Source organism: Apodemus sylvaticus, chromosome 8 (genome assembly GCF_947179515.1).
Source record: "Apodemus sylvaticus chromosome 8, mApoSyl1.1, whole genome shotgun sequence".
Classification (NCBI taxonomy): Eukaryota; Metazoa; Chordata; class Mammalia; order Rodentia; family Muridae; genus Apodemus; species Apodemus sylvaticus.
The window spans coordinates 119,985,777-120,057,865 of NC_067479.1; the positions used below are offsets into that span (position 1 = coordinate 119,985,777).

Genomic DNA, 72,089 nt, shown 5'->3' on the forward strand with positions numbered 1-72,089 from the left:
TGTACCCAGTCTTTAGACACATGAATTGAAAAAAGTGGTCATTACACTTCAAGGTGCCCCAAAGTAAAATGGCATTTGCTTAGGAAGTTTGTCATGAGCACATTTCTTTAAATTCATTGGAGCACTGAGAGGCACATTCAAATTTTTTTAAAATAATTTACATATTAAACATTTTTCTCACATTTGTGGATCTCTACAAATCTGGGCTATATTTAAATGAACTCAGGGAGAAAACAGATGTATCATAAGTGTTCATGGAAATTAGATCCAGAAGTAAAACCCAGCCTGCTGCCTGGTGGGCCTTACCTGCTTGGGCTCAGTTTAATGATCTCTTTAGATTGAATGAAATCTCTTCAAACTACATAAACTTTCAGTCCAGACAAGAGACATATAAAGACAAACCTGTGATGCTGACACTACTCTATGAAGGCAGCCGTACTGCTCCCCAGATCCAGGGTGAAGGTTGATATGGGTAGCACTGGCATATCAACAGGGCCTCATTTGGCCTCAAAGTTCTGTCAACAATTGGTTGAAAAAAAAAAAGTCACTGTTCACATTGAACATTTTGATAAAAGAGTGGGCCTGACCCAAATTCTCTCATTTCCAGTTTTAAGACCATTTGTAACCCAATGGTGACAGATGGACTCATTAAATGTGATTTATGGAGAAATATTGAGTATTTTGATGATTGCAAAGATGGTGTTCTATACTGCCTATTTTTCATATACTATAGTGAATATAGATCACTTTCTCTAACATGGCACCACCCAATCCAATCTCTCTCTCTCTCTCTCTCTCTCCTTGTGCATGTGTTTCTCTGTTTCTTTTAAAACTTAAAAAGTTTTAGTTGTGTTTAAATATGGCAAGTCATCGTTGCTCAGATTCTGGAATTATACATTTGGAATCAATTCTTGATCCCAGATGTTTTCTATGATCATAACAGGATATTTTATCACTAGAGATGATATGGCTTATATGTTGAACACCCACTGTGTGCTGAAAGCCTGGCCCCTGTGCTGGAACTACACGGGAGGCATTATGTCCTCTTAGTAGCTGACATTTTGTGAGAGGTCCTTAGGTTACTGGTGGTATGGAATTTTATGAATCCTTGTTCTACATCTTTTCCTCTTTTGTTTCTGGCTCCTGATATAAGGGGTTTGGATTTGCCCATTTACACCATGTTGTACTCCTATTTCCAAAGCTTCTCAGGTTTGGACTGAAAATTCCAGACCTAAGAGACAAATACATTGCCTCAGGTGCCTTGTTCTCATGGCAAAAAGCTGATTAAAGCTGATTTGAAAGGGTAGATTCCCTTGTTCCTAGAGTCTTGTGCTTTCTACTAGATATTTTTATGTTTCCATAGATATTTTTGTTCTAGTGACAGGCTCATCACCCTTTACATTTGGTTCTAATGAGGGATTTAAACCTATTTATTATATCCTCCCCTAATCCAGGAACTTCTGACTCTCTAGATCTTATAATTCTCAACGTTGTATTTTGTACTGAGTCTCTCCTCATTTGCTCATTCTTCTTGGGTTGCTTACTACAGTACACTAAAATGTTAGACATCAGCCATGACTTGTCTGTGTTGCTAAACTTCTTGGTGGTGGGTGGTGTCTTCCCCATGCCTATCAATTCTACATGCTCTACAGGCCCAGCAAATATACCCTTTGATTTGACTCTACTAACCAAAACATGTGAAATACCTGTACATACACCTGAATGAAGATTAAATTGGGCTATTCAGACAATGATTCTAGGAATCAATGATTCTAGGAAACATCCAGTGGAAATCAGGGGCGAGGAGGTTGGATATTTTTTGCTATCACATTCAGTTTTTTGCCCTCCTCTATTTCCTGGTTTGTGGTAAAATATGTAAAGTTGTCAAGGTTTGATGCATCTTGCCACTAGCCTATGATTCAATTTCATGCACACAGAAACTCAGAACAACTTGGCAGTTAACTGCTAATGGCTTTAAGGGTTTAAGTCAGCCCTAAACATTATTCCAATGAGTTTTTGTGGTTTAATTACCTTAAAACATTAAGTAGTCAGAGTCCATCAATACACACACACTTAGGGGTATCAAATGTGCAGTGGTCCTAATACCATCTCAATGATGTTTAATATAGCACCTTAGTTTTCCAAAAACATGTAAAAATAGTTTAAGTCTATCTATTGAGCCTAATGATGTGTGCTATCATTAAGTTGGGGGAAATGTGAACTCAAAATGATTCTCTAAATAGCAAGCAAGGGCTTTACAAAGCAAAGGACAGAGCCATGTCTGCCCTGCCCTGTTGCTCCCTTGTCATGTAAGCTTTAAGGCATACATCTTATAGTTAAAAAAATCTGCATTCAAATCATCTAGGTCTGCAATTCACAAGGATGTTAAGTAATACAATGTTGAATGTGGGAAGAATAATTACAATTAGTTGTCAGGGAAGATTTTGCGAAAACTTCATTAAATGCTGTATGCAAAAATAATAATGATAAGCCACTAATAGGTGCTACAGCAGTCTTGTTTTTAAATCCTACACTTGAAAACTCTGGAGATGAGGAAAAAATGAACTTGACGGGTCAGTATACAATTTTAAGGCTATAAAAAGGAGCTTAATCTCTTTATTGGGATTTTCCTTCTTTGGACAATAAATAAAGTAACCAAAGATTGTCAGTTATTCCATGCAGTGTTTCAGATTTTTTTTCCATTTCTATCCACAAACTCACAATAACTTCCTTTCTCTTTTCAAGTCACATCACACCCCAATCTCCACCATTCAAATTGGCCTAAGATTCCGCACTAACAAAATGTTAATATTTATGAGTAATGCATATTGGGTTCAGAGATAGGAAGAAAAAACCTTTAGGGAGGCAGAAATGAGTTATTGGTCTGCTGTAGAATGTGTCATTTGTAAAGGGCTGCATTGTAGTGAGCGATGATTCAAATGCATGATTTCAAGGGGGCAGAGCAATCTAGTTTACTAATCTCTCATTATACTAAGGTGAGGCTTTTGTGAGCTGCTGGCTGCTCATTAGCATCTCGATTCCACTGAAGAATCCAGATAATGGGTGCCAGTTTTATTCTCATTATGGAGCAATTCCAGTGTCGCCATTCTTTTCATTAATTTATCACGGAACAATTAAATTCAACAGAAGGTAGAGCCATTTGAGCTACAAGAGGATGGGTATTATAAGATACACATTATTTCTTTATTCCAGTGTGATGGTGTCTGAGTCACTTCAGTGAAGCTTCCTTGACCCCTGACCTCACCTCTCATGTCTGTCACAGCACCCACTTTGTTCCTTCTTCATATCCTACTTTTGTTTTTGCTTCATTGATGCTGATGACATCCTTCTCCAACAAAGGTCAGTCAGAGACCACACTTGAAATCTACTGGCTAAATCCTGTCTAACAGAGGTAAAAGTTAGTTGTCCTTAATTTGGCTAGAGGAAAAGGTAGGTAGTTATTGTTGCAGGTATCATACAGCAAGGGATATAGATAGGCTGATAAAATGTCAGAATATGGGCAAGCCAATTACTCCAAATCAGTACCAAACCCCTACAGGTAAATGATGCAGCTAAAGGTGGCTAAGAATTTTCCTTTTGATTCTAACAAAAACTTAGTTGATATTTACCTATAGGAAAGGATGACATAAAAAATGTGATATGATAGAATATATAAAAGGCTTTTCTTCTTTCCCTCAAGCCGAGTTTGGTTTAAAAATGTGTTGTTTCCATTAGCCATAAATCATCAGTTCCCGAGATATCTGATTATATTAACAAGATTCTGTAAGTATATGTCCATGGTGTGGTGGTGGGCAGTTATACTATAGAACATAATTCTATCATGAGGACCATGAAGTCCACGACATCAGCCACACATGTAAGCTATATTGCACAATATAAAGATATCATCAGATTGGAAGAATAATGATTAACTGTGACTACTAGGATATTTATTAGCTTTTAATTGTTGTAATCATAATGATTATCCAAAGTACTAGGATAATTATAAACGTGTCTGTATTGTGGTAGAGTTGGAGCTGCATAGGTCTGGAGTCAGATAGACCTGTATTAACCCGGTAGTTTCATTTCCAAAGCTCTGTGACATTGCTTAGTGTACTTTACCTCCATGCCATGTGAATAACAATCTTCATTTCCAGGATCATTTTGAGGGTGAGAGAGATAATGTGTCTAAAGCAGCTAGCATAGTGCCTGATACACATCCACTCAATACCAAGCCAATGCAGAGGCAGCAGTAACTGCCATTATTATGGTACTTGCTCTAAGAAATGTTCCTTATAACAAAAGAGAATGGGTGCCCGCAGAACTTAAACAGAGTGAATGCAACTTCAAACAGAGCCCCAGGCAAGAGTAGCAATGAAGCAAGGATAGCAGATAGATGTAGACTGGCATTGTACTAATACATGCTGGATGCTAGAAAGAAAAGAAATGCACATGTAGATAGACAGTTCCCCAGGATCCTCATGGCAGTGTCATTAAACCACACCTAGAAAAGACATCTCAACTAGGTGACACTTTGTCACTTACAAAGATGCCAGAATCTCTTGGAAGTAGAGGGACAGAGGAATCTGGAAGAGAGAGAGGATGGGGGGAGAAGAAAAATGAGGTCTGGTTCAGATACAGGAGGAGATGGGATGAAGCACAGAGGGGTCAAAAATTTTAAAGTAGATGTGTAGCAGTGTGGGAGGGGGGACTAGGTATAGCCACTAGAAAGTCCCAGATGCTAAGGACCCAAGAGGTTCCCAGGACCCAACAGGGAGTACATTAGCCAAAATACCCAACAAAGTGGAGACAGAACCTGTAGAGACCATATGCAGTAGATAGGCATGACCCCCAATTGAGAGATTAAGCCACACCCACCCACCTCAAAAATATTAACCCAGAATTCCTCCTGTCAAAAAAAAGCAGGGACAAAGAGTGGAGCAGAGACTGAAAGAAAGGCCATCCAGAGACCACTCTACTTAGGGATCCATCTCATCAGCAGACACCAAACCCAGACATTTGCTGATGCTAAGAAGTGCTTACTGACAGAAACCTATTATAGCTGTCCCCTGAGCGGCTCTGCCAGAGCATGACCAATACAGATGTGGATGTATGCAGCCAAATATTGCACTGAGTGCTGAAAGCCCTGTGGAGAAGTTAGGGCAAGCACTGTAGGATTTGAAGGGGTTTGCAACCCCATAGGAAGAACAACGATATCAACCAACCAGAGCCCCCAAATCTCCTAGGGACTAAACCACGAACCAAAGAGTACACATGGAGGGACCCATGCCTCTACCTGGATATGTAGCAGAGGATGGCCTTATTGGACATCACTGGGAGAAGAACCCTTTGATCCTATTGAGGCTTGATGACCCACAATAGGGGAATACTAGAGCGCTGAGACAGCAGTGGATGGGTGGGTAGGGAGCACCTTCATAGAGGCAGGGTGGAGGGAGCAGGGGGAGAGGATTGTGGAGGGGAAACTGGGAAGGGAGATAACATTTGAAATATAAATAAATAAAATAACCAATAAAAAAGAAAAAGTGATTAAGTCTGTCATTGTTCATATTTTCATTAATATATTTTACTAATGAGATTTAACTTGTTGGAGATCTTTCTTTTTCATTCCTTCCTACCTTTATTCCTTTTATCCTGTCTTTCTGAGTTTGGGGGGGAGAGGGGACACAAGGGTAGGAACTGGGAGGAATAGAGGAAGAGGAAACTGTGGCAGGAATGTAATGTTTGAGAGAATAAAAACCTAACAAAACCTCTGCCATTGTTATTGCCTTCTGCCAGAAGAGAAATGGGACTTACTCTTTCCTGTTAGCAGGATCAAGACAGGATGCCTTTTGCTAGTCCCCTTCTAGCCCTGGCTTAGGTTTGTCATCCAACTGGCTCATTTGAGATGAGTTATCAAACTACAAAATACATTTCCTCATCAGTGAAATGATGCTCATAATAAAATCGGTTAAACAAGGATAGTGTGCGTGGTGGGTCATTGCAGAATTGTTATTTTCAGGTCTGCTCTGATCTGTTGGGAGGATCTAATCTATGACCAGGGCAAGCTCATGCAGTGTTCTTTGTATAAATTAGTGATATATACAAAGTACTAACAATATCTATTCAGTCATTAAGGTATTATTAACAATTGTAGCTTTAAACTCATTTGTAAGGAATTAAAGGTTTTACAAATATTTGCATGCATTCTTCATTGTCATCATTTGTTAGCTGTTCTCTTTTGTATTCAGCTAACACTGTATTATCTTGCATGTATTGTTCTATTTAATTACCAGAACAATTCTGTACAATTTTTTAGTCCTTTGGCCTGCTATAGCAAAACACAGGTCACGGTCCATAGATTAGGATGTTCAAGATTTATAACACAAGTTGATTCATCGCTCCCGAGGGTTCCCTCTTAGATTCATAGATGGTGTCTTTTGTACCTTCATGAAGTATGATTAGCCAGTCTGCTCCAGGGAGTCTCTCTTACAAGGACTCTAATTCAAGACATCACTTCTCTAACCTCCCAAAGTCTTCATTTCCCAGTAGTGCCACACAGAGAGAAGGGAGTTGGCATCAGCAAGTGAATTTTGGGTGATAATAATGTTTACAATATTCTGGATTAGTATTATTACTTTCATTGTACAATAAGAAATGAGTTTATTTGTTCAATAATCAGACTGAAATTTTTATATCAGATGTATAAGATGTATAAGTTTAGACCATTATTTCCTATTGCAGCATCTAGTTATACCTTTGTGCATCATAACACCCACTTTAAGATGTTGTAAAGACTAAATAGCTGTGAATCCTTAGGCCATTTGTTTATATTAGAGATGTTTATATCATAGAACTGTTATGCTGCTCTATTGTATCTCCTCTACTCTGGTTTGTCAATAATGAGGTTATTTACTCATTTCTTCCCATAAAATATCTTTATTTCTGAGAAAAGTCCCTGTTCTTATTAGAATGAGCAATGTAGCAACTAAAGCACATTTTCATGTAAGTGTCTGTAGGTGATGTGCTCTTGAATTATTGTAATTTATACTAAGACTCGAGGAATATTATGCACATCAGTCTTATAAATAATGTGACATAAATAACAGCTGCATTTATTGCCAAAGCAATTATTTTCTTCCTAAGCAATCATTCATTATTTTAGAAGGAAATGGAAATTTGCATACAGCATTGTCTCTGTACATAATTAGGGTGAGTTCCTTTTCTCACCTGTCTTGATGTTTAATACCTGAAAGTAATTAATTTTTCTTTGAGCACTGTCAAAACCTACTGACCGTTAAAGAAAAAAAATCTTGCCTGCAGTTTATGGAAATTGTCTTCTTAGTGTGGTTTTTCTTTGGTATACTTTTTGTTTGTTTGTTTGCTTTCCTGTTGACTTGCTTGAGAGAGAGAGAGAGAGACAGACAGACAGACAGACAGACAGACACAGGCAAAGACAGAGACAGAGAGAGACAAAGAGAGACAGAAGAGAGAGAGAGAGAGACAGACAGACAGACAGACAGACAGACACAGGCAAAGACAGAGACAGAGAGAGACAAAGAGAGACAGAAGAGAGAGAGAGAAAGAGAGAGAGAGAGAGAGAGAGAGAGAGAGAAAGAGGGAGTGAGGGAGGGAGGGAGAGAGAGAAGGGAGAAGGGGTTTGGAGTTACATGGGGAGAAATGTAGGAAGATTCAGGGAGGTGTTGGGGAAGGTGAAACCATGATCGGAATATGTTGTCTGGGAAATATTTCTTTTCAATAAAATGCATGAGCAAAACAAAAAATGCATATAAATTAATTTAAAAAGAATCTAAGGTCCTGTTGGTAGGCTGATCTTCTTTGCTTCAGGGTGCTCTCACCCTAGTGTGATACTATGTCACACAAACACCATTCTTTACTTGCATAAAGATTCATTTTGTTTGTTTAGAAAACTTTAAAGGGAATTTTCAAAATTGAGAGAAAAAAAGAGAGCAAGAAATAATTAGTTGAATCTTCTGATATTATTTTTCTGATTATTGACCATATGATAAAACTAGTAATTCTGTAGAAGATACATGACTAGGAAAGTAAAATATTGCTAATCTTTAAAATAAGTCTTGCCTATAATTTATGGAAATTGTATATTAATATGGTCCTGTCTTAGAATCCCTTAGGTACTGATTCTTGGACCCCTGTAGATACTAACATGTCCCCTTCTATAATATTGCACAGTGTCTGTTTATGATCTGCAATATGCCCCACTGTTTTAATTTATCTAAATTGCTTACAGTACTTACTACAATGCTTTTCACAAATGCTGTCTAAGTAGCCATTGATTTTATTGTTTGGGAAACTAGGCAAAGAAATGATTACTGTAGACATTTCATATGTTTGTAAGTTTTGTCTTACCAATAGTTTTGAACAGTTGTTTGCTTAATCCATTGACACAGGGCTAATTCAACCTAATTTCTTATCCATACCGTTGGGTTGCTGGAAAGAAGTCAAATGATAGATCTTGATTGCCTAGCACTGTGCTTGGCTCATTCATGAATTTATACAATTATTTCAGTAATACATTTTTGTACTTAACATACTATATGCTGGATGAACCAGGAGTACACAACAGTAAATACAACAAACCACAACATATCTTACCGAATACACAGTTCCAGAAGTTTTGTGTTTTGGACAGTTACAGAGAAACAAAGGAAATATACAATTTAATGTTTTATGGAAAAATAGATCCTTATGAGAAGAAATAACTTCATATTCAAGAACCATAGAGATTTGATTTCTAAGGATGGATGGGAGTAACAGAGTTACCGAGACTGTAAGAGTAAAGGTATGTTCTATAAAGACATTGGAGATTGTGTGGTTCCTTTGATCTGAAAAACTTGCTTTCTGAGGATCTATAAGACTGCCACTGTGGATTAGATTTAGAAAGTACATGTAAGATATGGGTCATTTGAAATCCTGGAAGTCAAGAGTACATAAGGAATTTTCCCAAAGTGAAACAACTTTCTTTAGAGCATCTTGTCATTTGAACACCTTCAGATAGATGTGACTGAAAATCCAAATTAATTTTTTGAGTGATTCCAAACATTCAGTAAAATTGTGATGGTAATAATAATGATAATAGCTGTACCAATTTGGAGTTTTCAATCTGTCCAACACTTATTGAATAAGTCTATATGTTTGAAAAACCTAGGGAATATTGGTGTGTGTGTGTGTGTGTGTGTGTGTGTGTGTGTGTGTGTCTGTGTCTGTGTGTAAAATAGTAATATCTTTTTCTGATCAGGCAAACCACTAATTGCTGCTGTGACAGATACCTGAGCAAATAAATAATGTAAGGGAAGTAGAACTTATTTTGCTTTATGTTTTTCACATGTGAGTCCATCATGGTTGGAAAGAGGTAGCAGAGCCCAGAGGCTTACATTTCTCTAAGCAAGTGTTAGTAAAAGAATTAAAGATCTAGGACCAGTCATAACCTTCAAATGCATAGCTTCAAGTTACCTACATCTTCTATCATGCCCCATCCAGCTTCCCAAATAGGTTCCCATCAAGTGCCTATCACATGAGTTTCTGGAGAATATTCCATGTTCAAAACCTCATCAGACAAAGGTATTCAATTAATCTGTATGTAGCACACAACCTCTAAGGAATTGCCTTCAGTCTGAATCCAAGATTACAGTACCCTTTAGAGTTTATTCATTTCATATTCCTCTCAATAATAAAATTAAAGTATAAAAATATTGGGAAGCAATTTCAAGTTTACCCAAACATTGCAAAAGAGCAGTAGAACTTCTCTTTCTTGAACCCTCTGAGAATTTGTTGTCAATAAACAACCATGTAATATCTACAACATGGAACTTATCTTACATTAACCATAACACAGCCATCAATATCAGACAGTTATTACTGATATTCTTCTTCCCTAAGCCCAAACTAATGTTTTTATAGTAAGTTGATCAGCTCTGGATCAAATACTGCCTGTAGTTGCCATCACTGTTTAATCTCTTTCGTTTTGTATGATTCCCCATTCTTGGCCTGACTTTCAAAACTTTTCATCATTTTAGATTATAGGACAACCATGTTATAGAATTCCCTTGAATTTTATCTGAATTGTTTTTAATAGATATATTACAATAATTTTGGAGTGAAGTGTGGCAGGAACAGCACTGTGCATTTGTTATTGATGGTTTGTTTCTAGTTGTTGTAGTGAGGATTAAACTCATGCACGCTAGTTAAAGCATCAGACCACTGTGATGACTTTCAGCCCCCTTTGTCCTTTTGATTTTGACACAGAATTTCACTATGTTGCCCATGCTAGCCTTGAGCTTACTTTGTATGCCATATGGACTGTGGATTAACAGTGTTCTGCTTCATTTTACAGGATAAGTGAGATTAAAGTCAAGCATTCATAGTCCTGATTTTTCTTATTGACTATTAGTAAATAAAATATAATTTTAGCTACTCCAAATTTAAAAATAGTTGTTCTGATTATTTGATCTAGTTTGGCACAACTGTGTCTGTCATGCTTTTTCTAGTGCTCGATCTTTAACACCTTATTACATTTCTGTTGCTAGTTACCAATGGCTCAAATGAATACTCTCCTAGCTTGCTGTTCTTGCAACTCCTTCCTATGTCCACAAACACTTGGACATTACGTTCCCCTTTGCAGGTGTCCCTCAAACCTTGTACAGGAGCTTTTCATCCTACATAGATATCCACCTTCCTCCCACTTGTTACTTATTTGACAAAGTTATAAATTAAAAAAAGTAGAAGATAGAGAGAGATGTCTAGAAGAATGAATAAAAAAGAGAAAAAGATCAAGGGATGATTCAAAAATTTAAAAGACACAGAGAAAACATAATGAAACAAATTGTATTCATCTGAGATAAATATTCTGGGTAACATTAGTTGAGATGATTTTGAACATAATCTTCATTAAAAGATACATTTCTGTCTTTACCCAAAACAATAGCAGAACATTAAGAAAAATACTGTTTATCTGAACAAGCATTGTTTTGGGTTTCCAAATTACATGTTATTTATTATATAATTGTTTAGTGTGTGTGTTTGTGTAGATAAAAGTTTATGTATATGTTGGGTCTGCACATATGTCACACCAGCATATAGATGCTAGTTTGAAGTCAACTTTAAGGCAAACTGAAGAGTTTCCTCTTCAGTTACATTAGTTCCTGGTATTTAATTCAGGGTAATCAGGCATGGTAGCAAGTTGAGTTACCGATTTACCAACTCTACATTTGAATTTTTGTTACGTCTCTTAAATTTATTATCTGGAAATTTTTATACATGTATACAACATATTTTGATCAAATTCTACTACCTCTTACTACTTCCCCAACAACTCCTCTCAGGGTCTTCTACAGTGCCTCTCTCTAGACTTCATATTGAACATGCATTTATTTTTCAATAAAATAAATCAAATCAAAGTACTCCCCAAGTACAGTATTAGGATCTTCATTATTTGCAACTGCACTCAGTATACACAAAATTACATTGTAGCTTTTATGGTAACAGATTTCCTCAAGCTGCCTCTTCTCAACTGTTGTCCAGTGTTCAGCACCTGGTCTCAGGACCTTAGTATTTCATGGTGGAGAGAAGTTGTCTCTGGCCATTATGAGCCTTGTATAAAGCTAATGACTCTCTTTTGACCATGTGACTACTAAGCTCATTCTCATTACCTCTAAAATCTGTCCATTGGAATGAGGAATATTTTTATTGTGAAGTCTATGAGCAATAACTTAGGAAAAGTGCTTATTATAGGCCATAAACTACTGAAAATCAATTATCACAGAACCTTACGCTCTTGCTTCTCCTGTTTTAGACTCAAAAGGCCATGATTGCAGGTGTGTGACAAACCATCTGAGTGAAATATTGTTTTATTTTTTCACTATCACAGTGAAAGAAAAGTACCATTCACAATCATGAATAAGGCTGCCTCAATGGATTATTTTTGAAGGTAGGAACTGGTTTTCATCTCCATATTCTTAGTGCTAATCAAAATTATTGGTACCTTTAAGGATACCCAGTGTGTGTTACATGAAGGATGGAGGACAGTGCTGAAGACTGTGATTAGATGAATAGATGCAAACACTGAAGAATGACAGGGAAGAACAATGATAGCCATGTGTGGTGGTTTGAATGGTGATGTCCCCCATAGGCTTATACATTTGCATGCAAATTGATGAAATGTTTGGAGAGATTAGGAGACCTGTCCTTATTGGAGTAGGTATGTCCTTGTAGAAGGATGTATGTTGATGAGGCTGGGGTTTTGAAATTTCAAAAGCCAACACTAGGTCCAATCCCTCCTCTCTCTCTCTCTCTCTCTCTCTCTCTCTCTCTCTCTCTCTCTCTCTCTCTCTCTCTCTCTCTCTCTCTCTCTGTCTCTCCTACTCTGCATCTCTCCTTTTCTGTCTGTCTGTCTGTCTGTCTGTCTGTCTGTCTCTCCCTCCCTCCCTTTCTCCCTCCTTCCCTCCCTCCCCCTCTTTTTCCCTCCTTTCCTCCCTTCCTAACCCCCTCTTTCTCCCTGCTGCCTGTGGATCAGAATGTAGCTCTCAGGAACTTCTCTAGCACCACTGCCTGCCTGTGTGCCACCATGCATTCCATCATGAAGAAAAAGTACTAACCCTAACTGTAAGGAATCATCCAGTGAAAATGCTTTCTTTGATAAGCGTTGCCTTTGTTGTGGTGTCTCTTCACAGCCATAGAGTACTTAGACACCAGGTTATTGGGAAATGTCCCAATATTTATTGGATTATTTATTGAATATTTATGACATTCCAGCCAATTAGATGGATGTTTTATTTGTATTATGGACTGGTCCAGGGTCAGGTTATTATAGTTTGGAGAAACAAAACAAAGCCTAGGAATGTAAATAGAAACCATATTTACAGGCTTAGAAATAATAGTCCACAAGGTCAGAGAAAAGAAAACATCATCTAATACTTCATAACAATAATGTCCCTTAATAAATTCCAAAGTTTCTTACTTGGCATTTCTTAGTTGGCATTGGTTTGACAGTGATTTACCACATCATTTGTCAAGCATTCTTTCTGCTTTGATATTGCAGCTACTATACTTTGTCTGCCTAGTATAAATTGGAAATGTTTAAGTGAACAATTTGACAAGTATTTCCACATATAATTAGGCTGAGCTACTTTGTGAATTTTGCAATGAAAAAACTTATCACAGTTCAACTTGCCTCATCATTTCTAGTTCCAAGATCATTCCTAGACATAGGACTCTGGCTGTACCCTACAAATGATTTTTCAAAAGCCTACAAATATCTGCACTTTGCTAAGCACCAAGATAAGTAAATGAACATTGATTTCTATAGCAAAATACACGAATCTTCTTGATCCCTTTAATTATTATTGGGTGACAACAAGCTTATCAAACAGTTCCTCACTCACCAAAGTCCTAGATAGTTAGCCATTACCTTTCCTATTGTCTATCCTCTGTATATTTTGTTGCATTCATCATATGTATTTAAACAATATCTTGTTTTCCTAAGTAGGTAATTAGACTTTCAAAAACAAAACACCTCTGTCTGTATGTCTGTTTGTTTGTTTATTTGCTGTCATAAGCAAAGAGTCAGTTCAAGAGACTTCCCCTGTCCTTTTTCATTGAAGGTAACAACTTCTTGGGAAAAGTAAGAAAAACACAAACACAAAGCACAGTGGCTTGAATAAAGTGTACAGAGCAATTTCTGACATTATTCAAATACAGATCTCCAGGAACTGGTAATTTAAGTATCCAACACTGTCTCACTGGGGCTAACTCACAGGGTCACCTGATTTTCATACTCATGAGTGGTCTGGTTCATCTCAATCCTCTTAAAAGACATTATGCATATAGAACTGGAGACTGTGTGATTAGTTTACTGTCACTCTTGAAAGGTTCTGTTTCTCCACTAGTATCTGATAAAGAAGAGAGTTTCCCAAAGTCAGTCACTCAAAATAGAGAAAGTAAATCCATTTTAGCATACCTCTGGGAAGCAGATCTGCATTAACTAGTCTATGACTTCTCTGGCAATTATAAAGTGGAAGAGAATGCACAGCCACTGGTGATTTCTGCAAGCAATATGATGAGGGGACAGAGAAAATGAGGCAAAAGTAAAATGGGACGTGGGATTAAGGGATCTTCCACTCATCCATGTGCAGAACATTGAAAATTAATACGGAATTGTTTAGTGAGCAGCCATTAGGTTATTGTAATTTGTAGAATGTTTTCGTCTTCCTCTTCTCCTTCACTGAAGACATATTAGAAATGGCTTCATTTCTGAGGGATGACACAGTTAATCCTATTTTGAGTTCTATTTGAAGAAAATGAAATGTTAAGCTGTTTTGCACTTATCAAATGAGCCATTGAATTCCACATCTAGCAAGCAGCTCCAGAAGGAAGGCACTGTGCTAGATAGCAGGGCTATGGAGATGAATTAAGAATAATCATTTTCATCATGGTATCAGATAATTTGGGGGATTTACAATATTGTAATTTTCAGCTTCTGTAAATAGAGGAGTTAAGATAAACCAGGAATGTCAGGCCAAGTGAAAGACAGATCCAAAGCATTGCCCTGAACTAAAGGGCAGTGGCCCAGGAACAGAAGTAAGACAAAAAGAGTCTTCACCCTAAAAATTCAAAGTATGCTATGTCAGGAAGGAAACCTTTGAGTCTGCATTTAAAATATTCAGAATAGGGTGACAGCTTAGTAGATAAAGCACTTGACATGTAAGCATGAGGGTGGGAGCTAGGCAACTAGGCACTTACAAAAATCAGGCAGATGTCATGACCACCCCGCAAACTCCAACCTGAAATCATAGCACTAAAGAAGCAAAGATAAAGGATACCCTAGGCAAGCTGGTTGGTTGACTAGCTGGCTGGCAAGCCTCAGGCTCAGTGATGCGGATAATGATAGGGAAGCCACTCAGTTAGCTTCTGGACTGTGTACCATGCTCATGCATATTCACACAAGTAGGGTCTCACACATGTGCATTTCTATACATGCAAGCACATAGACGCATTGATATACACACATATATCCCCCACAAGAAACAACAATGACAGCAACAACAAAAACCAAAACACAAAATATACAAGCTATGCATGTCTCCACAGAAGCTCTCATTCAACTCTAATTACATAACATAACACGCTACACTAAATTTAATTTTATCCAATGGTGTAAGAGTGCTATTATTATCCCCTTCCAACTTAGAGCAGTGAATATTATCTTGCATATTCAAGACAAATCTTTTAATAGATAAATAAAAGAAATGAAATGTAATTAGACCTACAGTAAGCTGTATAGCATGGTATCAGTGCCATAATATCCTTGTCCCCAAGAAGCACAGACACAGGCTGTCGCTGTGATACAAAACGGCAATTCTTGGGTTAGGGAAAGAGCCATCAGCTCTGGAAATAAGAGTGCAAGTTGGAGAAGAGAGATTGCTCAGGGAATCGTCTAGTATTTTTAGGAAGGCTTAAGAAAAGTTCACTGGAGTTTGTAAAGTTTGCTGGTATAGAGCCCACTGTGTGGTTTAACAGTAAAGGAATTGCTCAACTGACTCAACTCCCATAATAGATCTTCACCCAAGAGCATCTCTTCTAAGGTCAAAACATGCTAGAATAAAAATCAAAAATGCAAAAAATAATTTTTTTCTCTAAACTCCCATAAGATTCTTTATTATTCTGTTTCTAGCATAGACACAATAATAAGAAAAACACTGAAGATACAAATGCAAACCTAAGAAACTTTTGTTTGGTAAGTTGCACTCTTTCCATATCATGCAAGTCTTCCATCAGTAAAGCATATGCTAGACAATTCTGTGGGCTCCCACATTATGTGGGAGTTGCCACATGCTTAAAGGTCAGAGGCATGTCAGCTGTTGCAGCCTTCCTTTGATCCACTACATCTTGCTTTCCCATCATCAGAGATCTTGGCTTTTAAATGAGGATCAGTCTGTGATTGTGGATATGCTTGTGGCATCATAGCCACACACTGCAGCACATTGGATACTGTCAGTGTCCTGATCTGACCTACAGACCCACAGAAAGAAAATGGTTACAATGAAGTTGTCATTTCTATGGTATTTGATGCAGGGATTTATCAGGTCATTTACTTTATTTTTTATATTGTTAGCTTAGGAAATCACGTTGTTAAGAAAATGGGAGAATTTAAATTTGCCCACTTTAAGTATCAAGAAAAAGGTATAGGTAGTAAACTCAGATCTACTACTTCTAAGATAATTTCAGGCTACTTGCTTATCTTGTTTAAATTATTCATTCACATAGGAGTAGAAGAATGGCACCCAAGGTCTCAAGAATTAGTGAGATCACAGGGCACTCCAAGAATGTAGAGGTCAGAAAGTCAGGTGGATATAGTGTCTTAGTATCTATGACTTCCAACAGAAGGCAAGATGGGGTGTAAGATATTATGAGAAGAGAATAACCTGCCTGCATGAGAGGAAGACACCAGCAGACACACTGTCTTTCCCTGCAGGTCCCCAACATGTAAAAAGGGTAAAACATTTAGCTTTACTCAATTAGTGGTTAGGACAGATTCAGAAAGTAAGGGAAAGATATGGAAGATTATTAGTGATGGATAATGTTTGAATGAGACTCATATCGTTACTGAAAAAAGAACGGACTACCTATTAGCTGTAAACAGAGGTTGGTAAAAATTCCTGTGGGGGGAAAATACGGAAAAAAAGAGTATAGTCACTTATAGGCTTTTGACATAAAATTGGGAATTGATAATCAAAAGGTTTAGAATAAAGACTTTTAGTTGAGAGTTAAGAATAAAAAGCAGTTTTCATGCTGAGGAGATATTCTTTCAGATAACCCAGATTCAATCAATTCTCAGCAAACACATGATGGCCACAAGCATCTATAGCTCCAGTTCTAGAGAATTCTGGGTCTTCTTCTGGCCTTTGTGGATACCAGACACACAAGTATCTGTACTGCTCAGCAGAAGATGGAGGCAAAACACCTTTACTTTACCAAACACCTTTTTACACATAAAAATAATCTTTAAACTAAAAAAGAAAAACATTTTTATCAATAGTTCCCATTAAAATAATCATTTAGTATTTTAAACAATAGGCAGCATTGGAAATGGTTTTAATGAAATGTTCTACTTGCTTCCATAACATTTCCAGATGAATGTAGTTACATAGGAACCGTGTTGAAGAATTAATTGTTGCATCAAGGTTCTAAGAGGAGAAGACTGCCTAGAAAATTTGGTGGTTTGACATGGGGACAGTTTATGATGTCTAGCAGTATAATCTAAAACAATGTAGTCTGTAGATGACACACATGACTTAGTTTTCTTGAACCCAGATTTGATGCTTTACAGGGCACTGGGAACTAGAAGAGTCAAGAAGGTGGCAGTCACTTCTGTTTTGTTTTACATCTAATTTTTGAATGAAGAATCCCATATGTCCTTTTGTTTTTAAATCTAAGACATGAAAAGCATGCAGTCATCGTTATTTTCCAAAATCAGTTTCTTAGCATCAGTTACTTTCATATTTCTTGTCTGGAATAAGAAGTAGCATTCACCAAGCACTCAAAAATGCTTTGACATTTACATTAATTCGATTTACATCATGTTACATGCATGTTACATGTATCACACATATGATCACATATATGATCAAATGTATAATACCTGAATATTTTCAAACTTGTGCTTATATATTTTTATAGTATAAATATCTAATATATACATATATGTGTATGTTATATATATTATATATACTAATGTATTATATATATGTATACTACATATATACTATATAGTGCCTATATAATGATACAAAATAAATGCAGATTATCTGGGAAACTCATTTTCTGACACTTGGGTCTTGCAATTATCATTCGTATTAAGAGATTACAGTTTTAGTCCCATTGAATTTAAAAGGTCATTAATCCAAATGCTAATTTAATCAATACTATATTAAATGAACTATAGAAAGTAAATTAATACCTGGTAAGCAGATTCATTGGACTATAAGCTTTCAGAATGTGCCCAATGTCAGCACATTTCACTGAGAAATGAGTACCGTTTATTCTAAAAAGAACTCGCAAAAATCTTAGTCTGACTTTTTCTCATTCTTATGCTTTGATTTACTCTGGGAACCAAAATAGTTATTAACATAAAAGATTTTGGTCTGTCTACTTCCCAAGTGCTTACCATTTTTTAAAAACACCTGTGGCTATGTGTAGACAAAATATAATTTTGTGCCAGCAAATGTCTTCTAATATGATTTTTTCACTAAATAGATTACTTTGTCTTCAAGGAGCATTTTAATTATTTAAAAAGTTGGATTTGTAACGACATATATTTGCCTATGAAGATATACCCATCTCCAAAAATCTCATAGGCATTTATGTATATAATACAAATAAACATAGAGGTACATAGACATCTACCAGGTGTATATACTGCATACTTAATCACCATTCATATGTGTTTACTTCAATTTTATGTACCTTGCCATACAAATGCATAACAGATATATGCAGGCATGCTGTTGTGTGTCTTTTCTAAGAAGACACAAACAGATATCTATTCACCCCATATACGGCACCAATGACAAGCCAAAAAACGATGCTACCAAGAATAGTGTAGTGAACTAAGGAGTTAATTGGAGTTACTACAGAACATGAGGGAGGAACATAATTGTCTTAAATGCAGCTGAAAAACAAAGAGCGGTTTTACATATAAATAAATGCATCTGAAAACCAAGAGCAGTGTTAAATATGATCAAAGTTCACTATATAATTGGATGAGAATGTCTTTATTTTCATTGTGAAGCTAACATTTGAATACTTAACCCTTACATAGGACTGTTGGCTATGCACAGATACCTGGCTCACCCTTGGGTTGGGAAAGTGGTGAGCTTCTCAGACTTGACAATCAGAAAGATTAAAAGATATTGGCAGGAGGAACATATTTTGATCCCATCTAGGAATCATCAAAATTGCCATAGGTTGTCTGTCTTGTCGTCTGTAGATCCAGCCAATAGTCTACTCTTACATGAGTCATAGGGGCTTTATGATTTTACATTGCGATATTCCTAGCTAAACCCAGGGCAGCTGGGCAGTTCTTCTTAGGGCTTTAAACCTATGTACTATGAAGTGATAAGTATATAAAATAGTTGAAGAGAGTTTCCTCACAAAGAAGAAGCTTCTTTTGGGTCAGTTGCCTGTCAAATATTCTGGGAATCTGTCTAGCCAGGGTAGAATGCTTACCACCATATCCTTCGCCAAGAGACTGAGGACATCACTCTCAACTAGCTGATCTCACAGGGAATACAATAGGGCAAGCATGGAAGGGTGAGGAAGAAGAGGGTTACATTGGTCTAGGCTGGACCTAGCTCCCAGAGGGACAGAGAGGACACTGGTAAGAATCTGTTGTAAAGAAGTCAAGAGGATGGGCTACTAATTAACCAAGATTCTGCCTTCTGGTTGTACCCACACATTCTACAAAACAAAAATTTAGAAAATAAACCAAATATTTAATGTGGGCATTAATACTGGATGTTATTCTTTGTATGAACTATTGCCATAATAAAATATCTGCCATGAAAAAACAAGAAATGTAAACTTTATTTATTTATTTATTTATTTATTGGCTTACAGTTTAGCAATGAATATAAGCCATAGGGTGGCATTGGTCGCAGAAACACAGGGCAACTGTTCACATTGCATTTGGTCAGAAAAAGGAGAACAGAGAGGAAGTAGGTTAGTGCTATAAAACCTCAAGGTCCTCTCCCAAGGTAAGCACACATGGTAGTGAGGCTCCACTTCCTAAACATTTCATAATCATTCCAAGTGGCCCAACTAACTGCTGACTAGGTGTACAAAACCTATGGAACATTTACATTCAAAGAAACATTCTCCTAGTATAAGGCTTTATGTGGAGAGCAGAATGATGTCTGGTCACACACCAAGGAGGCCAGTCTTGAACATACATAATGGAATTATGTATTTAATACAGTGCTGACATATTACAAGGGGCTATATTGATGCAATGAGAGGACAGTTACTAGGTACATTTGGACTTGAACTAGCTGTGTTTTAATATGAACCTGTGCTTTCTGAACTGATAAATGGAGAAGTTGTGTTCCCAGCATAAGAAACCCCATGTTAAACATTTCAGAAGTGTGGAAGATTATGGCACATTCACAAAGCTATGTATTTTGTCCCCATAGCATTATGTCCAGTAAGTGTGCTTCCATGTGGATGCTGATGCTGAGAAATGCATAACACAGAAGAAGGCAGATATCCTAGTAGCAGGGAGTCAGGTTGGGCTGTAACAGAACTTGATCCTCAGTGAGAATCTGGCCAGTAAAGCTACTGCAGAGTGCTTAACCTATGAATATGCAGACTCAAAGACAGTATTTTTATTGTATAATAGCAACAGATAACTACATAAGTCGTAAGTTCCAGTTTCAGGACTTCAGAAACTCTTCATTGACATGCACCAATGGACAACATTCAGAGGTCTTAATCAAATTAAACACTGGAAGAAAGGAGCACGTAATAATAATAGACTCTTAATTTCTTAATATTTCTCTTAAGATTATAAATTAGCATCCATTGAATTATATGTTAGAGGAGAGGGGGCAGTTACGAATATCATCAGTTAAGATAATCAAGCATAACAGGGTTATATCTGTTAGCATCATTAGTTTTAATTTTATGAGTGTAATGCTTTCAATTGAAAAATTCGATTGAGAATGTCCAGCTCATAAGCACAAAGCAAGATAAGTAGGTAACATATGAATTTCTTGTTTTCAAAATATTCTACCTAGTAAATACTTGTATTTATTTTGTAATCAAGGAAATCAAGCCTATTGATGTTAAAGTCTCTTTGTTTTAAAATAGTAGAAACCATCCCATCTGCAGACATCAAATCCCGACACTATTGATGACGCCAAGAAGCAGTAGCTGACAGAAGCCAGGTATGGCTGTCCCCTGAGAGGTTCTGCCAGCACCTGACTAACACAGATACAGATACTCATCCCCAACCATTGGACTAAGCATGAGTACCCCAATAGAAGAGCTAGTGGAAGGATTAAAGGAGTAGAAGGGAATTGCAACCCCATAGGAAGAACAATATCAACTAAACAGATGACCCAGAGCTCCCAGGGACTAAACCACCAACCAAAGAGTATACATGGATGGGTCCATGGTTCCATTTACACATGTAGCACAGGATGTTCTTATCTGGCATCAATGGGAAAGGAGGCCTTGGCCCTATGGAGAATTGATACCCCAGTGTAGGGGGATACTAGAGCAGTGAGGCAGGAGTAGGTGAGTGGAGCAGCACCCTCATTTAGGCCAAGGGGATGGGGGATAGGGGAATGGGATGGAGGATTTGTGGAGGCCCAACCGGGAAAGGGGCATATTATTTGACATGTAAACAAATAAAATGATTAATAAAACAATAAAATCAAATATTGGATCCATTTATTAGTAGAGCCTACGTTTCACATTCCTGTCACTTTTCTAGACACATCTTGTTTTTCAATGGGTTCCTTGAAATATTCTGTAAGTTAGCTGTAAGAATTTTCAAGGTTTTAATGGCGATGGAGTTGGACCAATTTTATCATTGTGTAGCGTTTGATGTGGATATGACTTGGGCACTGGAGCTCAAGGTAGAGGGATTTCTGGGTATGACATCAAAGTGATATTTTGGGACCTTAAATCTGAAAGGGGATTTTCTTAGTCTTTGTTTATTTTGGGAAGTAGTTTAGTCTAATCTTTATATATTCTAAGAAAATGTCAATTTTAGCTTCAGCTCAAACACTGTATAATCACAGCCCTCTGATGTAAACTCCAGAGATGAACTTGAGCAAATTTAATACATTTCATTTTGTAATGTAATAAGCAAGTTTCAATCTGATGGCATGAGGAAATGACCAAGCAAGTGAGGGCAATTGAAAGCCTAATGATCACATTCGCTGTTGCTGATGGTGATAGTGATGCCTGCTGCCTAAAGTGGCTGCAGCAGGATAGCAAGGCAATCGATTCGGAGTTTCTAAATTAGAAGAGGAAGAGAAAAATTAAAAGAAGCGGAACTGTTTTAGGATATGCCCTCCTTATTTCTCAAAATGTAAAGGAATTAGCTTTTAATAGATGTATTTTAGTCTTCCCTCAGACCTCAAATTAGCTACTTTGCCCAAAGTTTTATAGCTGTAGCATAACAAGCTTTAGAATTTATGGAACAATTACAGAATTATAGAGCAATCAGAGCTTTCTGTAACTGCCACTACCACAACATCAGCCCCACAGGTAGAACTTCAGGAAACTCTAGTGTTCTTATTGCAAATCCTTCAAAAGTATTTTTGTTATTGTTGCTCTTGCTTTATTAAAAAATGAGAATTTGTGCTTTTGCTTATTTATTTAGTTGGTTTTGTGTATTTGAGCAAACTTTTCTGTATGCTCTTCTCCTACATAGATTGTAAGCCTAAATATCTATTTATATTTGAAGTATTTAAACATGCCAGTTGCTTTAGAAAAGAAATATGTCATTCAATCTTCCTAGTCTTTACTTGCTAGGAGAAAAACATAGCTAAAGGAAACACATTAAATAAACAGTAGAATAAAATGTCATGGTTGCTCCGTTGACTAGTAAGCATTACTTTTAACAGGTTTTCATACAAGTTGTCTCCTCATTTAGATCTTCCTTTTCTTACATACTTCTTCTTGTCTTGGCATCATATGGATGGTGAAAACCAGTGCAGTTCATGTAGACATTTGGGTGGTCAAGTTTACAATGACCATTATAGAAGAACAAGTCATTCCTTTTACTCTGCCTTACCCATTGCACATGAAAAATAATCATTCGAATTTTAGATAATTTTAGAAAATGAAATAATAGTCAAGAAGAAATGTTCAGTTTGAGCTACAATTCTTCCTTTCTTCAGATGATAGACACAGGTGTTTCCTCATGTTTTCTTTTCTGTTTTCATTGTCACCCTTCTGTTTCTACATCATTAACTGTTTCCTTAATCTCCACCAATACCTGCCCACCTATTCTTCAATCTACCTTTCTTCCCATGGTTCACTTAACTAGTGATATTCAAAAAATGCCAGATGATGTCGGTCTCAGATCCCTTCCTAGTTATAGAACTTAGATGCAATGAATGAGTTTATGGGATATTTTTTTAAGCTTAGATTTCTCTTTATTAATAAAGTTAAGTGAGTATTCTCAAAAATCCTTCCAATTTAACATGCTGGTAACATTGTTTCAGACATGCTAGGATAATTTAGTCCCAATACAGGTATATTTAATGAATACAATTCCTTCTTTTAATGTCTTAATCTTTTCTACTAAAATCAAGACATTAAGTCTTGACATGAAATTATGCATCTTGAGGTGTCATTTTTCAGTTCTCCATCTGGCTTTTGCAATTGGAATTCAGTAGCAAATGTGTTTTTTACTTTTGGGGGGCGCTGAGTAAAAACAAGAAATCCTGATGCTAAATAGCTCACTTATCTATACAGATCTGAATATTCTAGGGTCCACCATTTTCTTAGAAACAGATGGTGAATAAAATAACTGAAATGCCCTCATCATAAAGGAGAGACAAGAAGACTGAGCAAATGAACAATGGATTGCAGTCTTCGCATTTATTGATTTGAAAAAGGATTTTATTGTTAGAAAGACTGTCTTATTTTCATCAGCCAGTGCTCAGCAATTCAGATATCATTGAGAATAACATGCTTAAAGTTAAGACTATAAAAGGAAACCTAGAAATGTTGGAGTAGGAGATATTGAAGACATTTTCCATTAGGTATTCTGGAGACTTAAATCATTACATTGGTTCAATTTCTAGAGTGACAGGACATGAAATATATCAAGCCAGGAATTAATCTCTGCAATAGTTATACAAAATTCAAAGTACAAAAATCAAAAAGGCTAAGTAAGACATTGCCACATTAAGAGAGATAATCAATACAACAACTGCTAACTGTAGTATTGAAAAATACACTTCTGTGCTTGCGGTAGAATTATCAACCAATAGTAAGCAGTTAAAGACATCAAATTTCTTTTTATTCATGAGGGTTTAAGCTGGATGGATGTTTGCTGATCATGTAAATTAATTCTGTTTCCACATATAGAGAAATTCTAATAATATTTCTGGGTGTAATTAAAAAAGCAAAAGCAATCAAGCAAGCAAACAAAAACAGAACCAGAAACAAAACAAACAAACAAATAAACAAACAAAAAAGAACTAAGATATTAAACGGAAGGCAGAGATTCCAAACTGTGAGAAAGAAAATCAAGTACTTACAGCCTTAAATTAAAATAACCTGAGTATTTTAACCACAAGATGACACATTTGCTTAATAATAATTATAGCAATTCTAATTAATTATATAAAAACAACACGTTTTATAAGAGCTGTTAGTAAATATTTATGTGTATTTATGTACCTATCACCTATCTACCTGTATGTCTGCCTATTATGTATATATTTATGCCTCAATCTATGCATCTATGTATCTATGCATCTATCATCTATCAGCTATCTATCATCAATACAATTTATTATCCTTCCATTTGAGGTCAGCATGCAGAAGGATGTGAATTGATCCATCCTTGTCTCCTTGTACTAAACTCAAATCCAAATGGATCAAGGTCCTCCACATAAAACCAGACACTCTGAAGCTAATAGAAAAGAAACTGGGGAAGACCCTTGAGGACATTGGTACAGGGAGAAAGTTTCTGAACAGAACACCAATAGCATATGCTCTAAGATCAAGAATTGACAAATGGGACCTCATAAAATTACAAAGTTTCTGTATGGCAAAGGACACCATCCAAAGGAAAAATCAGCAACCAACAAATTGGGAAAAGATCTTCACCAATCCTACATCAGATAGAGGGCTAATATCCAATATATGTAAAGAACTCAAGAAGTTAGACTCCAGAAAACCAAACAACCCTATTAAAAAATGGTGTACAGAATTAAACAAAGAATTCTCACCTGAAGAACTTTGGATGGCGGAGAAACATCTTAAAAATGCTCAACTTCATTAGTCATTAGGGAAATGCAAATCAAAACAACCCTGAGATTTCACCTTACACCAGTCAGAATGGCTAAGATTAAAAATTCAGGACACAGTAGATGTTGGCGAGGATGTGGAGAAAGAGGAACACTCCTCCACTGCTGGTGAGGTTGCAAATTTGTACAACCACTCTGGAAATCAGTCTGGCGGTTCCTCAGAAAACTGGGCACCTCACTTCCAGAAGATCCTGCTATACCACTCCTGAGCATCTACCCAAAAGATTCCACAGCATGTAATAAGGATACATGTTCCACTATGTTCATAGCTGCCCTATTTATAATTGCCAGAAGTTGGAAAGAACCCAGGTATCCCTCAACAGAAGAGTAGATGCAAAAAATGTGGTATATCTACACAATTCAGCCATTAGAAACAATGAATTCATGAAATTCTTAGGCAAATGGATGGAGCTAGAGAACATCATACTAAGTGAGGTAACCCAGACTCAAAAGATGAATCATGGTATGCACTCACTAATAAGATATTAACCTAGAAAACTGGAATACCCAAAACATAATCCACACATCAAATGAGGTACAAGAAGAAAGGAGGAGTGGCTCCTTGTTCTGAAAAGACTCAGTGAAGCAGTATAGAGCAAAATCAGAACAGGGAAGTGGGAAGGGTTGGGTGGGAAAACAGGGGGAGGGAAGCGGACTGCTGGGACTTTTGGGGAGTGGGGGTCCAGAAAATGGAAATCATTTGAAATGTAAATAAATATATCAATAAATTAAAAAAAAAGTAAAAAAAAAAAAGAATGCAGAGAGTGGGAGAAAGAGCCTGCTCTTAGGGAGAGCACACCAATTGGTTACTCAATGCCAAATGATCAGCCCTGAAAATAAAACAAAAAACAAAAAACAAAAAACAAAAAAAATAAATGTTTTCTTTTGGAAAATGTTACTATCCTATTTATTATAAGTCTTATATGAGATTTCATAAAACAGTATATAGATCTGTATTCTTTGAAGCACAGAGAAAAGATCAGATAACAGGTTTCTGTGTCTAGGATGCTGTCCTTATTTAGGTATATAGATTACATGTAGCTACTTCCTAGATATGTTTCTCAAACATTCATTGCTTCATAATTTGGCCTGGAGAGTGACGACAGAAATGATTTGTCACCTTCAAAAAATATTAATTAACTTCTCATTGTATGTAGTCATCATATTTAACCATTTCGAATATTTCAGAACAGATTAATAACAGGTTTCTACTGTGGTATACAACCAGTCACTTTTCCCATGTAACTTGGTTCATGATTTTACATAGGATATAGTGAGTAGATCATTATAATGATAGAAATTTAATTAACTTTTGCTAATGCCTTCTGTGGAACAAAACATGGTGTACATTCTTGTGGTCATTGGGCGAATATTCAATGAGTACATAGAGAAGTGGATGCATAGGAAAAAGTGAACCTCAATTATGATAAAAGCATATACCTATACATAGCTTTTGAAACATGTATATTGATGAGTCAAGTTCTATTTTATAGTCTTGTTTCAGTGAAACTGGGAAAGTAGACATGACCTGTAGAAAGATGATAATAACTCCTACCCAAAATTGAACGTGTATTTCACATCTACTAATTTATATGTATATATTTTTAAAAGCTTTTTTCCTACAGCAGATCGAGATTATGCTTCCCCCTAACTCTGTCCTGTGCATCCCATTTCCCTTCCAATCTGTATCCATATATTTTTATTTTTTGTTAGAAAGCATATAAATAATAAAATCTAATAAATTAAAAATAAATAACATTTGTATTATATAAAAAGTACAAGCTTGTAGAACCTACCTCCAGCAGAAAGACAGAGCATCAAGTGAGATCCCACAGTCAAAACTCTGACACATATTTGTTCTTGTCTGAAAGAACTGTAGGGCTGGAAATGGAGACGAGCCTGCCTAAAAGGAGTTCCAGCAACAGGCCCAAAGTAGGATCCAGCTCAAAGGGATGCCCCAAAGCCTGACACTATTACTGAGGTTATGAAGTGCTTACAAAAAGACACCTATCATGACTGCCCTGTGAAAGACTCAGCAGCTGAAAGAGTCAGATGCAGGTATTTACACCCATGGACAGAGCTCCTGACCCTTGTGGTTGAATTATAGAAAAGCTAGAAGAAGCTGAGGAGGAGAGAGACCCTGTAGGAGGACCAGCAGTCTCAATTAACCTGGACCTCTGGCCCAGATCTCTGACACTTGACCACCAATCAGGCAACATATACCTGCTGATATGAGGCTCCCAAAACATATACAGCAGAGGACTGTGGGGTCTGGGTTCAGTCAGAGAAGATGCACCTAATCCTCAAGAGACTGGAGTCCCCAGGGAGTTTAGAGGTCTGGTGGGTGGAGGTGGTGCATGGGGACATCCTCATGGAACCAGGGGATGGGAAGGAGGTGTGGGATGGAGAACAGACAGAGGGTGGACCAGGAGGGGAATAAAATCTATAGTGTAAAAGAATAGATTAAATATAATTTAAAAAATAGAATTAAAAATTAAATTGAAGTTATCCACCTTCAAAAAACAACGTTCATATTATATAAAAATGTATAATATATATTATAATTTATAAAATTTTAAGATATAAATATAATATATAACATTTATATTTTATATTTATATATTATAAAACAAAACTCAAACATCATAACCGGACAAAATAAACAAACAAAAGCAAGGAACAGTTGCAGATGTAGAGACCCACTCATTTCCAAACTCAAGAATCACATAAAAACACAAACTGTCTTCAAAGACCTGTAAGGTTAAAAAAAGAGAAAAAACTTAATTAACTAATTTGATAAAAATTAAAGGAGAAAGGAAAAATCTCTGGTGTGATATTATTAAAACTCTACCTCTAAATACTACTGATTTCAATATTTTGTGGGCCATGTAGTATATACTTAAGAGTACTTTGTTTCTCCTGGGAGACTCCCTTGGAGAAATCTAAATTTTCATTTTCAAAATGGAAGCTCGTGCCCATGTCTCCCTTCTGCCCCAGACCTCCATTTTATATAGCCCACACAGGCCCTGTGCATCCTGCTAGTTTTTGTGACTTATTGTGTGGTGGTCTTGTTGTTTGAAAAGCCTGGTTCACCTCTCTATTTGTCATGTTCTAGGAGAGCCTCCCAAGTGATAATTATATCCGGCTTGGGTCAGCCAGTACTTGTGGGCATCCACAATAGTGTCTTGGTTTTATAACTGTATATAAGATGCATCCCTGGGTGGGGTAGTCTCTGGATGGTCTTTCCCTCAGACTCTACAATCTCAGCCAGCCATTGAAGTGAGCACAGGGTCCCCAATGGGGGAGCTAGAGAAAGGACCTAAGGAGCTGAAGGGGTTTGCAGTGACACAGGAGGAACAACAGTATGAGTCACCCAGTACTCCCAGAGATCCCTAGGACAAAGTGATCAACCAAAGAGTACACATAGAGTTACCCATGGCTCCAGACACATCAGCAGCAGAGGATGGTCTTGTTAGACAAAGGGAGGAGAGGCACTTGGACCTGGAAAGACTTGATGCCATAGTGTAGAGGAATACCAGGACAGGGAAGTCGGGGAGGGTTGAGTGGGGAAGGGGAGATGGCTTATGGGATTTTTCAGTGGAGGGGGGAACCAGGAAAAAAGACAACATTTGAAATGTAAATAAAAAGTATACCTAATTTTGAAAAAAAAGCCTTGTTTCCTTGATGTCCTTCATGCCCATTTAAACAGTAAGTTCATCCAATTTTTCAGAGATCTTTCTAGAATATGAATATTTTCCAATTAGTAGGCACTTTGAAGTTGTAATGTCTCATTATTAACCTAGGTATAACATCTAAGACTAACATATAATGCCCCTAATCAGTCATTAACATGTCTATTTGTAAACCATCTCATATTTTCTTATACCCACAGGAACTTTTGCATGTGTTTGGTTATTGTTATGGAAAAGCATTTTCAGCTCCTTCCATTTAAATAATATTCACCTCTTAAAATTCAGCTTTTTTTTATTTGATATAATTTATTTACATTTCAAATGATTTCCCCTTTTCTGGCCCCCCCACTCCCCGAAAGTCCCGCAAACCCCCTTCTCTTCCCCTGTCCTCCCACCCACCCCTTCCCACTTCCCCGTTCTGGTTTTGCTGAATACTGTTTCACTGAGTCTTTCCAGAACCAGGGGCCACTCCTCCTTTCTTCTTGTACCTCATTTGATGTGTGGATTATGTTTTGGGTATTCCAGTTTTCTAGGTTAATATCCACTTATTAGTGAGTGCATACCATGACTCACCTTTTGAGTCTGGGTTACCTCACTTAGTATGATATTCTCTAGCTCCATCCATTTGCCTAAGAATTTCATGAATTCATTGTTTCTAATGGCTGAATAGTACGCCATTGTGTAGATATTTCTTAAAGACTTTTATGGATATTTCTACATCTTTGACTCTTACAAAGCATGTCCTTCCCAAGATTTTGACGAGTATGAAATAGTATAAGGTTACACAAACTGAAAATTGGTCAAAGCAGTAATTTTAAAAGACATTCATCATTTTAATTTATTTTTTAATTAATTAAGTAATGTATTTATTTACATTTGAAGTATGGCTCCTTTCTGGTCATCTGTCCCAGATTTCTTTACTCCATCCCTTTCCTCTTTGCCTCTGAGAGGGTACTATCCCCCACACTGGGGGCATCACCCTTCCCTGACTCATCAGGTCTCTACAGAATTAGGCACATCCTCTCTCACTCAGACTAGATAAGGGAGCTCTCTGCTACATATGTACCAGGGCTACAAAGTAGCCCAGGTATGCTCTTAGACTGGTGACTTAGCCTCTGGGAGCTCACAGGGGTTCAAGTTAGTTGAAACTGTTAGTCTTCCTATAAGGTTACCATCCTCTTCAACTCCTTCAATCCTTCCCATATCTCTTTCATAGAGGTCTAAGTCCTCAGTCCAGTGACTGAGTGGTATCTGCATTGGTCTCAGTCAGCTGCTGGTACAGCCTCTCAGAGGTCACCTATGCTATGTCACTGTCTGTAAGTACAATACAGCATCAGTAATAATTTCAAGATTTAATGTCCTGCCATGGGATGAATCCCAAATTTGTCTGGTCACTAAATGGCCTTTCCTTCAATCTCTGCTCCATTATTGTCCCTGCATTTCTTTTAGATATGAATAATTCTGGCTCAAACTGTTTGAAAGTGATTTCAAACCCCATCCCTCTACTTGGGCCCCTGTCTGTATACTGGAGGTGGTCTCTTCAGTTCCAGTACCCCACTGTTGGGCATTTCAACTAACGTCATCACCACTGAGTTCTCTCTCAATCCTACAGTCTTCTGTCTCCTCACAACCTGATCCTGCCCCCCTTTCCTCTCCCTCTCCATTCTCCTATCCAGTTCCTTTCTCCTGTCTGCCTCCTGTGAATATTTTGGTCCTCCTTTTAAGTTGGGTTGAAGCATTTTCACTTTGGCCTTCCTTAAACTTCTTAAACTCTGTGGGCTATATCATGGGTGTTCTGTATTTTTGGCTAATGTCCCACTTATCAATGAGTATATACCACACATGTCTATTGGGTCTGGGATACTTCACAGAACATGGTATTTTCTAGATCCATCCATTTGCCTGAAAATCTCAGGATGTCCTTGTCTTTAACAGCTGAATAATATGCCATTATAAAAATGAACCATATTTTCTATATCCATTCTTTGGTTGAGGGACATGTGGGTTGTTTCTAGCTTCTGGCTATAATGAATAATGCTGCTCTGAACATAGTGAAGCACATACCCTTCTGGTTTGGTAGAGCATCTTTTGGGTATATGCCAGGAGTGGTATAGCTGGGTCTTTAGGTAGAACTTTTTCCAGTTTTCTAAGGAACTGCCAGATAGATTTCCAGAGTTGCTATACCCGTTTGGAATCCTATCAGCAATGAAAGAATGTTTGTTTTTCTTTAAATCCTCACTAGCATGTGTTGTTAATTGAGTTTTTTAGCTTAGTCATTCTGATTGCTGTAAGGTGGAATCTCAGGGGCATTTTGATGGCATTTCCCTGATGACTAAGGATGCTAAACATTTCCTTAAGTACTTCTCAGCCAATCAAAATTTCTCTGTTGAGAATTCTCTGTTAGCTCTGTACCCCATTTTTTATTTGGCTTACTTGATTCTTTGAAGTCTAACTTCTTGAGTTTTTTTCTATATTTTAGATATTAGACATCTATCAGATGTAAGGTGAGTGAAGATCTTTCTTTATTTCTTCCCTAACAAAATTATCGTTGAGTAGAGAGTTGTTTAGTTTCCATAGTATATGGGCATTCTGTTGTTTTTGTTGCTATTGAACCTGCATTACTCCATGGTGATCTGAGAGAATGAATGGGATTATGTCAATGTTCTTATATCTGTTGAGGCTTGTTTCATGTCCTTTTGCCATCTGGCTATCTCTGGTGTTAATTTGCCTGGGTGTTTAGGATTAGAACAGGCCTTCTTGTTGGCAGGTAGAGTTGTGTGACCTGGATTTGAGCAGGCCTTCTTGGAATCAGGCAGTGCTGGTTCTCATTAGGGATGGCCTCCTGTGTGACCCTGGTTAGAGTATTCCTTATGTCCTTGGTTAAAACAGTCCTCCTGTGTTCCTGGTTAGGTTAGTCCACATGGGAGACAGGTAGGCTGGGGGTTTGGGGATGAGCAGACACAACACTCTGCACAAGTTCAGGTGGAGGTGTAGAACTGAAGGATGATGGGGCCCAAACAGAGCAGGATATATCCCATGGGTATTGGGGCAGGTGCCTTACATGTGTCTGAAGTGGAAACTTAAAGGTTCTTTGGAAAGTAAGTTGGATAGTGTTTTGATAAAGTAAGCGTGTAAAGGGACATTTCGTTAATGTGGACACAGGTGAGAAAGGCTAAGGCAGACTCATGAAGGGACATGAAGCAGACACAGGTGAGAGTATATTTTGCCAAAGCAAGTGCAAAAAAAATGGACATGTGATGAAAGATTCGTTGATAAGGACACACATGTATTGGCCCATCTTAATTTGTGTGCTTAAGCTACATTTGTCAAGATGTCATAGAAAGAAATGTACCCAAAGAAATTTGATGTTGTACTGCAGTTGCGGTCCGTTGCTATTTCCAAGGACTCAGGCCGATGGATGGATACAAATGCTGGTGAGGCAAGACCAAGATGAAGCAAGAGCCTTGCTGAAGCAAGGCATGTGGAGGAGAGGTAATGTTTGGAGGACTCTACAGAGTGATGGAGACAGAGCTTGGCTTGCTTGTACAGCTAGCTATGGCTATGCAACACTAGGGGGTCTTGCATCTCCACTGATGTTAGCTTCTCTGAGAGAAGCACAGCTGAGAACTTCTAGTATTCCTCTTGGTCCCTTCTGCTGACTCAAGCCATGGCTAAGGCCTGACTCTCTCTGCTAGGTCATGTCACTGCCATTGCTAACCAGACTCTAATGAACTGGATTGCTGGTGTATCTGTGAGGTGTTTGCAAGTGGATTGAGCTGCCTCTGCCTGCTAACTTCTGAACTGACCTGCTGATTTTCAGACAGTCAGAAGTTTTGGTGAAGTACCTTTCTAAACAGGTCCACTTCCTGTATCCTTTGTTTTCCACTGCTTCTGGTTGGTGGTGGGTTACAAGGAAGAATTAAAGTTGTATGTGTCCCTGGTTAAGGAGACACCCTGGGAGGAAAGCAGGCTATGGCAGGGGGTGTGGGTAGGGTAGGACCCCCACTGATCTACCACTGAGGTAATAGTTTTAAAACCATATGAAGAACAATAGCATATGAGAAATCATAAGAAATAGAAAATGATTTCTTTGTAAGTCAAAAAAAATCCTTGGACCATTTTTGAATAGATGTGTGAATCTGGTTCTCTGTGTGTAGGAATACTAACATAAAACTTTATTGAGTACAAGAATACCTTGTAGATGTCAGAACTATAAACAAGAAGATTCTGAAGATTTAATTGAAGCCACCAAACTTAGCTATAAGTGCCCTTACCTATGGGGCCATTTCACAGTTACTCACTCAGCTAGCTCTACACCCCCAATATATAATTATTTCCCAATTATTACTCAGTATATATTCAGTTGCTCTATTTACTGTTCCATAAAGTACCTAATAGGTTTTTTTTTAAATCAAACCTATCTCTAGCATAGTCACTAAACATCTTATATAAAAGAGGCTTAAAAATATAAGAAGTTATTATGCAGTTTATGTAAAATTCTTGTATATTTAGGATATTAACATTTATTTTTAAATGTGGGAAGCCCTTAGATAAAAGCTACATCTTGATTAAACTATCCCATTCTGCATAACTTAACTTTTGATTACAAACTCCTAATGTGATAGGCAATGCATATTGGTTACAATTGAAGACATAATCTTTTCCCCATTGATACCAGCAAATAAGTTAATTGAGAGCAAATATAAGTGGAAAATGTCATCATTGTTTCTAACACACATTTAGAATTTTGTGTTTTGTATGTGATATGGTAAGTTCTGATCTTCTGTATGTCAGGACATCCTGAATAATAAAGGCAAAACAGTGCCCTAAATGCTACAATTTACATATTTGGATAATGTCAGAGTGTAGCCATTATGAATAAAGACCTAATGATAAGTAATCTGGATTTTAACTGAAGATGTGTGCTGAGAGTTTGATTTTACTAATGGCTCAGTATGGATGTTCATATAATGCTGCTGCTGCTGCTGCTGCTTCTGCTGCTGCTGCTGCTGCTGTTAGTGTTAGAAGACCTTACTTCCCAGTGGTACTATGAGAAAGTGGAGAGGCTATAATAGCTCCAAGTTGTACCACAGCCTTTCCTATCCACAAAGGAAGTACCCAATAAAAGCAGCTCATCGATGTCCTGTTCTCCTTTGTATCTTTCCTCAACTTCTATGAATGAAAGTTGTATGTTACTATAGCCTAATGAAACCCAGGCCAGCTCCCTTGTTGCTATCTTCATACTTCAATATTTCTTATGGCTTGAAGCTCATTCGCAAGTTTCATTTTCTTAAAGCCTTTCTTTCCTTTGCCATTGCTATATGTGCCATATGAAAAGTATCAGAAAGAGATATTATATCTTTATCTTGTTATTATACTCTCTCCATCTTCAAATGTATTTAACAACATAAAACACAGAGTCTTCATACATGTTGATATTGTTTAATTTTTATTTCAAAAATTGATACTTGCCTGTTTGTAGTATAAATGGTTTGTAGTATAAATCCCTATATGTATGCTAAGGTTTAAAATAGTCATGATTAAGCACCTGTCTCTTCCCTAGGACCCACACCCCTTTGCTTAGATACTTACAAGCTGTTTGTTTGCTTTTATTTTTTGTCTTTCTTCTCCAGCTGGAAGTCACTTATAGCCTGTGCACAGGGGGAACGCTTATCACAAACAATGCTGATTGCAAAATGGAAAAATCTAAAACAAAAGCACATGTTCAAGTCTCCCAGGTAAATATGTTTCACAAGAACAGCATTTCGTTTGGCACATTCTGTACCAAGAGAGTGATTTAGCCTGTGACTCTAATGCATGTTGCATCTGTAAAGTCCGCAGGCTTGCCAGGCAAGGCCTAGGGAAGGGTAGTCCATTAAGGCATGATTTCTAGTCTCACAAAGCTACTACATGTATTTACTATTCCTGCTACTTTAACATCATTCTAAAATATATCCAAAGTATTTTTTGGACCAAAAAAGAAGAGTAGATAATTACATAATAGAAACTACTAATGTAGATAGAAAGGTCTGTGTGAATCTGGGAAACAAATAGGTTCAGTGATATTGGCAGAGGTGACCCAGTGCTTACAGAATTTGTTATGCTACCATGAGGACCAAAGTTTAAGATACTTTATATACGTCTCCAGGACACATAAAATCTGCAAGCAGTAATGAGTTTGCAAAATCTGTAATTTCCTTATTCCTGAAAATAAATGGGAAATGGAGACAGAATAAACCCCAGTAACTAATAGGTCTGCAAAGTTACTATGCATAGCAGTAAATTACATGGAGTTCCCTGCCTCAAACAAGGTAAATAACAATGACCCTCTTTGACATTACGGGCGAATGAAAAAAATCCTAGTGCCAAGAACTGGTTTCCTTCTTTGGAATCATTAGTCTTTGAGGTCTTATAGATTCTTAACTTTGCAGGGTAGTTTTGTCCATCCTATTGATCAGCTTCCATTCCTTGATGCTAAAACCCTATTGATAGAATCAATGCATGCTTTTTGAGTCATAGACATGGAAAACCTAACATAATTCTTACCTGGGAACTTCATGCCTCTTGGCTTACTTTCATAGTTCTGGAAATTAGGTGAAGAAAAAAACATCACTATCAGAACAGAAAAGTATTGATCAATCTTACTGATCTAGAATGGGACTTCTGTCATGTACACTAAGGCCAGGCATGAAAATCATGGGAGAAATCAACTACATTCTTTTTCTTTTCCTTTTCTTTTTTTTTAATTATGATATCACCCAAAACTCTGGAAACACATTTTTATTAAATATTTTCTTTATTTACATTTTAAGAGTTATCCCCTTTCCACATTTCCTCCCCAGAAACAACCTATCCCATCTCCCCTCCCCCTGCTCACCAACCTACCCACTCCCACTTCCCTGTTCTGTTATTACCCTACACTGGAGCATCAAGCCTTCACAGGACCAAGGGCCTCTCATCTCATTGATGTCCAATAAGGCCATCCTCTGCTGCATAAGTGGCTGGAGCCAAAGGTCCCTCCATGTGGAATCTTTGGTTTGTGGTTTGGTCCCTGGGAGCTCTGGGGATACTGGTTGGTTCATGTTGTTCTTTGTTCCTCCTGTGGGTCTGCAAACCCCTTCAGCACCGGTCCTTTCTCTAGCTTCTCCATTGGGGACCCTGTGCTCAGTCCAATGGATGGCTGTGAGAATCCACTTCTGTATTTGTCAGGCACTGGTAGAGCCTCTCAGGAGACAGCTATATCAGGCTTTTGTCAGCAAGCATTTGTTGGCATCCACAATAGTGTCTGGACTTGGTAACTGTAAATCGGATGGATCCCTAGATAGGGCAATTACTTTCTAGTTGAATATAAATCCTACTACTGTAACTGAACCTACACCTGGCCTTAGTATAATGCCAAGAATCTGTCATTGGACAGGCTGTATGTTTTAGTTGACAACAATCTCTATTATACTATTAGAATCAAAAATTTTTTCTTCTTTTTTAATGATATATTTTTATTTACATTTCAAATGATTTCCCCTTTTCTGGGTCCCCACTCCCCGCAAGTCCCATAAGCCCTCTTCCCTTCCCGTGTTCCTCCATCTATCCCTTCCCGTTTCCCTGTTCTGGAATAACCCTATACTGATGCACTGAGTCTTTCCAGAACCAGGGGCCACTCCTCCATTCTGTTTAGACATCATTTAATATGTGGATTATGTCTTGGATATTCAAAGTTTCTAGGCTAATATCCACTTATCAGTGAGTGCATACCATGACTGATCTTTTGAGACTGGGTTACCTCACTTAGTATGATGTTCTCCAGCTCCATCCATTTGTCTAAGAATTTCATGAATTCATTGTTTTTTTTTTTTGATTTCCCCTTTCACGGATCCCCCCTCCCCATATGTCCTATAAACCTTCTTCTCTCCATCCCTTCTCCAATTACCTCTCTCCTTTTTCTCTGTCCTTATATTCCCTTCCAATGCTAGATCAATCCTTTCCAGGATCAGGACCCTCTTTCTACTTCTTCATGGGAGTCATTTGTTATGCGATTTGTGCCTTGGGTATTCATGGCTTCTGGGCTAATTAATATCCACTTATCAGATATTGCATTCCATGTAATGGCTGAATGTGGAGAAAGAGAATCAAATATTTTATGTGTATAGATACATATTTATTTTTTCTTCTTCCATCTTTTTAAATTATTTTACTTATTTACACTCCAAATGTTGCCCTCCTCTTGGTCCCCCCTCTCAGAGTTCTTCACCTCCTCCCCTTCTCATTTGCCTCTGAAAGGGTACTCCCCCTCTCTGTTCCAGGCATCTCCTGTCCTTGGGGCATCAAGTCTCTTCAGGATTAGTTGCAACCTTCCAACAGAGGTTAGATAAGGCAGAGTTCTCTGTTACATATATATATATATATATATATATATATATATATATATATATATATATAATGTATATGCATATAGTCCATATAATACTATAAATAGTAGTATTATATTAGAATATATTCTAATATATTATAATTATAATAGACTAAGATATAAAATATGTTAAGATTTTATTATTCCCAGTGTCAATGGAAATACAGGGATACAATTGTAGGAGAGGCTATCCTATGTGTCTGAGAATCTAGAGCAAGAATTACAGGCAACTAAGTAACACTGTTAGCATGCAACCTACTCTGCCTCAGGGAAGAGACACCATTCGACCGACCTGTGTCTTTTGACTGGGGAGTTAATTCCATTAATATTTAAAGTTGCTATTGAAAGGTGTGTGTGTTGATCTTATTGCTATTTTTGATCTCAAACAAATTTTATGCTTCTGTATTCTTCTGTATGCTTACAGGGTTTTTTTTTCTGCAGTTTTTTTGGCTATAGTTATTTCTATCTTCAGTCCTAAGTATTGCTTATAATACTTTCTGTAGAGTTGATTAGGCAAACATTGATTATTTTAGACTTCCAACATCATGAAAAATTTCCTTTCTTTTCAAAATCAGAAAGAATTTTCTCTGGTAAAGTAATCTGAAGTTGGAATCTTCAGACGTTTACAACATAGAATAAAGTGTACCAGGCTCTTCTGGCTTTTAATATTCACATTGGGAACCTGACTTGCTTTTTATTCTGCTGCGGTTTTCTTTTTCTGTGACTTTTGTTTTTAGTTCTTGCCACTTTAGTTTTCTGTATAAATGGTGTTTTAACTATCAAATGTCATGGGATGGTTCTTTTCTATCCCTCACTAGTTGGTGTTTGGTAGACTTTTTGCAACTGTATGGATGTGTTTTTCCTTAATTTAGGAAAACTGATTCTGTTTCTCTATGTCCTGTTAAATATATTGTCTATTCAGTTGTCTTCAGAAGCTCCTACTTCTTTTCATTTTCCTCTCTCTATCCCTCCCACTCCCTTTCATTCTCCTTTTCCTTCCCTACAGTTCATCTCTTTTGCCCATGAGTCATAGGCTCACTCTTTCTTTGCCATTTATTTATTTGTTTATTCATTTACTTTACATCTGGATCATAGTCCCCAAACCCTTCTGAGTTGCCTGATCATTCCTTTTCTTTTCATTGATGTAGTGGTTCAGTTTTCTATCTTATCTCTATTCTCCTGATAGTCTAACTTCTTCATGTGTTCTATTACTAAGGTTTTCTCCCTAGGTTTTCTAATTGAATTAGTGGATATTTTAATTCCATCCCATGTTAGATTGGATTTTATTCAGTGCTTCTTTTCCTTCACCAAGTCCATCTTTCTAATCCTGTGTCCTCATAAATTCTTTGAGCTGGATATTTCTATTTTTCTGGATTTTACATGAGAGTTTAGTCCTATCCATTTTAAGTTTATCCTGGTGTTTATTTATATCTTGTCCTTGAATTGTTTAATATTTTTATGATAGGTCTTTTATATCTTGTGTCCTAGCATTCATCTAGAATATTTTCATCTGAGAATGTTTCTATAGGGTTAGTGATTGTGGGAGCATCCTGTTTTGACCTTCATATTCTTTGTGTTTTTCCAACATAATATTGGCACATGGGCTTCTTTAATTGGTTCTGTTTTGAATATGAGATCCAGGTTAACCACTCTTGAGTATAAATTTGGGTGTGTATTTACTATTGTCCAAGACTCACTAGTTGATTTTAGATCAATTATGTGGAGTTAGTAAGTCAGTCTTTCAGATATCAGCATTAATTGGAGAAATGAAGGTGATTCCAATTCAGTGGTGCTAAAAAGGGTATGAATGACTGTTCTGGTTGAATCTGCTAGATTCAGCTATTCTTGCCAGGTCTGGGAATGTGGGAGCAGAATGCATAGTCAGAAGAGAAAAAAAATCTAGCTTTTATTTCATCAATATAAACATCCAAGTTTAGATAAATTCTGTAGAGTAGTAGCCAAGATTTTCACTGGGCTACATTGCCAGCAGAACTTCAGCCCTCAATGGTTATGTACTCATGTTCACTGAGATGGGCGATATTAAGTACAAGTCTCTTGTTATTTAGCTATCAGTGATATGTAAAGTCAATAATCCTGTGTAGAATAACCAAAAGCAAAATCATTTTAATTGCCCTAGATTGTCATTGACCGAAAGCAGAAGAATATATGTCACAAGCATGATGCTGATTAATAAGCAGAAAATTGTGGTGTTTGGATCTTCATTTGGCTAGGCCAAATATTAGGAAATAAACCTAAATGAAGGCCTTTATGAAAAAACTGTTATAGTTTTATTGTATCAATGCCATAGAAATAATAATACTGCTAATATCAACTTCTTCATACTCAATTCAAATGCTTGACTAGTTTTTACTATAGCAAATGTTCATATATCTGTATCCTCTCTACATACCTTTGATATAGTGTAAAACTCACAATGACAGACTACAGAAGAATATATGTGGATATAAAAGACCCTAGGTCACAGTCAAGATTGTGATTAGTAAGCAGAAATGTATTGTTTCAGGATGAAAATCATGCTTGGTTTTTTAATTTTTGACATATTAAGTAATCATTTTCAGAGAGTACAAATTTCTTCAGTTTCTTTTGAGCAATAATGTATATTTTGAATACTTAGCATAGTAACTGTGTAACTAGCATCCATTAAATAAACTTAAAGAAAGGCTTGAAAGTTGAGGGAGTTATGGTTTTAAAAGTGAGGAAACCCAGATGATGCAAAGGTAAAATAAATACAAAGAAAAAATATTATCAGAACATCAAAATGAATAAATATAATCCAGTAGCATAGTTGAGTTGAGTCACATTGTTGAAGGATAAAGCTTTGCTGCAGGATTCATCTGTAATTTCTTTATGAAGGTAGAGCAATATGTGTTTTTGTCAAACCTGAATTTTAACAAGAGGAGGGAAACAAAGAAAGCAAGAGATAGGGAGAGGGACTAGAGAGAGGGGGAGAGAGATTTGTTAAATCATCTTTTAGTCAGTGAAGATGATTGGAATAAACATTTAATAATTACTGTATCTTTCAAGACAAGAAAAATCCTACAGGGGGGAAGTTAGAAGTTGCTTTCTACACACAAACCACAAATCTCTTTTAAATAAATGGCCTTTGTTCCATGATACAATGCTCATAAGTATTCAATAGCATTCCTAGTAAATTGGTCCCCTCAGCTAACAGTTGGCATCACATTTTCCTCCTCTATTCCCACAGAGCTTACTATCTAGAGACAGAAGATAATTGGACAAAGGACAATGTGACTTTAATGACAAAAAATCATATTCACCTTTGTGATCATGTCCAATCAGATGTCATGCTGGGGTATTTCCTTGAAGGCAACATCCCTTGCCTTCACATCAATATCACAGCCACATCCATACAAACAAAGACATAACTTTAAAAAATTACAATTGACTTTTACTATCCAAAAACTTGGGATAATGATTTCAATGGCAAAATAAAAGTGAGGAATCCATTCTCACATTGTTACTTAAGACACAAATAAAATCATATATGTATATATCCCTTATCTCAAATGACTGTATGTGCTAATCATATTTGTTAGTGTGTGAGTGTGTATGTGAGTGTGATAATATAAACATTTCTTTTTCTATCTCCCTAAATTAAGCATATTCATCCTGATTCATAGGTGCAGCATAATTTGTATATCACAATACAAGAAGACAGTTGAGCAAAATAGTTCAGTAATTTTGGCAAAAATGTTGGCTATTTATTTCTGATTTTATTTGTAATATTTTACCATGCAAAATCGCTTTATACAATACATATAACCTTAACCAGTCTCTAACACACAAACCCATATCCAGATATATACATATAGCAGAAAAATGAACAAAACCGTATTATTGGGTGAAGGAGAAAGACTGAAATCCCTGAGAGCCAACAGAAATAACGGAAACATGCAGCCTCAGGAGGTAAGACATTCGGGGCACCCACCAGAATGTACCAGAGACCTGGGAGGTGAGAGACTCTCAGGACTCAAACAGAGGGACCTTAGATGAAATACACTACATTGGGGACAGGGAACTTGTAGAGCCTGCCTCCAAAAGTAAGACAGGGCATCAAGTGAGGGATGGGGTTGCCATTCCACAGTCAAAACTCTGACCCATTATTGTTCCTATCTGAAAGACCTGCAGTGATGCAAATGGAGAGGACCTTGAGGAGAAGAAGTCCAGCAACAGGCCCAAAATGGAATCCAGCTCAAAGGGAGACCCCAAGACCTGACACTATTAAGGTGGCTATGGACCACTCATATAAAGGGACCTAGCATGACTGCCCTCTGAAAGACCCAACAAGAAGCTGAAAGAATCAGATACAGATTTTTGCACCCAACCAATGTACTCCTGACCCCTGTAGTTAAATTGGGGGAGACCTGGAAGAAGGTGAGGAGGAGGGGGCCATCCTGTAGAGGAACAGCAGTCTCAATTAACCTGGGCCTCCAAGATCTCTTAGATACTGGAACACCAACCAGTCAGCATACACCAGCTGGTATGAGGCCCCCAACACATATACAGCAGAGGACTGCTAGGTCTGTGTTTAGCCAGTAAAGATGCTCCTAACCCTCAAGAGACTGGAGGCCCCAGGGAGTTTAGATGTCTATGGGGTAGACATAGAGGTTGGGGATATCCTCATGGAGACAAGGGGGCAGGAAGTAGGTATGGGATGTGGAACATTCAGAGGGTTGACAGGGAGGGTAATAAAATCTGGAGTTTAAAATAAAAAGTAAAATATAACCCCCCACCAAGAAACTTAAACCAAAATTGAAGGGAGATGAAGTAGCACAACATTATATAAAATGGGTTAGTACAGATTTATTACCTCTGGACTTTCAGAAAATTAAGCTTGACTCTTGGTGTTCTGTCAATATGCTAAGTAATATCACTTAGCATACTGTCTATACAATGGATTAGGTTAACTGTTAGTTGGTGTGAATAATATTCATACTGAGGATGTTGTATTTTTGTACTTATATACACAAACAAACACACAAAAAATGTAACAACAATTGATAAAAAGAAGCCATGAATTTCAGAGATCAAGGAGGGATACATGAGATGATTAGAGGGAGAGAATCTATGGGGAAAATATTGTTATTATACTTAATCTCAACAAATAAAAGAAATAATTAAAAGTACTATGTGTATCAGTAATACGAATTTAATTGATATTATATGTTTATTACATATAGTCTAACATTCTACAGCACCCAAATTATTCTTGAGTGTAAAGATCTGAATCTATAGCTCAGCACTGAGAGAATATAAGACATAAATTCATTTTTATATTGCAAAGACAAAGTCTGAGGTCCATATGCTACTTACCTCTAAAAATATGTCCTCAATAAGACTCAGAAACTTTTAAAGTAACATTTATTGCTTTTGAACTGTAAGATTGTTTTGGTTGTTATCATTGTGATTGACAGCATGAAGTACACCAAGTCGAACAATAAAGTCAGTATCAGAAAGGAAAAAAAATAAGATTCAATCTTATAATTTTCTCTTCTATAAAATATTATATTAAAATATTAATATTTGTCTAACCATAACATTGATTTACATGATATTATAGGATCTCAAGCATGAGATACTAAGATGCTTGATTTTTATTTGTCAACTTGAGTGGTCTAATAGATAATTATACGACTAATCAAAAAGCCTGCACATTTTATCTGTCAGGGTGATTATTAGAGAGATGGGCATTGGATATCTATACCAAATAATGAAAATACTTCTGTACCAAGGTGAGGGGCCATTCTTGGTTTACTGGGAATCCAGCTATAACCAGAAGGTTGGAGAAGGAATGACATCCTCTGCATTTTGAGTTGAATGTCTGTCCTCTTTTATTCTGGAGCCAGACATTTCTTCATTCGCAGGACTTCACATGACGGAATTCATTCCACTGTCTTTATCTTCCACTTCCTTCAATTATTTTTAAGCTTTTGAATTTGGAATGAACTTTGACCTTCATAGATGTTCCTAGCTGGGTGATATCTTGGATTTCCTTTTCTCTCAAATCTCATGAGTCAATTACCATAGTAAAGCTCTTTCTTTACATTACTGTATGCCTCCTTGCTTCGGTTTCTTCCTTTAGCACCTCAGTTGTATGCATGTAAAGAAAGTACCACAACACAATACAAGTAATTTTTTAAAATTGCATAGTGAACTAAAGTTTCATTTTGAAAAATATGAAAATTTTTTGTTAAGAGAGACCCAACTCAGAGAGAGGAAGTCACCTTAACCCCTGCTTACAGATGGAACTGGAACTCCTACATACAGTAATAAGGTAAGGGGGGAAAGGTATTTCATATCACAAAACATAAAATGAAGTTATCTATTTGGAGATTGTGTGGTATTATATGTGGAATATTTAAAAGACTCCACAAATGCACACACACAATTAGACCTAATTTATATATTCATTAGTGTATAAGATTTAACCATTTATTATTTAGTTGCATCAAATACTCTAATAAGATATCTGAACAGAAAATATTTTAAATTGCAGTGACATAAAAATTCAATTCTTAAGAATATTTTTTAAAATAACCAAATGTCTAGAATACCAAAATGTAGGTACTAATTTTGAAGTGGAGTCAAATAAATGGAAATTTCCAATTTTATACATTAGAAAAAACTAATGTTATAATTCTCATATTTCCCAAAGCAATGTGTAGAGTCAATGTGGTATCTATATAAAACCTAATGGCATGTTGTTCAAAAACTGAAGAGAATTCTAGAATTATATGAGGCCACAAAAGTCCTGAAAAGGCAAAGCAATCGATAAGAAACATAAAATAGAAAGTGTTACATTTCCTGGCTTTGAAATATATCATAGACACACAATAATTAAAAGACTAGACTTAAATAGGTATATAAATAACACAACAGAGAAGAGTCCCAATGTAATTCCATGTATGCATGACAAAATAGTGATTAAGTGGCTTAATTAAACAATATGATAAAAGTAGATACTCCTGTAAGTGGTATTGGGAAAATTGGATACATAGATGAAAAACTAAGAATGCTAAGCCCTTGGCTTATATTATATATAACACTTTGTTTAAAATATCAAACATTTATTATTTATATATGTATGAGTATTTTGTTTCTATGTATGTATGTGTAACATGTGTCTGCCTGGTACCTGTGAAAATCAGAGCTGATTTCTGGAACTAGAGTAATGAGATGTTTATAATTCACTGTGTAGGTACTTGAATCCTGGTCTTGTGAAAGAACGACTGTTCCTCTTGACAGGTCTCTTGAGACCCTACTTAAAGAGACAAAACTTAGAATTGGACATCTTGTGGCTTCTAGAAGACCTTGACATTGTTCTTGAAAGTTTCTTGAACTGAAAACCAAAAGCACAGGTAACAAAAACAAAAGATATGTAGATACGTAGGACCGTAGAGTATTCCCACCTGTGCATGAGCACACAGACACACAGACACACACATACACACATGAACACACAAACATACACACCACATACACACATATGCCTGTAAAACAAATGCACAGACACACATATACATTATATTCATTAAAGTAAAAAAATCAGAAATAAAAAGCATTCTTATAATGACAGAGAATACTTTTGTAAGCCATAGATATGGTAAAAGTGAAATCTCTTTTCATACTTTCAAAAGTACATATCAAGTACTTTTTCAACTCAGTAACAAAACAGCAAAAACGACAAAAATCTACATACATATCAGGTGGTAAGATATGTAAAGGAACTGACTAGAATTTTCTAGAAGAAAAACAAAACACCAGCCAACCAGAGGTGACTCATAATCAAGAACTGTCTCTGAAATATAAAGCAAAACTGTGAAATGACACAAACTTGTGAGTTTTCTCGCAATTTTTGTTTTGTAACATTGACCCTAGAACTAGCACTATGATTTAACAACCTGGGAATAAATCAAAATGAATCAAAATTAGAGTCTTGAAGATACTATTACAGGACTGAGGGCAATGCAATCTTATTGTGATTGTGAAGACAGAGAGACAACCTACATTCTCTGATGGAGGACTGACAAAAGTAAACATACCAGAAACACACAATGAAATGTTGTTCAGCTTTACCTGTGTTATGTGGCAACATACACCAACCTAAAGGACATTATCCTGGATTAAAGAAGCAAGCCACAGGACAAATGCAATGGGACACTTACGACCCAACAAGCCATACATCTCAGTCTGAGATGTATGCCATAGACAAAAAGTATGTGATTTTAAATAATTCACATTTGTTAGATTATTGGGCTTGTCTTTCTATCAGCTTTGCCTCTTGTTTTGATTTGCTTGCCTGTGGTTGCTGTTCATCTTATTTGCTTCTTATAGGTACCTGATGGGCATAATAACTAGACAGAAACACGCAACTCAAAACTCTGCTTGATGTATATTTTATTTCTTAAACTGGAGATGAAAAAGAGAACTATTTTGTTCTATTGTCTTTTGTCTGTCTGATTCTATCTTTCTAGACTCAAATTCTACCCTTTTAGAGAATGAAACACACTACTGAGTGATTGTCCAAGACAAATAGGTTTTCTTGAACATTAATTGGAAATGTTGATGGAAAGAAAACACCCAAATCAAAATGGCCCACGGTCACAGGCATTTTCTTATTTGTTTTTCTGTTCAACGCCCAAGAATAGAGTCTGTTTGATGCATTTGTATAGAGTTTCTTTAAAGAAACTTTTAAAAAGTATGATGTCTAGTTTCTCAAGCAAAAAAAAATATAGTTTCTGAACAGTACCCTAATAAAAGTTTGTAAAGAAAGTATTAAATGAGTAGATACTATGAATTAAGGAGGCTTGTTTTTTCCTTTAGGGAAATTAAAGAAGAGTGGATCTGGGGAAAAGGAGATGAAAGACAGAACTAGGAGAAGAAAAAGGAGGGGAAACTCTGGTCAGGATGTATTATATGAGAGAATAATACTAACAATGATTATAATAATGATGATGGTGGTGGTGATGATCATATTACAGTATTAACTCTATTAGTTCATGTCAGAAAAAATAATTTCATTGAATAGACTGTCATAAACAAGTGAGGCAATATGGACAATAAGCTAAAAAATATCATCAATGAATTTACTAGTAATAGAATAAATACTATATGGTCAGTATACTCCCAGAGAAGTGGGATTTTCAGGTAGACTTTGATTACAACCTTACTGCTTTCATGTTTATAAAGAGGGGAAAGAATGTTGAAATTATAAGGACCCTTGAACAAATATGATAGGTTTGCACCACTTTAAAAATTCATAATTTCCAACCTTGAAGTTTCAAGGATTACAAGTCACAAAGGAATATACAAGAAGTACAAGGAATCGGGATTTTATACAAAGAGATGACAATTGGTATGGAGTATTAGTGTGTTGATGACTTGAAACCAAGTACAAGTAAAATAGCAACTATTTTATATAAGTCCACTATTGAATTTCTAGATATGATTGTATTTGTTTTGAATGCATTTAGAAAATACCTGCTGCTTTTGACAATTATTTCCAATATTAAGAATAGCTTTTATCAGAAAACTGTTCACAGTTCTCCTCTGTGTAATGCCTAATCTATTGTGTAAGGATAGCATTTCCAAGTAAAAGAAGATATAGAATAAGGTTAAACCAGAAGTGTGGGAGTCCTAATTAGTGTTAATTTGTCACCAATAGATTTAGGTCTTTAGTATTAAAATGGTGCACTACATACTTTCCTTGTCACTCTGACAAAATGCCTGGATGAAGCAACTTTAAGGAGGAGGGTTGGACTGGGACTTCTGGTTTGAGGGGAAGAGTTCATCAAGGTTAGGGAGACATGGTGCAGGGAGGGCTTGAAGCTTGGGGAAAGAAAGCCTTATGTTTAAAAACCTTGTTATTTTTAATTTGTTCAAAGAACTCATATGAAAGCTGGACCAGCCTACAACTCTTAATACAGTGCTTTCTGTTGCAATCTATTTTCTTCAGGAAGGTCACATTTCCTAAAGGTCCTAGACCTCCAAAACTTGCACTGCCAGCAAATGAAGAACTGTGCAAACTACATGAGCCTGTATAGCAAACTTCACATTTAAACTAAAATAAATGCCAGAGTTGTGACAATACAAATGGAGTCTATCACCAAATTTCTTGCCTTTTCTTCTAGTCTTACAAACTTGTTCCTTCTTTCTCCTTCTTGTGGTTTTTGCAACCAGCCTCACTGGAAAGAACATGGGCAGGGGTATCAAGGGTTATAATTGACTATATCTGTATCATGGCTGGGTGTTGTAGTAGTCATTCCTACTGCATGGTAGAAGGAGATGATACATCTGACAGATGGCTGATAAGAATTTGCATCTTAGCAGGAGAAAAGCCTAACTCTATTCCAAATCTAGGATATATATTTTTTCCTGTGTGCAGCTGTAAAACCATTCATTTGGCCAATTGGTATAGAAAGCCTAAAATGCCAGCTCATTATCTGTTGGATTGTGCATTATAGGTCAAAATGGTACTCTCCCATAAAGGATAATGGGCTTGATAACTTCAACTCCAGATAATTGAATTTGAGATTCATATTTATAATGGTAAAAAATGTGGTAATGATTATGGTTTGATTCTACTTGATGTATACTGTTTTCTGCAATATAACATTAACTACAAAATCATATATTCTTGCATGTGACTTGTTCTCTCTCAAATTCTGTGTATAGTTGGCCTATAAACTTTCCTATCAACAGAAGTTATATTCTACCGCACCTTAAATGTACACACATCTGCCTCGAAACTTGCATTTATGATTTGTGTGAGCTTGTGGTTGTCTCTTACACTAGCTATACATCCACATGTGTTAGTCCAGCATGAAAGTACAACACTTCACTTGGGTACTTGCATATTGTTACTGTAAAAAATGTATTTGGTACATAAGCCATTTTTTTTTAAAATGTAATCACACATGAAGACAGTGGGAGTAGAGTAAGATGGAGAGTTATTTTAAGCACTAAAAACAACTTCAGTATTCTTATTCCCAAAAGTCTCTTTATGGTTTTGCTTTTGAATTCTTGTTGTGCTTTTGCAAGCTGTTTGTGTATTCATTTCTTTGTTCTTCATGCTGTTCCTTTCTTCCAAAGTGCCCTCCTGGTAGCTTTGACAAGTTAAGAGAGGATACTCATTCCCTGGGTTTGCAATGTAGCCTTGGGTAAAACTTTTCAAAGAGCCCCTAACTGAAAGGAAAAAGCCAGAGGTACTGTGCTGTGATGCTGTATTTTCCTCATGTTTACTGTATCTGCCTTCTTTTTTATTTTCTATAATCTTTGTTTACATTCCAAATGATTTCCCCTTTCCCGGTTCCCCCCTCCCCATAAGTCCCATAAGCCCTCTTCCCTCTGCCCATTCCACAATCACCCCCTCCTACTTCTCTGTCCTGGAAATCCCCTACAATGCTGCATCAAGCCTTTCCAGGACCAGGGCCCTCTCCTTCCATCTTCTTGAGAATTATTTGATTTGTTTATTGTGCCTGGATTATTTAGAGCTAATTCATATCCACTTGTCAGTGATTGTATTCCATGTGTATTGTTTTGTGATTGGGTTATGTCACTTAGGATGATATTTTCCAGTTCCAACCATTTACCTAAGAATTTCATGAATTCATTGTTTTTAATTGCTGAATAGTACTCCAGTGTGTAAATATACAACATTTTCTGTATCCATTCCTCCACTGAGGGACATCTGGGTTCTTTCCAGCTTCTGGCTATTATAACTAAAGCTTCTATGAACATAGTGGAGCATGTGGCCTTATTGCATGCCAGGGAAGCCTCTGAGTATATGCCCAGGAGTGGTATAACAGGGTTCGCCACAAGCATCATGCCCAGTTTTCTGAGAAACTGCCAGACTGATTTCCAGAGTGGTTGTACCAGATTGCAATCCCACCAGCAGTGGAGGATTGTTCTCTTTCTCCACAACCTTGCCAACACTTGCTGTCTCCTGAGTTTTTAATCTTAGCCATTCTGACTGGTGTGAGGTGAAATCTCAGGGTTGCTTTGATTTGCATTTTCCTAAGGACTAATTATGTTGAATATTTCTTAAGGTGCTTCTCAGCCATTTGAAATTCTTCAGGTGAAAATTTTTTGTTTAGCTCTGTACCCCATTTTAATAGGGTTATTTGGCTCTCTGGAGTCTACCTTCTTGAGTTCTTTGTGTGGTGCATGCCTGTAATCCCAGCACTCTGGGAGGCAAAGGCAGGTGGACTTCTGAGTTTGAGGCCAGCCTGGTCTACAAAGTGAGTTCCAGGACAGCCAGGGCTACAGAGAGAAACCCTGACTCAAAAACAAACAAACAAACAAACAACAACAACAACCAAAACTTTCAAAGGTACACTAAATTGCTCAAGTTAGAACTCATATTCAAATGCTTCAGAAAGTCTCTAATGTTTATTCAGTTGGGTAATATCCTATATAGAATACGTTTGGTAAATCTTGTGTCATCTATGGCTGAAGCCTCAAGATAAAGAACACTAAATTGAGCACAGAATTTTGTGTAGAATTTAAGATGAAGAAAAGTTCACAGCAAACTCATAAGTATTTTGAATATCACTAAATACAGAATAATTTCACATTTTAACAGTAACACATTCAAGTGGGTGTGTGTTTGTATAGGTTTGTCTGCATGTTTGTGTATAAATGTATGTTGTGTGCATATGTAGGTACATTAGTTCTTGTGGTTGTATGTGAAGATGAGAGTTTAAGGGATATCTCCCTCCTTCACTCTTAATTTCCATTTCTCTGAAGGGTCTTTGTCTGATCCTCAAGTGTACTTTTTAGTTACCTTGGTTATCTGGCAAGATTCCAGGATTCTACTGTCTTTAATGCTCCTTCCATTCATGTATGGGAAACAATCACCTCACTCTACGCGGATTATAAGGGAGGTCATTCATACATTGAGAAGGATAGCAGTAACTGTCTTATATCATATAAATATATTGAATAGTACAGATACAATTTGCCAGTTCCAAACCTTATCCAGAATGTCTCAACTTCAAATAAGTGGGAGTGAAAAACATATTTTTACAGAAGAAAAACCATATCTCAAAGTATTGCCAAGTAGAGAGAAAAATATCTCACTTTTTCAGTTGTATAAAAACAGCACTGTCTTACTATAGTGTTCAGCACTCTGGAAACAATGATTCCTGAACATGAGCTTCTTTTATATTTTATTAAATACATATCTTCCTGTAAAAGTTCTGCTCAGCAAATACAATTCAGTTATGTTGACCTTCTGCTTTAGTTAAAAATACAAAACATCTCTAGATACTATATCGTTCTAATTCTCAACTATGCTTCAGGGAATATGATTACAAAATTTAATATTATGCTTCTCATAGTAAACCTGATTTTGTACATATTACATAGGAGGATCTTTGCACATTATGCAGCTATGAAATGTAATCAGTTGCTTATAATATTCCCAAGGGTGTCGGTGAAAAAGCTAAAACATAGATGTAAAAGTTGCCTTAAGGAAAAACTGATAAAGCTGGCCTGTTCACTAAGGGTATCTGATATAGAATGAACTCAGTAATTATAATCAGATTTCCCAGTATTACTTCAACACATCGCAAAGGAAGGATGATCTTTGCTGTAAGGTAGGAAAGTAATCAGCATTTTATAATAAGATGAAGTTAATTTAAATTTCTCTGTGATTATTATTTATCAAATGAATTAGTTGCTTTATGGTGGTCATTTAAATTTTAGTCTCATTGTCAGAACAGTAATATTTTTTTCACCCTAGGTCACTGTACATTCTAATCATAGCTTCCTGGCTATTCAAGAAGTTCAGGTGTATCTCATAAAGTAGATATTACATCCAATCAGATATTGGGTTTTTTCATCAGTACAGTACTAGTATATCTTGTTAGTCACCATTATAAATGCCAGGGTTTGTATCTGTGTTGGTATGTACCGTTTTCCTCTCATAGTGTCCAGTGTAACTTTACCATGAACACTAGTCAGTAGGGATCAAAGTTCTAGGTAGACATTAACTTCTTGTTCAATTAGGGTTTATATATACATATATACATACATATATATATGTATATAGTTATGAAAAGTAGCTAATATTCTTAGCAATAGTTTGGTTATTAGAGAATTTTCAGAGAGACACTTTGGCTGACAAGTCAATTATATGCAACCCATTCTGGGCAGTGAGGATTTCTTTGAAGGAGAGATATCTAACTGGGGCTTTGTTTCTTCTCTTTTGTTGTTGATTTCGTTTAGATTTCTTGCTTACATTTATGTATTTTATATACATTTCTAGGCATGTTTCCGCAAGACCCTCAAATTGCCCTTAGTCTTAGCTCTCTTATCTCCTACCCCTTCTTTATTCTCTCGCTTCCTTCCCTCTCCCTATTTGATCCATTCATTCCCCCTCAATCCATCTTTAAGTATGCTGGACCTCTCCCAGGGTAGATCCTTCCATCATCCACAGTCATTTACTCTATACCTACCCTCTGTGATTACATGGATTGTAAACTGCTTAAACACATAAATATTCTGTTGGTCTTTTGTGTCTGGTTTACTTCAATCAGGATGAATTCTTCCAGTTCAATCTTTTTATTTGAAAAAAAAATATCTTTTTACAGCTGAATAATACTCCATTGTATAAGTCAACCACTTTTAAAATATGTTTTTCTGTTGATGGGCATCTAGACTTTTTTCTTATATCTGGCTTCTGTGTATATGATAGCAATGGGCATGGTTGAACAAGTGCAAAGGCATTCTGCTTTACTCATATATCATTTTCATGTTCAAACGTCACCAGAGAAGCTTTCTTCTGGAGTAGATGGGAACGAATAGTGAGACCCACAGCAGGACACTGTTCAGAGAGTGAGAGACTAGGAACATTTCATCTTAAATGTGATGTCTCCATTAAGTTCCTATCTTTGGGGTTCAGAGAACCCTGCGTAGGAGGAGGCGGCATGATTATTAGAGCCAGAGGGGATTGAGTACACCAAGGAAACATGACCTTCTAAACACAGCAGAACAAATACATATATTATCTCACAGAGACTGTGGGTGCATGACTTCACAAATAAAACTCCCCACACAATTAAGCATACACATTCTTACATTCCTAGAACAAATTATTATTTATTTTGCCATTCTCCCTCTACAGATGATAGCCGTAGTACCAAGTAAATTGCTAGGTGGATTTCATTTTTCTACAAGAGTCTATCTGGTGCTCAGCAATAAAATTTGAAGAACAGACATTGACCTAAATGTGTACAGTCTGTGCATTAATGTAACTGCATTTCAAAGACCAATTGTACTTTCTTTTTATAATAAATATGACATTTTTCTTTCCTGTTATTTAAAAAATATAGATCAAGCATGGAAGAAAAGGGAGCAAATTCCCCAAGAATATATTTCAGTGCATTATATTAGTCAATTTGTATGTCTACATTGGCTCTAATTTACTCAATTTACATTTTCTTCTGATTTCACTTTACTATCCATAAAGCCTCTTTTCCTAGTGTTTTGGACCAAGCCCAAAGGAAACCATGAAAGAAACTGGATCTTGAGTTACTAACGTTTTACTATATGGAGAAAGAAGCAAAATGACCTCTTTGCTGTTTCCTTCTGATGACAGACGTTAGCAGAAAAATCAAAATAATCTAAGAGGTAATCTTTTGTCAAATTTTGTATACTCATGAGTGGTTAAAAGGAATTTGGCGTATAGTCACTATAAGCCAGGTATTCTCTATGATTGTCAAAAACGAGTAACAGGAGCATATACAAAATAGAAATCCATATCTGAAACCATGATAAGATTAACAACCTGGGTGAAAATGCTCATCAAGTCAGCCGACAGTTGCTAAGTGTGTTGACATTTTGCTATGTAGCAAATCTGTCTCAAATGCTATTGGATGATGAACTCCATCTATGACCAGAAAGGCAAATGAAGGGAAGAGTAGGAGTTCAGCCTTTCAACCTCAAGAGTTTTTTTTCCTAGTATAATTTATGCACCACTAATTGTTGCTGCCAGAATATCTTGTTTTATTTTTTTTCTTTAAATATGCTCCTTAGTTGGTAAGTCTCCTCATCAAAGGTTACAGGTCTGTGAAAACAGATTTCTAGTAACAGTCTCTCCTCAAGTCTGATATAGCTTCTGGTTTGCTCCCTAATAGCCTTAAATGCTTGAAATAAGTTAGGTGTGGTTTTGGTGTGTCCTGTGAGTGCGTGCATAACCATGAGCTGAGCATGCATGTGTGTGTGTGTGTGTGTGTGTGTGTGTGTGTGCGCATTTTCCTCTTGTCATTGATCAATTCCATTCAAGATTTTCACATTTGGTACAATCAGAATAAAGTCACTTAGTTATTCTTTCTTGCCTTTCTGTATATAGAGAAGCATATGGGTCCTCCATGTTTTGGCTTCTTTTTAAGAATTAGACTCTGATTACTTGTAAAGAAAGAAACACTGACAAAACAGAAATTTAAAAAAAGTGACAGCATTTTCATGACTATAGAAAATCATGACAGTTTGTGTTCAGAACTGATTTCTAGCTCCCTTTAGATAAGGAATGGACATTTCTTTAGGCTTGCATTTTCTTTTTCTCCCTCTGTGCTTCGGTCCAACTACTCATTTCTCTGAACACTGTAAAATCTTTGAGAATACATCTCTTGCAAGCATAAAGTACAGCAAAGGAAAAGTAACCACCAAACTCACTTTCTTATTTCTAAAGCTTATTTGTGCATCTGCAGCATAAGTATTAGTTTTCTCTCCCCATTCATGCTTTTCAGATATGATTATCATCTCCCTCCTTTATATAATTTTCCCCCACACACTGCAACCAAGTTGGAAAATAAAAAATGTCCTCATGCAGGAGACTTAGTATCAGTGCAGTTTGACAGTTGCTGTGATAGTATCCAAATCTTCTTCCTCTATTCTAACTACTAGGTCATTTTCTTTTTCTCTTCCCCTTTCTTCATTGTTCTCTATGCTTGGGGTCCTCCCTACTGTCTGAATTACCTACTCTATCACTATAATTTACACATTTATTAGGAAATCGGGGTATCTCAGGAACCATATGCATTTTTATACTTTCTTGGGCTGACTAAATATTTGACTTGGTTTCCCCCTGGGTTTGCATTCATTCATTTTACAGAACATGCATTTGACTGTTAGGCTTCCTATTAAGGGTTTAGATATTTTGTCTTCAGGTGGTAGCAGTGCTTTGTGAGATTGGGGAAAGTCTATGATGTTAGGACAAGCTTCAGGAACTAAGCCACTATGTTGTAATTGGGTGGTTATTGCTCTGCTTCTATTCTATAAGTCTCTGCTTCCCAGTCTGCAAGGAGCCACATGCTGTTGATTAATAAATTCTGGAATCTGTTTTCATTGCCATGTGCCTTCTCCTTCATGGTAAAGTATACCTCCCAAAGAAAATAATCTTGTCCTTCACAAATTTGTTAGGTATTCTGTCACAGCAAGGAGAAATGATCTCTGAAGGAAATTAGAATATGTGCCAAGGACCCACTTTAAGTATACACCAGTCCCATTATTAGTTGGTCTTGCAAAAGTATGCTTTTTTTCCACCTGATGTAATTGGGACGATGGAGGCTTTCTACTGAATAAGCTGACCCTTTATAAGTCTTTGTGAACTCTCAGTAGGTGGTTCAAATCAGCTGTTCTGGTTCAAACCCCTCTCCAAGCTGACTGATAGTCTGGCTTCTCACTGAATTGCTCTTCTTGGCCTTGCATGAACTCTGGCAATTTGTTCTAATCTTCTGGGTTCTTATTCTCTGGCTTCAAGTGCTTCTGCTGACCTGTACTGAATGGCATGAACTCAAAAAATGAAATCATCTCCTCTGTACAGTGCTTGCTGTACTGACTCCTGAGTAACTGAATTCCCAACTGAGAAACAAGCTCCACTGCACCGAACTCAACTGACTAAACAGAATTGACTAGAAGTCATAGAACTGCATGTCTCTCTCTTCTGAGTGCTGGAATTAAAGGTGTGTCTATATTCCAGCCAGATCACACAGATATAGAAGGTCTTTGGATGTGATCCCTTACCAAAGCAGCCATGTGACTGGAATAAAGTCCCTCTATATGTCTTGGCTTTTCTAGTCACTCATGGGTTTTCTTACAATATATTAGGCTCCACAGGTTCCTATTCATCCTGAGATTAGCTCAAGAATTGGAAAAATTAGTCAAGAATAATTGACATAGTTTGCATATAGCTCAATAGGATACTATATGAAACTTTATAAACATACTGCTGAATTCCTCATAAATAAGTACTCAAACTGTTAATACATCTAAACTTACAAAGCTATTAGGTCATATTCAGCTTTCAAATTCAAGTCTTTCTAATTTCTAAAGTCTTTACTATTGATTTAAGTTATATTTACTTTGTGGCAGGGGTCTTAAAATAGATATTTTCTGTTCAAAACTTAAAAATCTCAGGGATAAAAATTATTACTGAATGCACAGCAACCTTTATAGTGCCTGAAACATCACAGGTGCTTAATAAACACTTACTGGTAAAAAAAAAAGTACATGGTAGTATAATAATAAGATAGATTAGAAATACATTTGGTAAGCTTCCAATCTGTCACTTTTCTGTTATTCTAGGAATTGGATTAACTTTTCAAGCAGGGTCTAGGAACCAGTGGAATGGTTCTCACAAAAGCTTGTCAAAAAAGGCTGACTTGAGACCTCAACTTAGAGTCAACATCTAGTAATTTGTATGCAAATTTAAGGACTGGCCTGTCAAAGAGCATTCACTAAGGCAGAATGGCTTTGACTATCTTCATGGGCAGGCACTTTAGAGACTCACTCTGTCCTCTTTACTTTCTGACAGCCAAGTGGCTTCTCTTAGTCAGAGACTATGTGTTGCTCATTAGCAGTAGCAAGTGTTGAGATTACAGCCCTTTGTAAACAAAGAGAATGTTATGAAATGTAGAAATTATTCAAGTTGTTTTGTTTTGTTATTTCTTGTTTGTTTGTTCATTTTGTTTTTAGAACAGTGTTCTATGCTCTTTGTGAGTTAGCCAAAGTAAAATCTGCAATGTTCTAAGTGGCTAGTAATAGAGACCTGAGTCATTTAGGGTCATTGCAGCTTCCATGAGTATTTTCTGGGCACACACTTTATCCCATTTCCCTACTTCCAGCAGTAATAAAACATTAATATCACATATTGTGCAGGTGCCATACATTGGGAGAGAAAAATGCAAAAGTAATTTGGGAAATTTTTTCTTTCTTTTAATTTTTTAACCTAATATATAGATACAGATATAGATATGGATACAGATATAGATACAGATATAGATATAGATATTTTTTACAGTCCAGTCTTTGCCCACCTCTGGTCCGCCCTCCCACAGTTCATCATCCAATTCATCCTCTGCCTGTCTCAGAGAGAATTTTAATCTAATTTTTTTTATAATACGTCTTTGTTTTTGTTCAAGTAGCGTAATATATATTATTGATTTTATTTATGTTATTTGTTTCACATATTTAAATGTTATAAGGATAGGTATCTATATACCCAGTAAAACTAATCATCTTTCATAAATATGACACCTTGATTTGTCATCTTAATTTATAGTGTATGAATAATTTAGAGAATATTCATGAGGCTACTATATGCCTCTTGAAACTGGTGGTCCATTTTTTTGTTAGTATTAGAATTATATAACACAAGGGACTGGAAGAGATGATTATTTCACATGTGTTATTTTATTATTTATTAGTATTTAATTGTTTAATATTTTACCAGTTCGTTCAACAGAAAAAGGAAGAGTATCTTTGAAATTCTCAATAGGTTCAGAATAGTTCAGAAAGTAATAGACTCATGTGCTTTACTGTTTTACCTGCTCAAACCATATGTTCATTTTTTTCATGTTCAATAGTTAGATTGCACTTCCATGATTTTCATCTGTATCAAGTCTTTGCTTACTTTGTTTCAAGTTAAATGACTTTTGAATATAAATAAATATATTTTCAATAGAAACTATAGCTCAGCACATTGGAGAAATTAGCAAGTTTTAGCTAAAAGTTAAATACATTTTTACACAAAATGGATCATTTTATTAGCATACATAGGCTACTAGAGAAAAAATTAAAAAGGAAGTAAATTTCATTAGTTCTGCGTACTTGATTTCATTATTAGCATGCATCTAAGCACTTGGGATGCTGCAACAATAGGATCAAGACATCGATGTCTGAATAGGCTAAAGAGGAAGAACCATTTTCAAAAATAAAAACCATCGATCTGTTTCCTGTGAAACATTTCAAGACTTGGAGCAAGAAAGACAGCTCAGTAGTTAAGAGTCCTTGTTTCTCTCCTAGAGGATCAGACTTGCGTTTCCAGCACCCATATTCAATGGTTCCCAACATCCTACAATTCCAACTTCAAAAGATCTGAGACCTTGTGGTCACCACACACACACACACACACACACACACACACACACACATGGAAGTAAACAAAGAATAAATGTTCTTAGGTAGGGAAGGACAATTCTGATCCCCACTGAACTGAAGTTTTTAGATGGCGATTGAAGCAGATGACAATGTTTTGTCTAATTTATTCTTGGCCTTCCCCTTTCCCCTTTCCCAGCAATGCCTGATGTTGTCCTTTGTCTCTTCTTAAGTCTCTACTCCATGCCTTGTGTTGAAGTTCTAAAGTGAATGGGCCACATTTTATTATCTCTTCTGTTTAAGAATTCTTTAGTACTATGGATGCATTTTAATGTAGCTTTTACCAGCCCCCATTTCCAACTTTCCTTCCATTTATAACATTATTAATGACAAAAATCTGAAGTCCTATTTTGTTCTGTTCTGTCTTGCTAAGTTCTACATAGACGTTTTCCTACATAGGAAAAAATGATGTAGCTACTTACACTGGTTTTTGGAGGTGACTGTCCTGTGTAATACAGGAACAGAGCTTTCACTTAAAATGAAAATTTCACTTCAATATAGACCTTGCTTTTCCAGTCACGTGCTGTATATGAGCAAAAGACAAAATGATTAATGATAGTTTTTTTCATGCAGAAAGGGATTGATATTTTGTGATAATCATTGTGGGGATGAATTCTAAATCTGACATGTGTCTGTGATTTTTCCCCCAGTAAAGTTGCCGTTTTGTGTGTGTGTGCGTGTGTGTGTGTGTGTGTGTGTGTGTGTGTGTATTTGTTTGCTAAGAAACATTAATTCTTAAATCTGATATCCATGAATATGAGCCCAAGGTCTCTAAAATATTGTGGTGTTCTGGTTCAGTCTTTGAACCATTTGTTATCTTCTATGATCTTGAGCCATACTGACAACTATTGCTACAAGGGATTGCCATGTAGTAAGACCAAATATTTGCAAGAGTGCAAGACAGGGCAACTGACATGAAAGGCCTTGGTATGTATTATCCACTAATTTTAGATATTTCTTACTATGAAGATAGAAGACTGCCAGTTGACTAAAAATAGTACCCTACTCCTAGGGTAACATATTTCTATTCAGGAGAATGAAAAGAATTATTCATATCCTGAAGGTTGTTTTATTTTTAATGCATACTTAATTTTTAGATAAGTACCCTAAGCTTAATTTTTATAATTATATTTGTCAAATGAACAGCCATATTTTTCTTTATTGCCATGAATTTACATTTATTATAATATGTAGCAATATATATTTCTCTAGATAATATACTTAAAACAAAGAAAAACACTAGGAATTGAATTAACCTTATTTTTAAAATGCAAGAACACATACACCATTGCAAAAATGTTCCTTGATAGTCTTTGATAGTTGCAATAAATGGATATATGTGGTATTACTGTTTGGTAGTTCTGAAGATGGAATTTAAGATTAGTTTAAGCAAGGTGATAAAGACCATTCAAACTTCTTACTTTTTGTTTTATATAGTTTCATTTCTTAATAATCATTCTTGAACCTATAGTATACCCTAGACAGATATCTGCATGTTTGATATAATGAAGCAATGTTATTACTTTGTTGTAACAGCCTCCCAGTGTAATAATAAGCCAAATAACTTATTTGCTACAAATATTTATGTCAAAGGAGGAAAGAGAATTGCATAGACTAGAGTTATTTTCCACTCCTCATACCTCCATATCTGGGTGTCTTTTTTCACAGTCTAAGCTATAAAATAAATGGCATAATTTGATGTGAACATAGAATTGTGCATTAGTTTTTATTTTGACAAAATCATTAAACATCACATAGGGTGAAAAATGTATCGCGAGGCTCTAAGCCTGACTTAGAAGAAAGCACTTCATAAACTGAATTGCTCACATGGGCAACATTTTGGTGGAAGTTATAGATTTTCTAACATATCTCTGATAGATAGGACTAATATAACTTCAATAAAAACTCTGGATATGTCAATATAAAAATTTTCCCTACCATTGAAAGATATAAGGTACTCCACCTAATAAATCGGACGACAACTTATCCCTTAAGGAATACTAACATACATATTGGGTTACAACAAGCAACAAAATCATTGATGCAATAAAATTCAGTCACAGAGGGGCTATTGGAGGTTTCTTTATGCTGCAGGAGGCCAGTATGAGTGATGTGGACATGAAAGATTCAGAAAATATTAATTTTTAGTAATTGACTTATCACATAGCTGATTCTAATGCTTAATAATTACATAAATACCATACTTGTATGTTACTCTCCCACGTATATTTGTGAAATTTTGCATGACTCATGATTACATGAAATACTGATAGTACACAATCTGCCAGGGGCCTTCAGTTGGGATATATATTAGGAATGTACTTTGTATTTAACAGTGTGTTCATGTGTAGGAGATGGATATTCAAATATCTGATTAGTTGACAAGAGTGCTTTCAGGCAGGAATTGGGTCTGGGGTAATCACATTAGAGTTGATGTGCATAGTAGATTTAAAACAACTACTAAAAATTCTAATTTGCATATTAATTAACAAATTTTTGGTTACTTTCGATTGTTCAGGCCTCATTATTGTTATTTGAAAATGGAAAGTGTTAATGAATATTTCTTAGGGAGCTATGAGGACTGAAATTTGAAGCAAGAATATTTCTTTGGAAACTAAAGAGATGTTAGTTTCTTTGTCTCACACATGAAGGTTATTTTCCTTCAGACATATCCTGCTCTCAGTTTGTAACATAGAAAACCCCTGATTTCTCCATTTTCAAATGTATTTATTGAGTGTAAATAACTCCTTTTCTTCTCTGTATTACTGGGGGGTTCTCTGGAGAAAAGGAAACACTAAAATTCTGCATCCATCCTATTCTTGCTCAGATTTATTTCAAAAAGTTGTTTCATGACTTTATTAAGGAATTGACTCACAAGATTATGGAAGCTGGCAGGTCCAAAATTGGCTGTTTCAGTACAAAGACTTTCTGTTGGTAAGGCTTTCTTCTTGCTCAAGGATCAGTCTTGTCATAGGCAAGCCTTAGTCTGACTGTATCACTTGTATCTTATAGGCTACCCTCCAAAATATGAAATCAACATAATATCCAAGAAGTTTGACTCCATAAAGCCTTGTCATATCCTGAAGACATTTGATAGTTTTCCAAGTCTATTTATTCAAATGTTACTCTTATTTCACGATAACATTATGGACAATAACATTTGACCTTTTATCCTGGTATGACAATTCTTCCACAGTGCCATTTAAAGTTAACCATCACACCTGATTTTTACCAAAGCATGTTGTTGCATATCCACATCAGTTGTTGATTTTTTTTTGTTTGGAATTATATAGCCTGGTGACAACCCTTTACATATAATTTGTATTTTAATTTCTAATATTGACTATTCTGTAAAAGTAACTTTTACTTTTAAGATGTAATTATCATCCCTTAGGCTTAATGTTGAATTAGTTCACTCTTTGTAGTTCTTTCTGAACTCTGGCTGGTTGGTTCAACTCAGTTGTTCTGACTCAAAACTCTTTTCCAAGCTGAGGGATTCAAACTAGTTTCTCTCAATTTCTCTTTGAATTGCTCTGTTTGGAATTCTGCCTCTAAATTCCACCAACTGAACTGCACTGACTGCATTAACTACATGAGCTGGACTGAACTGCACCAAACTCTTCTGGACTGAACTCAATAGAACTGCACTGAATTTTTTGAACTCACCCAAACTGCACTAACTGAACTGCTTGCTCTCCCTCTTCACAGTCTGCACTGCTCCTAAGTAGCCTCCCTTTCCTGTCTTTTCTTCTGAGAGTTAGTCTTAGCCTATCTCTAACTCATTCTGTTATCTTTCTCTGATTTGCCACTCAATTAGACATCACTTTCAAACTGGATTACATCATTTTTTACAAACTAACTTTATCTTGTTTGGCTTAAAGATGTATGTTAATAGCGGGTCTGCATTCCAGTCTGATCACAAAGACCTAAGCTTTCTGATATGTTCTCTTGCTAGAGCAGCGATGTTGCTGAAATCAAATTCCTCTACAAATTCCACATATAAGTGTCTAATTATTCCTTCTAACACTAATGACTGTACTATATACTCAATATTGTAGAGATAAATTTTATTTTAATCTGAAAGCAGCAAAGATTTAAAAATTTAGCATATCCTATATTTTGATGCCTCAATATATAATTAAAACCATATATATCATGGTAACTATCTTACCACAAGTGACTTCTTCAATTTAAATTCATCATGCTTCTTTAGAAAACCTAACACTAATTTAAAAGCAAATGTACCATAAAACGTACTTTATGTGGGTTTTGTGATGGCTAACTTAGCAATCTATTCTGCTGATTTAAAACTTAATCAGTTGCCTTAATATGTTTGTAGACATTGAAATAAAAATTTGATTCACATTTATCATCTTGAATTTTTATGTGTTTTAACTTATTTTGCCTTATCTCTTTATTTGAGAATTAAGCAGCTTAAGGAGTATCTTTTAAGGAGGTTGTAGGGGTTAGTCTTTGAAACAAAAAAAAAAAAACAGGGTTTGAACTCAGAATATGTTGTCTGTATCTCGTTAAAATGGGAAATACACCTTTCAGCAACTTGTTTCTTATTTCATGCTCTCGTTCCACTGGAAAGGAAATTATAAGAGAGTTGCCAAAGACTAGAAAAAACATAAAAATTATGAGCTATATTTAAAAAAATACATGAAATGCCAACAAGAAACCATGTGTAATGTAACTTGCTACCATCACTCATTATGTTACTTCACAGCACACAACTCTCAAACATCTTCAGAAACTGAGAACATCAACATCATTATCTTATACATGGATCTCTTCTTTTATCTTAAATACAGGTGCCAAAGAAGTTTATTTCATCTGACAGTCTGATTTACAGTCTAGAGACAGTTTAAATCCTTTTACACAATGCAGAAGGACATCAATCTACATATCCCAAAAGCTATCCTGGAAAGCAATCAGGCTCAAAGATAATGGACTGATTTCATTTTTTGTTTGTTTTTCTAATTAGTTATGATAGATACTTACTTTTGAAAGTGAAACCCTATCTTCTGAATCTAGAAAGCATCCCACACTCAATCACCTTACTTTCTAGATTTCACCTCAGAAAGATCTCTCAGTCTGGAGACATGTTCCTGCCAGGCTTGTCCAACTTAGCAACAGCCATAAACTAGTATGGTAACTTTTCTGTCTCATGTTTCAGTTATAATTTCTGTGTCAGAACATGGTATTGGCTCTCAATGTTTTAAGTTCAGTTTAATGATTAGAATCTGCATACATGTTGCAAACACTAAAAGGTTATTGGGTTGGAGAGATGGCAAAGGCCTCTGCCTATGGGATTAGAATTGAGATTTCATGTACGCTGGGGTTCTAACTTAGAGGAGAAAAGAGAGACAACACCTAAATGGTATAAATTTGTGGACATTAAATGAAAAATTTTAAATAGTTTGAATAGTTATGGAAACAGAAAGGCATCGGTTAGTTTCCAGCTGTGTGAAGAGAAATTGGTTTCTTCAAAAGTGGCTATATCCCAATCTCCTGGAATCTGAATATATTGTTTCATGTGGAAAATTAGGTATTGTAGATTGTGGACACCATTAAATTATAGAACTTCACATGGAATGTTTGTTAATGTAGAGTAGCCTAAAAGAAATGCAAAGGGCTTTCTAAGAGAGTATGGCTCTTGTAGATAGTTAATGCTACAGTATTCAATGAATAAAGACATGAAGAGTATAGCTACTAGGTATAGGTGGCTTCCCAGAAAATGGAATAGACAAATGACAGTGATTTTTCCCTAAGACATTGCAGAAAGAATTCAATTCTGTGTTTGAGCTCATAGACTTTGGGTTACCAAAGTCAGACATAATAAGCATTGTTGTTTTAAATCACTGGGCTTGCGAGAATTTGTTACAAAAGCAATAAAAATACACCATTTATTCTTTTCTCTGCAATAATGTAAAAAATTATCTGAATCTATTTTGACCTACAGTTTCCTGTAGGTCCATAGTCACCTGGTCTTGTTGCTTTTGGTATGTGGTAGCATAGTACATCACTGTGTGAGCATGTGATGGATAGTGGGTTAAGCTTTTTTTTTCCTTCAAAGCAGTAGGGAAAGAATAAATACATAGGAGAAGAAAGTACATTAAAGCCCTATCAAGGACACACTTGCCTGATCATCTCTCTATAACATTATGCTTGAGTCTGGATAGGGCTAGTATAGGAAACATATTCCAGGGCCTTCCTCATGGTAGGCAGGAAGGTATGACAGAGGGGGTGGGGGAGAAAGAGAGAGAGAGAGAGAGAGAGAGAGAGAGAGAGAGAGAGAGAGAGAGAGACAGACGACAGAGAGACAGACAACAGAGAGACAGACAGACAGAGAAACAGAGAGACAGAGACAGACAGAGACAGAGAGACAGAGACAGAGAGAGACAGAGAGAGAAAGAGAGAGAGAGACAGAGACAGAGACAGAGAGACAGAGAGAGAAGTAACTAGTAGAATGACCAACCATTTTCCTACTTTATTTCATATGGGTATCTCTAGACTTCTGTAGTTTGGCATTCCACCATTTCAGGCACCTCTTCCTGTTTATTTAACTCTTTCTGAAAAGGTACTCAAAGATATACCAAGAGTACAAGAGTACAAATAAATGCTGAAATTATATATTTAGTAATTTCTGATGCATTTTTCAATCTAGTAAATTTATGATCAAGGTAAACCATCACAAGGCTCATTATAACAATATCAGTGAAAACACACATAAAAGTTCAGCCTAATTCTAAAAATTGCATTTGTTAATAGTACCATGGGGTCATATTGGGACAGGTAAAACAAAAGTAAAAATACCCTATATATTGATTTTTCTAAGTTTCTCTTCCTTTTGGCATTTTCACAGTAGGTTGAATAAATTGTATAAAAGGGGGAAATCACAATTAGTTTGAATGTTAAAGACACAAAAGCTGCATTACATTTTTTATATCATGCTGAAAAGACAAAGGTGGAAAGGAGAGAAACAGAGGGTAGACAAGGTATTAAATCCAAACTAATTCTCCAAACTCTATTCTGTTAAATCATCAACAGTTCTGTTTTCCACAATGTTTACTATATTTCTCAAAGACTCACCACCATTAAATCCTGGCTAATGAAAAAATTTCTTTTTAAGGAAACATTACGATCTCTTTCCAAACAGTTGTCTTATTTCCTGCCCACTGTGTTCTCTTAAGATCCTGCTATACCACTCCTGGGCATATTCCCAAAAGATTCCCCAGCATGTAATAAGGATACATGTTCTACTATGTTCATAGCAGCCCTATTTATAATTGCCAGAAGTTGGAAAGAACCCAGGTATCCCTCAACAGAAGAGTGGATGCAAAAAATGTGGTATATATACACAATGGAGTACTATTCAGCCATTAGAAACAATGAATTCATGAAATTCTTAGGCAAATGGATGGAGCTGGAGAACATCATACTAAGTGAGGTAACCCAGACTCAAAAGATGAATCATGGTATGCACTCACTAATAAGTGGATATTAACCTAGAAAACTGGATTACCCAAAACATAATCCACACATCAAATGAGGTACAAGAAGAACGGAGGAGTGGACCCTTGTTCTGGAAAGACTCAGTGAAGCAGTATAGAGCAAAATCAGAACAGGGAAGTGGGAAGGGTTGGGTTGGAAAACAGGGGGAGGGAAGGGGATTGATGGGACTTTCGGGGAGTGGGGGTCCAGAAAAGGGGAAATCATTTGAAATGTAAATAAATATATCAATAAATTAAAAAAAAGAACAGAAAAAAAAGAAAAAAATGTAAAGCGGGAAAACCTGTTACAGACTTTCTCTGTTAGAAGCATGATTAAATCTTGTCAGAGTAAAAGTTTTAAAGTTATTATAATGTTGTTTAAAAGAACATAAATATCAGGTAGATGAGACATCTCAGTGGGTAAAATTCCTTGCTGCCAAGAATGAAATTCTATATTAGTTCCCAGAACCCAAAGGTTAGAAAGACTGAATTGACTCTGTGAGTTATCCTTGGCTGTTCACAGTCATACCAGGATGTGTATGCGTATACATACAAAGAATAAATAAATATAACTTTAAACTTCTAAGAATGATCAACAATGACCTCAAAGGATCTTAAAGGTGAAGTGTATATCTATGCAAAAAAGGAGAAAGGAAAGAAAAGACAACTGTAGAGGGAGTTCTACTTTTATTAAATTCAGTGTTTTAGGACAATTAGCCTTGTCAACACTCAGAGTGCTGACAAACTGAAAAGGGTGTTTCATGATAGGCCATGGTGATTGAAATGTGGTCTATTTTCATCCAGCTAATGGTGAGGCTTCCAGTCACGGCAGGGAAATGTTTGAGTCTCAGGAAATTAAACTAGTCAAGGGGCAAGAGGAAGTTTTGAGAAGCAAGCTCCATTAAAGTGGCCATCCAGTGCTGTTGTCTCTGTTCAAGTTACAGGAAGGACTTTACAAAAGAAATAGAATTATCGCCCTACTTGCATAAAAACATTCCACCATGGAAATTTGTCATTGACTCATTATATATACAACCATAGCAAAGACATATCAGATACTAATGCATAGGACTTAATTAATTATTAACTGATATAAAAACACTTTTAGTAAGTGAATAATTAGTTTCTGCCACTTGCTTTGAATTTTCCTATGTCCTTAACTACTTTGTAGTCAATTCTAAAGAACACTGTCCATATTCTGTCGATGAAAAATTTGCTCTTAGAGACTTTGGCCCTTTGTTAAAATTATAATGGATTCAGACTCTACTTCAATTTATTTGATACTAGCAGCTAATATTCTGAAATAAGTATGCCAATGTACACACACACAACCCATGCTGTATATGCTTATTATGTATGAAAGTATGTGTTTGCATGTGAGTATGTCTCAATATACTTGCTGTAGGTGAAATCGTAGTTGTGATGGGCACTGTCCTTCAAGTGAAAACAGTGGCCTTGACCAAGAAAACACACATATAACCTAGATATGGTTAGAAAGAAAGGTTAATGTTTATAACTACTATAAGATAAGAAGAACCAAGGTTGCAATTTAAAGCCTCATGTATCTTTCAAAGCTTTCTAAAAGGCACATTAAGCCAAAAATGAGAAATTGATATGGGATTTTACTGAGACAGTCAGAGTTTCCAGATTGAGGAAAATAAGCTGCTAACCTAGCTTCAGATTTGTTTTGAAATATGCCAACATTTTCTTTGGCACTTACACAAAACATTACTTTTAAATTAAAAGCACTTTTCCTATATGTAGTAGTAATTTCTTGCATATATTTCTTAGGTGTTTGCTATGCATCTGAGTCTTGAAATGTGTTTATATAACACAGATGCATACATTTCCAATAATGTAAAAACAAACCAAAACTATCAAAGAGAAACATTAAAGGAAGGAGAAAAGACAGAAGGATGGAAGGAAAGAAGGAAAGAAAATACTTCATCAAATGACTGCTTCTCCCAATGACAGCTTTGGGCTCAGATTAAATATTAACAATTTGTCATGATCACGTGGACAACACAAATGCATTATAATTACAACACCCACAAAGTTTACAGTGAAGTTGTTTTAGTCATACTTTCAAATTTTTATTTTGTTCATCTATTTTTCTCCTTACTCTCAATATCATTCAAATCACCTAAAGATTTCAGGTGGTAAAACTTTGGTCTTTACAGTTACTTAAAATCAACCCATGGTGAATAACAATACATGCCTTTTTTAGTGCACATTGGTACTTCTGACTTCTATTATAATTTTACTTAATTAATGTGCAGCAGCTTAACTCTGTGTCAGACATGTCCTGGACAGGTGGTATTTTGTAATTAATTTAACATTTGAGTTGGACTCATATGGTGTTGTATTCATTCTTAAGCTTATGCACATTGATTGACAATATAATTGTTACTCTTAAGAAACTCAGAATATGAACAGGAAAAATAAGTCACAATATAGTAACTAAATTCATTTTTTGTATAGGATATAAAGAAAGAAAGATGACATTTGTTGGGGGCTAGCAACTGTATCCTCTGATAATGTGAAAGAGATTACTTTGTTCTTCAAAACTCAACAATGTAACATGCGTTTGTACTTAACATTGCCAGGTGCACTTGTCTTTGTCTATTTATTTTATTAGCAGAGCTAAATCTCAAGTTAGTTTCATTTTTATCTTGAGAGAAGTTTTTAAGATATTGGAGAGAAAAAAAGTTAAATGAAAAACATCTTTGCATGATGTCATCTGGAACATTGCTAAAATAAAATAAAATATTGAGAAGTTTCAGATTAATACAGATGAAGATGATGTAAAGCAGAAATAATAACACTTCTGATATAGACTACAGAATCTAGCAAGTGAATTGATTTAGGTGTATGTTTAGATAATGTAGAAACTAGAACAGAAGGCATGAGCAAGAGGAGATAAAGAGTTAATCCTGTGTATGAAGAAGATAAGATTCACATTGAAGCAGATCAACAAGGCTATGGTGACAGGTTCTGTAATTCATGGATTCTAGGAATAGAGAACGACTTCAGGAAGGTTGTAGAGACATAGCAGACAGAGTCATGGATATGGATACAATCTATTAATAAATGAAAAACTAAAGAAAAGAAAATGAGAGACATCCCTGAAGAAAATGTCTCAGAAGAGATGTGAATGAATCATTTTTAGGCTCTGCGGTGGCCTTGCTTACAAAGAGTCACAGAAGTGGAGAAAAACCAGAATTGAAAAGACAGTGTTTCACAGAGACGCTTCACAGAGAAGATGCTGATGTCTTAGAGAAGACGGGAGCAGAATGTATTCAAGGAGCACTAAAAGAAAAAATAGACAATAGTGATCATTATAACATACATATTTGTTTTTTGTATGTGGCGTGTGACTTATAAATTACTCTTCCAAGTGAGTCAGGAACACTCAAAAGAATTTTTGCCTATGAATGTCCTTAAAACTATTATCTGACCTACCCTGTCTCAGAGATGTCACAGAACCTTAATATTCTAGAAATAAGACCCTGCTAAATATTTTTCTATGAAGTTCAGACATCCTCTTTATTTTTTATCAATTTTTAATTTTCTCATTGTTTTTCTAATTCAGTCTAATAGCAAACACATTTCATCAAAGAAGTCTCCATGTAAAATCATAAGAAGAAAGTTTAAAAAGGTCTCAGAAAGCAAATTAGGATAATGATGATAATAATAATTATAATTATAATTACTATTTATAATAATAATTATTATTATTTATATTATCATTACAGCAACAATACGAAGAAGAAACATTGTCAGAGATTGCTGATCTTCCTGGAGGATGCCACTTAGAATGGTTAGAAAATGGTCCCGTCTTCAAAAAAAAAAACAATGACAACACATTCCAAATATTTTGTAACAACAAAAATATATTCTTCCACAGAATGATGAACAGGTGCCCTTTCTGCAAATTAAATATGTATTCTAATCACAAAGGATTCTCTGCCTCACTATAAGGGGTCAGAGTTTGGCCTCCCTCTTTAACTTGTTGGCTAATTCAAAATGGAACACCTAATAATTAAAGGATGTTTTTAAGAACAGGATGTAACCTTGAGCATATCTTTTGATCCTAGAAACATGTCAACTGTGGAGGGATTTTTGCAAGCTGGTATCGTTACAAATCTCTTGAAAGATGAATATTTGTCTCATTTAACCTTTTGATATAGAGTACATTTAATTTACCTTTCCCAAATATGGAAGTGCAACATTTTCCCTGTTATCTCACTTCATCCATTTCTTCGTCTATTTTCTTCCCCCTGAACCTTTGTCACAAATCCACAAATGCAAACATAAATGTTTCGGAAAGTTTTGTGAGCTAAACAGGAAAATAATCAATCATGTTGTTTAAAGGACTCTAAATTATATAACACAGATACAACAATCTGGCACTTTCATTTAACTTGTAAAATATGTGTGTATGTGTGTCAGGAACTGGGGGATAGGCTCAACCCAAGGGCTGAGTCCGTTATTTGTGGTATCTGCTAGTCTCTAGATAGCACTGGCAAACCTGAGTTGGAATCGAAGAAGACACTGAGCATGCAGCCTCTCCTTCAGAATCCTTTTCTTCTTGCTGGTAGGGAGAAACCCCATACTATTTCAGAACTTTCCATCATATGTGCAGTTTGTTTCAGTAGCTACTGAATGAAATTCCTCCACTTACAGAATGTCTATAAGAGAATCTCCATTTTAGGCTCTGAAGGAGTGTCTAGAATACCAAAAAATACAAAGGAAAGACCTGAGGTATTTTTTTCTGAATCAGAGTATGTACCCAAGCAGATCAGGAAGTGAGGATGCCTGCGTCAAATGCCACATTAAATTGGGAAGATTCTTAATTTGGAGCAAACACACACACACACACACACACACACACACACACACATGACCTACAGTTTGTAACATTCTTTTAACACAGAAAATAGATATCAAAAACCTCTGGAATCTATAAGATTAAAGTATCCAAGCTCTTTATGAGGAAAGATGCCTTTACACTCTTTCAGATAGACAATCTATCGTGATTTCTTTAGTTTGATTATAAGATATATGCTGCCATATAAACCCAAGAGGTAGTTGGAAAAGTTTGTATAGCTCAATTCTTAGATAATTATTTGCCTATCCAAATGTTGGGAGCCTCATGCCGTGTAGAAGAAAACACTGGTATGTCCTAAAAGAATGGGGATTCTTGATCAAGATCTTTAAAATTTGAGCTTAACATAGGTGGACACACTCGTAGCTGTCCCCATCCATGTTGGAGCATCTAGGGCCTTCCTCATTTAATTTTTCTTTTGAGACTGTGTTTTAACTACAACATTTCTCCTCTCCATTTCCTCTCTGCTAACCATTCCATACACATTTTTCTACTCTCCCTCAAATTTATGGCCTCTTAATTTATACATAAATCTGTGCAATTTTATGAAGGTTGCTTCTGACTTTAGGAGGAACATATGGGAGGATTTGGAGTAGGGGAAAGGAACAGAATCTGATCAGATTATGTCATAATCACAAAAATAAGAGAAGTAATAAAAAACTCACCCCAAAACTCAAGAAGACCTGAGGTATGTGACTATCCTCCCAGGCTCAAATTGTCTCAGATACTAATTGGACAATCATAATTAGGCTCCATTTTTATCACCCACCACAGGCAAGTCCTCTGTGGTGGAAGATTGTATCATTTCTTCTCTCTGCACTTTTTCCAAATCTATAGAAGCTTTCTATGAATAATGGCCAGGCTGACTTTCCCTGCTTCTCAGCGTACAAAGCCACTGGAGAATCATTCCTGTCTCACTGATGAGAATAAGGTGGATACCCTACAAAATCATGTTTATAAATCCCAGGAGAGAGCTCTAAATGTGACGAAATCTAATGAACGGAAATTGAGAGACCGTTCCACCCATCCTTCCAGAGAACAAACTTACGGCTCCTGTCACACTTTGTGGAGCAGTGGGAGAGCAGAAAAAATGGTATGGATGTGTGTGAGATGGGGCCCATAGATTGAATTAAATGCATTTCAAAGTTTATGGGTGAACTGACATGACTATTTAGACCCTGAGGGAGGCTCAGACAAAAGAGAAAATGTGCACAGGCTTGCCAACTACCCATCTCTATGTGCTTCTCAGAAAAGAATGAGAAAGACACTCAATTTCAGGTGTGGATTGCATTTAAGACTGCCCTGTGAGTGCAAGTCTAACTTCACCACACTGTGCTGTTTTCTACAAGACTTTTCTCTGTTCTCAGAACCATCTGCCTTCCCTCCTCTATGTTGTACAGTCTAGCTTTCCTTTGGTTTCTTATGTCTCTCTTGTTAGGCTGGGGTGTTCTCAACCACTCATAGATAGAATATGAAATTATAAAGAAAGGCCCATGACCACACCCTCCAATTATCTGAAAACTAAAACAATTTCTCAGAGAAAATAATATCTAGATATTTATTTTGTGATATAGAAAGTATTTTCAAATAGAAATTGTGAAAGACATGCAAATTGAAGACAAAGAGAAACAAATTGTTCTTATAAAATTCTTTAAACATAGTTGTTCTGGTGCTGAAGGAAAAACACAATGGATATTTTCTTTCTAAAACATATCTTAGCATTAAAGAGCAAAATTAGTTACAAAAGTGATAAAGTTAACTATCATCACAGGAAAATATATGTCATTGCAAAATATTAATGCTGTAATGCACATTTAATCATAAAACTCCTTTAGTCTACATCTCCTTCGGTAAATACCTTCATTTCAAACTGAATAAAACAATTTCACTGAAAGAATTATTTAGCATTTTTATGCTTGGTGGGCTCTTCTCTCCCCCTCTTATTAACTAATGCATAATTTGAGTCAAACTAGCCTTTATCTTTTAAATTTGCACAAATTATTCTGTATATCCCTTGAGTTAAAAATACATGCCAACACT

The 72,089-nt window shown here is 36.2% G+C and overlaps 1 long non-coding RNA gene across 2 annotated transcripts; it reads left to right on the forward strand.

Moving 5' to 3' along the window:
* Positions 1-31,225: 31,225 nt before the first annotated feature.
* LOC127690900 (uncharacterized) lies at positions 31,226-44,620 on the forward strand. Of its 2 annotated transcripts, none has more exons than XR_007979199.1 (4): positions 31,226-31,281; positions 34,411-34,515; positions 43,422-43,500; positions 44,425-44,620. It is a non-coding gene; the product is annotated as an uncharacterized LOC127690900 (long non-coding RNA). The 2 variants fall into 2 exon arrangements; XR_007979198.1 differs by lacking the exon at positions 31,226-31,281 and adding an exon at positions 32,173-32,269.
* The last annotated feature ends 27,469 nt before the right edge of the window (positions 44,621-72,089 follow it).